The sequence below is a fragment of the Blennius ocellaris genome (assembly GCF_963422515.1).
Source record: "Blennius ocellaris genome assembly, chromosome: 16".
Lineage (NCBI taxonomy): Eukaryota > Metazoa > Chordata > Actinopteri > Blenniiformes > Blenniidae > Blennius > Blennius ocellaris.
This window is the reverse complement of record NC_137665.1, coordinates 22,214,065-22,283,947: the sequence shown is the minus strand read 5'-3', so window position 1 is coordinate 22,283,947 and position 69,883 is coordinate 22,214,065. Positions and strand designations below refer to the sequence as shown.

General features: G+C 46.1%; 6 protein-coding genes across 8 annotated transcripts in view; 1 reads left to right on the top strand and 5 right to left on the bottom strand.

The window, feature by feature from the left end:
• The window catches only part of nucb1 (nucleobindin 1), a 14,535-nt gene extending 14,165 nt beyond the window's left edge, over positions 1-370 (bottom strand). The window contains exon 1 of one of the 3 annotated variants that reach the window (XM_080511284.1): positions 303-370. The gene's annotated coding sequence lies outside the window, so the exon portion shown is untranslated. The remainder of the gene's footprint in view (positions 1-302) is intronic. The other 2 variants (XM_080511285.1, XM_080511286.1) reach the window with 2 other exon arrangements.
• A 585-nt stretch (positions 371-955) lies between these two features.
• On the bottom strand, positions 956-3,781 carry ccndx (cyclin Dx; the record flags this gene model as incomplete). The annotated part of the gene is made up of 5 exons (XM_080511079.1): positions 956-1,105; positions 1,902-2,216; positions 3,168-3,383; positions 3,473-3,672; positions 3,772-3,781. The coding sequence occupies 5 exons, from the start codon at positions 3,779-3,781 to the stop codon at positions 956-958; spliced, it is 891 nt and encodes a 296-aa protein (XP_080367205.1).
• Positions 3,782-8,350: 4,569 nt separating this feature from the next.
• tbc1d17 (TBC1 domain family, member 17) lies at positions 8,351-23,000 on the bottom strand. Its single transcript, XM_080511279.1, has 17 exons — positions 22,906-23,000; positions 19,119-19,214; positions 18,969-19,046; positions 18,779-18,890; positions 18,483-18,666; positions 18,280-18,391; positions 15,322-15,492; positions 15,115-15,240; positions 14,941-15,044; positions 14,500-14,594; positions 14,268-14,384; positions 13,593-13,693; positions 12,101-12,200; positions 11,930-12,027; positions 11,689-11,805; positions 11,533-11,619; positions 8,351-9,006 (listed from the first exon to the last, which is right to left on the bottom strand). The coding sequence occupies exons 1-17, from the start codon at positions 22,930-22,932 to the stop codon at positions 8,845-8,847; spliced, it is 1,887 nt and encodes a 628-aa protein (XP_080367405.1). The 5' UTR covers positions 22,933-23,000; the 3' UTR covers positions 8,351-8,844.
• Positions 23,001-26,828: 3,828 nt separating this feature from the next.
• On the top strand, positions 26,829-31,987 carry akt1s1 (AKT1 substrate 1 (proline-rich)). Its single transcript, XM_080511288.1, has 6 exons — positions 26,829-26,969; positions 27,317-27,841; positions 27,920-28,178; positions 28,667-28,750; positions 29,982-30,157; positions 30,258-31,987. The coding sequence occupies exons 2-6, from the start codon at positions 27,455-27,457 to the stop codon at positions 30,393-30,395; spliced, it is 1,044 nt and encodes a 347-aa protein (XP_080367414.1). The 5' UTR covers positions 26,829-26,969; positions 27,317-27,454; the 3' UTR covers positions 30,396-31,987.
• A 4,281-nt stretch (positions 31,988-36,268) lies between these two features.
• Positions 36,269-61,156, bottom strand: fus (FUS RNA binding protein). The gene is made up of 16 exons (XM_080511078.1): positions 61,080-61,156; positions 60,381-60,405; positions 59,952-60,115; positions 58,426-58,439; positions 58,207-58,340; positions 57,584-57,831; positions 57,309-57,507; positions 53,601-53,635; positions 48,706-48,747; positions 48,466-48,575; positions 48,198-48,327; positions 46,392-46,490; positions 42,643-42,820; positions 42,115-42,212; positions 39,981-40,149; positions 36,269-37,086 (listed from the first exon to the last, which is right to left on the bottom strand). Exons 1-16 carry the CDS (start codon positions 61,090-61,092, stop codon positions 37,047-37,049), a joined length of 1,698 nt encoding a protein of 565 aa, XP_080367204.1. The 5' UTR covers positions 61,093-61,156; the 3' UTR covers positions 36,269-37,046.
• Positions 61,157-62,039: 883 nt separating this feature from the next.
• Positions 62,040-68,458, bottom strand: arl6ip1 (ARL6 interacting reticulophagy regulator 1). Its single transcript, XM_080511291.1, has 6 exons — positions 68,324-68,458; positions 67,104-67,237; positions 65,556-65,675; positions 64,673-64,790; positions 64,366-64,450; positions 62,040-62,583 (listed from the first exon to the last, which is right to left on the bottom strand). The coding sequence occupies exons 1-6, from the start codon at positions 68,357-68,359 to the stop codon at positions 62,465-62,467; spliced, it is 612 nt and encodes a 203-aa protein (XP_080367417.1). The 5' UTR covers positions 68,360-68,458; the 3' UTR covers positions 62,040-62,464.
• Between the last annotated feature and the right edge of the window lie 1,425 nt (positions 68,459-69,883).

Genomic DNA, 69,883 nt, shown 5'->3' with positions numbered 1-69,883 from the left:
CAACCAGCAGATCGAGGGAATCACCCCAAAACGCATGACATCGCAGCAACAGACCCGACCATTCCGTGAGAAGATAAACCGGATGTAAGAGTAAACGTTAAGCTACATGAAATCCCATTTTGACAACATTTAAAGGTGAGAGATGATCGCTGTGGTCGCTTTGAGGTGATACGAACGTCTCGCACGGTTCTTTCTCCGTCGTCACAGCTTTGTCTGCACCCGTATTCTTAATTAATCCCAGTCAACACTCCGTTTCCACATTTAAACTAGTTTAAACACCAAATACATCCTTTAAAACGCACGTTTTTATGTTTGTTGTTGTTTTTTACCGCACGGCTGTTTATGAGAACAGATCTGACACGGCGTCGGAGGAAAATGACGTCATAAGATTGCGGCGTTTTTTCTAATATGGTGCGTTCACAAACGTAGGAAATAGTCAATCACTAGTACTTCGTCTTCTCCCAATAATAATAATAATAATAATAACAAGAAGAAGAAGAAGAAGAAGAAGAAGAAGAATGTCTATAATTCAATAAAAAAATAAAAAATGTGTGAAGAACTAAAGCCACGAAGTTGTATACGTTTTTAATTTGCTTTGAAAAATAGATTTTGTGTATTTTTAATTCACAAACACAAAATATGGCAAAATGGAATAAATTAACATTTAAAAAATAACCATCAAGCATCAAAATCAGAGTCCACAATTTCACTTGATAATAAATAAACAGAATAAATAACATTTTATCCTACCAAATCAAGGAAAACATGTTGGTCACAAATAAATACAGACAAAAATAAATTAACAGTCACTCAATAATAAAGTAATTTTAAAAAAAGACAACTATTTGTAAAACATATCCAGAGGGGGTTTGAGGTCATAATCGATTTATATCAGTTTGACTGATGAACTTAAATGACTTTGATTAATTCACACTTTCAACACAACAGCTGATGTTTAGAAATCAATCTCTCTCATGTCGGTGGGGGTCCCGGGCCTCTCGTCCTCCACCTCCTCGCCCTTCTCCGAGGGGCCCTGCTGCAAGCCGCTCGTCAACCGCTGTCTGAGCGCGTGTTCGACCATCTCACTGTAGCACTGCAGCACCACCTGCAGAACAACACACGCAAAATACATATTTAATAAAAGAACAGTATGTATTAACTTGTCTTTGGTGTGATTATGAAGCAGAACTGATTGTAGCCAACTGACACTTGGTTGTATACTGGACTTTCAAATATTTTCCCACATTATAAAAACATTGTGTGCTTGCTGCAATCCATCGTCGTCTCTGATTAGGCTTTCATTTGGAATACACAGCAAGTCTTTATATCAAGTCTGCAAATGTCATAACTGTTAACACTGAAGTAGGATACAATGGATGCAAATGGAACGAAAATCTAAAATACTGCATTCCGTGCAGAGCTTAAAACCATTTCAGGTAAACCATCCAGAACCATACATGATGTCTTTTATGGTTTTCCTGCTGTCGTGTTGTCAATAAATTAGTCTGACAACCTTTACATTTGAACACGTTTTTACTTTGTAGCACTATGAGATTGTTTAAATGTAAAGTCCATTACGAATAAAATCTATTATTATTATTGATTATTAGATGAACTGGGAAGTTCAATTATGAAAAGTCTCAGAAACATTAGTCATAAAATGTTTAAAGATTGTGTTACTAAAATTGCAAAATGCATCCTTGATGAAAAAAGTAGGAAAATTAAGTAAATGTTTCACGCAATGCAATAAAAGTTATGTATACTTAATTGTTGTCCTTTATCCTAACTCAATTCTTTCCAAAAGGATGCTGAACGTGGCCACGCCCCCTTCAAATTGTTCAACATTGAAAACCTGGTTAAAACCTCAGTTGACCTTCGCCAGCCTGTTGCGGCACCCTCACCAGGTCAGTTTGGCACAGCTCGGCCAGGGCCTCGCTCAGGAGGGCCACATGGGCGGGGGCCCTGCCGCCCAGGCCGCGCAGCGCGCAGTTCAGCGATGCAGCGGCGACGAGCGACGGCGGCGCGCCCAGGAAGCGCGAGTCGCACGCGCACATGGCGGCCAGCGTGTCGCTGTGCCTGCGTAAGGTGGAGAGCTGCTCCTCCTGTGGCTCCGCCCCTTCCTCCACCACCGAGGCCAGGAAGTGCGGGAGGAAGTCCTGCGGGGTGACCGCCGCCGTGTCCCAGCGCAGCGTGGCCAGGATCAGGCGCTCCATCTCCTGATCACAACACATCGATCAATACCAGGTCAAACCGACAGGAAAATCCAAGTTTAACTCACATTCAAGCTCCTACCTTCACTGTTCACAGTTTCAGTGTTTGTTTCAATGGCTTGTCTCTAAAGTGACACACTGCGTACTTCCTAAGTGGTTGTGAGAACAAACATTAATCCTGGAAAACATATTTTAGAAGTAAAACGTGACTGGGTGAATGTGTACAAAACCACTAGTATGACAAGATAAGTAGTTAGAGGGTGTCAAACATCAGGCCTTTGAACCAGAAACAGCCTGCAAGAGGCTCCAATCGGACCAAAGCACCAAGAAAACATCCTGCAATGAAATGCAGCTTAAAGATGGAAAAGACAACCAACTCTTGGGAAGAACTATCTAAGTGGATAACTCAGGAGCTACTTGAAAGGCTGCATTAAGAATGAAGACGCTCACACATTTTAAATTCTGTTTTGCATCTGAAGGCAGAGAATCCAACCAGCGTCAAGACACTGCTGCCGTCATTAACCTCTCCGATTGACGTCTAAAGGGCGTTTAGTTCTCCATTGAAGTTAGTTAGTCCCCCCCAATAGCCCTAATAGCTCCCTAATAAGAATGGCCCCTGTTGGCCCCTGTTGGCCCTCAGTCACACATGGTTGACATGTAGTGGTGGTGGAAGACATTGCTTAGCAGCCAACAGGTGAGTGGATGAACAGTGCTTTGTGGGAAACGTTGACTCTGTCACGGAGGTGAATTCATCATGTACAGGAGACATAGACGATCCCAGAGCAGGTCACAACCAGGCCAACGTGTCATTCCAAGAGCAGACAGAAAACCAGCATGTCGATTCAGATGACAGAGAAACATTTCCTGTTGTTCAGTGAATTAGATTCAAGGATGATCATAAACCCTGGAGGCATTGGAACATCAGATTCACAGTGAGAGAGGAGCAGCTGGACTCACCCGCAGGCTGGAGGGTAGGAAGCCGTACTCGCCGGCCGTGCAGAGCGTGTCCGCCGTCACGTTGTGGCACTCAGTGAGTTTGGAGGCGATGAGGATGCAGCCTGCGGCCAGGCAGGACGGCGACACGGCGGCGGACAGAGACGCAGACAGGAAGCGGTCCAGGAGCGAGACGGACAGCGGGAAGACAGCCTCGTCACAGCCGCACTCGCAGCACACCTGCAGAGGACACACAGACAGGAAGTGACGTCCTCCGGCCTCAGGAGGTCTGGAAGCTGGTACCTCGGGGGGGGGGGGGGGGCTGGTACCTCCAGGGCCCACTTGGCCAGCTCCTCCCGGCGCTCCGGGTCCCGCTGGATGAGGGCGACGTAGAGTGTGGAGGGCAGGTACCTCTGCTCCACATGCAGCAGCCTCTGGATCACACGCTGGCCCGACGCCCACGGGTCCCAGGCAGCTCGCAGCTGAGCTGGACCCCTGGGGGAAGCCCCGGCCCCGGCCCCGGCCCCGTCTGGACCCCCGGGGGGGGCCCCGTCCGGCCCTGGGCCCCCATGCGATGGGGCAACGTATTGGTCCTCTACCTCCTCACACCACAGAGACACACACACACCTCCAGCCATCTCTGAGGGAAACACAAGCTTCTGATCTTAGATCCTCGCCACGATCCCCGAGTTGCTCCTCTACATTACCCTGCCCACCATCCTGCCCCGCTTTTATACCCTGCAGAGCAGAGGGGCAAGCGAGAGAGAGAGAGAGAGAGAGAGAGAGAGAGAGAGAGAGAGAGAGAGAGAGAGAGAGAGAGGAGGCGTGGACCCTAGTAAGTGACATGAAATACTGCAGACAATACGGGCGAGCAACAATCATTCCAACAGGTGGGAGGGGGGTGGGGGGTGGGGGGGGGGGGCAGACAAGAGAGGGAGGGGCCCTCAGGGACGGAGCAACAGCTTGTCCTCGACTCTGAAAGAGAGAAGGCAGGGAAAGAAGAGGTCATCTTCACACTCTGACAATGGGAATGGAGGACAAAAGGATGAGTGAGTTTGTTTTCCATCAGGAGGAGAAGAAGAAGCTCAACCCTGAATCCTGCAAACATCCTCACCCTCTCCTGGAGCCCGTCCTGAAAGACTCACTGTCTCGTCTCCGTCAAACTCACCCTGCAAAACGTCGTCACGTCAACAATGCTGTTCATTTACTACTGTCATTTGAATATAGAAAGTAAATGAATTCTCAGGTGGTCTGGGCTCAATGATTGGATGAATGATGTTCAGGTGGTCACTACCACTGATGGATTCTCGGACAACTCGTCCACAAAACTGCAACCCTGGACAACTCGTCCACGGATGAGATTTCAGAAGGTTTTGAAGAAAATAAATCCTGCGTAATGTAGTTTTACATATTAACAAAGTTAATCCATTCGTGTGTGTTTACCTTTTTTATTCTACATTCAATCATAAATGTTATTAATCACATTACTTGTCTATGACTCTGATCATTATTTCTTTCTATTTGAGTTCAGGGCTTCAGTTTGTGACTCATGTTTTTTCTTTGTTTTCATCATCAAGGCCCTCAACTGCTTTTCTGTCATGTGATTGTATTTCTAAAAGAAACAAACAATAAATCTAGAGCTACACTCGGTAGAGGGCGGAAATACACTCAGTAGAGCGCAGACCTTCGCCAACACGTTTGTTTGAGGAACTGAGTTAGCATCGCTAGCATGATAGCCGCTAGCACATATCAATGCGAAATCGCCTGTCAGGTCACGATGAAACACTAAACGTCTCCCTGGCAACAGATGCTGATCTCCTTTGATCTCCTCCATGAGGAGCCTCTCATCCACTTTGTATGGGACAGTTTTTTGAATTTGAATTTGAATTTGAATCATTTATTGTCATTGTACAGGTACAGGTACAACGAAATGACATTCACATAGAAAGTTTTGGGGAAAGAAGGACACATGAGGTGAGGAGAGGAGGGACAAAAAGTCAGATTAAAGACTGTGTTCTGAGGAGACAGTCTGTACTTGGGGAAAAAAAACACCTCAGGCACATTTAGCATCAACACAGACAGGTTACAACATTTCTCGAGACAGCACTTGGGACACATGATGGGAAGTTCTGCAGCCCGCCGCTTTTCATAATTCTTTGGGATTTATTCAGAAACGTTTAGTCGTTAATGTCTTAAAACCTAATGGATGGATCCTTGGTGATGACAATTCATCCCTGAAGATTTCATGAAATTTCAGGTTTATAGTTTTAGCGAAAGGTTGGTAAAATAAATACACACACACACACACACACACACACACACACACACCAATAAATAAATGCACAACATATGACATATAAGCTTCTCGGCCAGCTTCATAGGTCACCCAAACTCATTGGCAAATATGTTGAATAAATTAATAAACCAAGTTTGTGAAAAATAAAATATATGAAGTTTTTAAAAAAGTGTTTCATTGAGCTCTGAATTAGATGTTATTGAGCCAAATGGCAAGAGTCACCATTGGTTGTTATGAATGAATCCGTTCAGTAAAGTTTAATTTCTGGTAGGGTTCTCATTGTCAAAGCAACCCCCCCCCACCCCCGGGGCAATCTGCTCCTGTTTAAAGAGCAGTGGAGCCCCCAGGGTAAGACTGAGGTATGTGCAACAGACAGTGGAGCCGGCCAGTCAATGAGGCGCATTGTCTCCCTTTACAAATCAGTGTCAGACAACAGATCCTGGCCTTCTGCCTGCTGCAGACACACTTCACCCCCCCCCCCCCCCACCCCCCCACCCCTCAGTGGAGAATACAGATTGTATTTGACAGTCATTACAGGTGGCGTTTGGCACATTGGAGGCTTCAATGGCAGCTCCGGTTGCAAATGGGAGTTAAATAGATGTCTGCAGTGAAACGGAGCCGCCGTCTCAGCCGAGCATCAATAATTCAGACGCTCCTTTTTTAACCATCGATTACCAAGATTCTGCTTCACCTGCCGGAAAAAATAGACTTTGTTAAACTATTGTGAGACGACAAACACGTTTCACCAGCATAATGTTTCAGCTCACCACCAATACGACACACACATTAGAGTTAAAATGGTAAAAATGAAATCAATATCTTACTGGTAAATATGATGGAAGCACATTGGTAAGAAGCATTTGTGGTATGAGCAGTGGACGGACATCTAATTTCCCTGTGTAATTAAAAAAGTATTTCTATTCTATTTTATTTTTAATCAGGAAATCATATAGACATGAGGAATGTGTTCTATTCAAAGAGCTTTTAAATTGACAAATGATGTAATATGAGTGAACAGAATGTATAATTCCTGGTCTTACTCATTCTTTTACTCGTAGGCTTAGTCTTAGTCATGGTCTTAGTCATAGGTGTAGTCTTAGTCTTATCAATTCAAGGCCTAAAAATTCCTCCATGACACTTTGGAGTAGATTTGTTTTATTAATTTGAATTTATTTGTGCAGTCTTCAGAAAAAGAAAAACAGAACAAACAACCTCAATCATCAGACTAAACAGCCAAGAGGGTTTTTTTGAACAGGCTCATGTTGAAATGAATCACAACAGAGAGAAAAACAACTTTGAAAATAAAAAAACATTCAATATTTTCGAAATTTTTCGACGTTCAGCGTCACGTTGTGACTCGTTCTCTTGTTGAATTTTGGGAGGATAACGGAGTTAAAAGGCTCCACATGAATAAACAGCTTGGTTTGCTTTGTTTGTTTGTTTGTTTTCAGAGGAGATGGCAATAAACAAACTCCTGATAGATTTCAACCCTGAACCAATCATGAGCGGTGAATATTTCGCTGGCTGGTGAACTTTGAACACGTTTGTCCCTCCACTTCCAGGAAGCAGCTTTCGTGAAGATTCTCCTCCTCTGATTGGAGCTTCAGGGGCAGGAAGCTGTGGACTTGGCCGCCGCCCATCAGGCCGCCACCCATCAGGCCGCCGCCCATCAGGCCGCCGCCCATCAGGCCGCCACCCATCAGGCCGCCGCCCATCAGGCCGCCGCCGCCCATCACCCTGTCTTCAGAAAGCAGATTGAGTTTGAATGAGGGCCGCAGCGCGCTGGAGGTCAGGAGGAGGACCCGGCTGACAGATCGCCGGCCTGTTTAAGCACCATGTTAAATTCATCCACCGCAGCTGTATTCAAACAACATGGAGGGAGGCGGCGCCGGCCAGAGGGGGCCTGAGAAGGAGGAGTGGCTCCACGCCCCCCATTTTCCAGCTCATTTCCCCAGACAGAGGAGAACAGTGGTCCTATTTTACCCCACAGCTATTCACCACCTCACACAGACACCTGCTGGCCACTGGGAGGGGGGGGGGGGGCAGTTCACCAGTTCACCAAGTTAGGACATAAACAAACAGTAGCGACTGTCAAGAGTTTCTTACAGACAACACAAGAGGGAAAAAAGATACAAAAACAAAAACAAACACATATATATATGAATATAGATATATATAAATAAACATATATGAATATGAATATATATAAGCTACTTTGCTGCACTGATAACTGCATCTATATGAATATAAAATCTAGGTAGTAGTCACTTATATAGTTTTAAGTTATATATTTTATCTATCTCTTAGTTTTAAATCATAGTTTATTAAAAAAAAAAAAAACACCCATCATGCAACAGTTTTTGAACATTTCACTGTATTTTTCACCAGGTTTCATTAAAATCATCTTTAAGTTGAGATTGTACATTTTTGGCAGTACTTGATAAAATAGACATTTTCATCATCTGCACCACAAAAAAAGAACCTTTTGCTTAAGTAAGGAGATTCTAGCAAAGTTTTTACCAAGATGAAACTGTGCTGAACTAAAAAGCGTTTGACCCTCCAGCATTAAATTATGTTCTTGTCTCATGTCTTCTTGTAGACCACCAGCTGTAGTGGGACAAGGAAAGCGCCCTCTAGTGGAGGACAGTCATATTTATTGAAAATGGAATTTTCTTTTTTTAATAAGATTAATAAACATAGACTATTTGAAAGAAGCATTATGTTTCTATTTAATGGAAATCAGCTATTATCCATGTTCTGGGGTGCTGTGGTAATAAGCGATAAAGAATGTATTATGATGCTGCTGCTTTCTCCTGATCAATAATTAATCATTAGTTATAACCTGTCCATAAATACTCCGTTTATTCAGGATGTCAGAATTCTATGTTAAGAGAAAAAAAATGGATCTCCCTTCTTTTTCCAAGACTCAACCATTTATTTGTTCATAATCTGCAGATTAAACATTATACAGACAATTCCAAGGCTTAAAACATGAGGAAAACTATAAGGCATGCAAAGAAAAGATTTGCATGGGTTTGGAATGGAATCACACACAACGATCAATGTGCTGTCTGATTTTATCCTTCATCTCCCGTTTAGTTTTTTCCCTTTAGCAGGAACAATGTGAACGTATAAATTGCACTGAAGTATCGACATGAGGTGAATACAGTCAAATAATCCGTAAAACAGCAGCATGAGAGGAGAAGACACGAGACATGAAAACGAAGCAGAGGAGAGAATGCGCTGCAAGCACAGCTATAGTGTTTAATCATGTGGCGTTCAGGGACATTCAGGAAAAGAGAAGCCTCAGTAGCGCCCTCTGCCTCTGAGGAGCAGTAACAACAGTCTTCATCCCTCATAGTGGATCACATTTTGTATTTGGTGTATAAATATGCCACTGCAGGTTCAGGGATAGGTGGGGGTGTAGGGCGGGGGCACTGCGGCCGCGCTGTCCTGTGATTGGCTGAGGAGACGCTGCGTGTCGCTGGCCTGGGAGTCCGGGCTGCTGTCTTCTGAGCTGGACGGGATGTAGAGGCCCAGAACCTGCTGCACCTTCACGGGAAGCTCCTGGTGGAGGAAGCAGAGCAGCTCAGCTCCATGACTCTCAGTGAGGCCATCTTGTGACCGCTACGCAACTTCTGCAACTTCTGCAACTTCTGCAACTTCTGCAACTGGTCCTGCAACGTCTACAACTGCTCCTGCAAACTCTGCAACTCGTCCTGCAACTTCTGTAACTGCTCCTGCAAATTCTGCAACTGGTCCTGCAACTTTTGCAATCGGCCCTGCAAATTCTGCAACTGGTCCTGCAACTTCTGCAATCGGCCCTGCAAATTCTGCAACAGGTCCTGCCACTTTTGCAATCGGCCCTGCAAATTCTGCAACTGGTCCTGCAAATTGTCCTGCAACTTCTGCAGCTGGTCCTCCAACTTCTGTCACTGGTCCTGCAACTTCTGCAACCGGCCCTGCAACTTCTGCAACCGGCCCTGTAACTTCTGCAACTGGTCCTGCAAATTCTGCAACTGGTTCTGCAAATTCTGCAACTGGTCCTGCAAATTCTGCAATCAGCCCTGCAACTTCTGCAACCAGCCCTGCAACTTCTGCAACCGGCCCTGTAACTTCTGCAACTGGTCCTGCAAATTCTGCAACTGGTTCTGCAAATTCTGCAACTGGTCCTGCAACTTCTGCAACCAGCCCTGCAACTTCTGCAACCAGCCCTGCAACTTCTGCAACTGGTCCTGCAAATTCTGCAACTGGTTCTGCAAATTCTGCAACTGGTCCTGCAAATTCTGCAATCAGCCCTGCAACTGCTGCAACCAGCCCTGCAACTTCTGCAACCGGCCCTGTAACTTCTGCAACTGGTCCCGCAAATTCTGCAACTGGTCCTGCAAATTCTGCAACTGCTCCTGCAACTTCTGTAACTGGTCCTGCAAATTCTGCAACCGGCCCCGCAACTTCTGCAACTCGTCCTGCAACTTCTGCAAGTGGTGCTGCAACTTCTGCAACTGGTGCTGCAACTTCTACAACTGGTCCTGCAACTTTTGCACCTTATCCTGCAACTTCTGCAAACTGCTGCGACTGGTCCTGGAAGTTCTGCAACTGCCCTGCAATTTCTGCAACTGGTGTTATAAGTTCTGCAACTGGTGCTGCAACTTCTATAACGAATCCCTCTGCACATGCTTAGTAGAGCCAATCAGAACAAAGTTTCCTCTTTGGCAGGGGGGGGGGGGGAACCCTGGTCCTCGAGAGCCGCAGTCCTGCATGTTTTAGATGTTTCCCTGCTCAAACACACCTGAGTTCTCATGATGAGTTCTCATGATGAGTTCTCATGATGAGACTCTGCAGAAGGCTTGATAACGAGCCACTAATTGCTGTCAGCTGTGTGGGTGTGAGGACACACAGAAACCAGGGTTCCCCACCCCTGCTCTATGGCGTCATGACTCCCAGTATAACAATCCAACTTGGTAGTTTTATTTTGACAGTCTCCGTAGTAACAATCCGCCCACTAGAATGTTCTCCTATTGTTAATGTTTAGAGCTCATTGTTCTCTGCTGTGCGTGCGAGTGTGTGTGTGTGTGTGTGTGCTGACTACATCGTTTGTAGAGTTTCTTTGTAGTGAATGCGCAACTTTTCTGAAACAAAATTGCAAAAAAGATGCTTCACTTGAAATGTGGCTGTGTAAACATGTAAACAAAGCTTTCGTCACGTGGCCTGAAATGTTTACAATTTGCAACTAGTTTTAGTTCAGGTTCCACATTCAGCCCACTTCATCTGCAGTGGGCCAGACTGACAATAAAGCCTCAATACCTTTTGAAGCGTTAAAGTTTTTCCTTTGTTGTGGCTCAGAGTCTATGTGAGACTTAAAATGACTCCAATCTCATCATGAGGCCAATTTTGATGAAACTTCTGGGTCCAAAATAAGCCGCTGTTCCCCCACAGTACTCTGTCTCTGGTCCCACCACATGAAGTAGGGTCAAATGTAGGCGGGGTTGTGAACGACTCGGAGACGTCCAACGAAGAACATGGAAGCGGCCGGCAGCGGTCAAGTCATTCTCTTGTGACTCAGGTTCAACTTTCTCATTGCGAACAGCAGCGTCCAGCTCCTGTGGAAGCTCCGCCTCCTGTTCCTGAGAGGAGCCACACAACATCACGGTCTTTAAACGACCTGGTTAAAACACTGTGGTGATGTTGTGTCGCGCCAACGTTTCAATTAACCAGTTAACAAATCAAGCAGTGAGCGCAAAGCAGTGCACGTAAACAACAACTGGAGGTTTACGGCCGAGGAAATAATTGAATATCGAGGGCAAGTCCAGAGTGACGGTCGTCACGACCAATCAGCAGACGGGGGCGCCGTCGTTCCTCCTCACAGACCCGCTCCTTGGTGCTCGGTACCTCAACGGAGGGGGTTTGTTCGGAGCGGAACGTCTTACCCGGGGGGTCGCGGGTTCTTTCCGTAGCACCACGCCAAACCCACAACGCTCCGCGGCAGAAAGTGCCGTGGCGCTGCCCCTACACAATGACTTGTCCAGCAACCTGTGGCTGGACGAGGCTCGGCGCTAGTCTGCACCGTGTCTTTATAGAAGCAGAGCGTCTGACCTTGCACTGCAGCAGCTGGCGGTAGATGGCCTCGGCGCCACTCAGGATGCTCTGCAGGTCCAGCTTCATGCTCAGCTCGTTGATGTGCTGGAACCAATCGGAATGGAGGATCACAAGCCGAACGTGGACATTCAGGCCCGTCGCCACGAGACGCACCTTGAGGATGGTGTTGAAGTCGTGATGGGAGCCAATCAGCTCGCCGCGCTGCGACTGCAGGATGGAGCAGGCGATCAGCAGGTGGAAGTTCTCACAGGGGAGGCCAGTCCAGAGGACCTGAGGAGGAAAAGCAGCTGCTGATCACGTCCCCATCACTGGACCCAGTCGGCTTTCACAACCACAAAGAAAAGCTTTCGTGTTCGACAACTTTGAAGGTGAAGGCGGCGTCGGTCCGGCTCACCTCCCACATGATCAGGATGTCCTCGAAGGAGAACTCCCTCTTGAACCAGATGAGCAGCCAGCGGAAGCAGAAGCACAGAGAGCCGCTGTCCTGAGAGTCTGCGGGCAGGAGGACACACTTGGTTTAGCCAGCCGTTCCTCCGCACGCCGTCGCGAAGGTCACCTGACTGACCCAGGAAGTCGCACAGCTCGGGGTCCAGCGCCTTCAGCAGGACGCTGAGCTGCAGCAGCTGCTGCTTCATGGCCTCCTGGGATTCCTCGAAGTTCTGGTGCTGCAGGGAGGAGAAGACGCTTCACTGAAAGCTCTCACCGTTACCTGGCAACGACACCAACACTGACCACGGCTTGGTTAGAGTGCTGGCTGCCGGTTGTCTTACTGGTGAAACGACACACAAATACACAATAACGCTGCAAACCTTAACAACAGCGAGTAAACGGGGCATTACTGTAGCACTTGAACTATTGTATTATGTGAATTCACTTTTATTTGTGGTAAATTCATTGAGGTGATGTGAGGCTGAGGACGTCTTGGCCAGGTCTCGTAAAAGATCTCCATCTCAATGGGTTTCTTACTTTCCTGGTTAAATAAAGTGTGTATAGAGAGCGTCTGTCTGTATTTCAAGCCATCTGTCTAAAGTCACAGTGTCAGTTTGTAAAAGAGTTTGTCCATGAGAAGTCGTCTCATAATGTGTGTAATTAGGGATTTAAACGTGTAAAAAAATCTGCTCATTGTATTAGAACTTGTCCATGGAATAAGATTTGTCAATACATACAAAGATATTTATAGTTGAAAAGTCTGTTTTCTTCTAATAATGAAATCACAGACAAGTCACCAGTTAAGAGTCGAGCAGTTTCACAGTTGGCTGTTTTTTTTTTAACCCATTGGTTCAAGTACACTAATTAAGATAAGATAAGATAAGATCAGCCTTTATTGATCCCACAAAGGAGAAATGTACTTGTTACATTCTGCTCTTACGGACACTCATGAGTAGGAAAGACAAGAAATGTGCAAACAGTTAGAAAAGAATAGAGGTAGCTTATATACAATGACTATCAAGAACTCTAAGGGCCAAAAGTATTTGCAGTAGACAGCAATAAGTAAAATAAAATAGGACTAAGATAAAAATCCCAGACTATAATAAATTCTTATCCGTTTTAATGATTTCATTCCATTTATTTGCTCCTGTTGTTTTATCGTTAGTCTCTGGCTGTTTAACTTGCTATTCTGTCATACTTTTCATTGAACTATTCATTTTCTCCTCCTATTTTTGTAATTATGAATCATTTCATTTGACCTTTCTTTATTTGTGTGATAGTGGCACTATTGGAGGGCATATTTGTTATGATGTGTATGTTCTGGGAAAAATGGTTCAAACTTTTGCTTGTTTTTCCCCCAAAAACGTCGGGTCATAAAGTTTTTGTTTTTTTTAAATGACCAAAAGATGTAGAATGTTTAACTCACTATATCTTTTTTAATTATTCTATGTTTGAAGTGCAAACCCTCTCAAAAGGTGGCCTTTTGATTGAGCTCCTGGATGCGAGACGTGAGCCTGTGCTGCCCCGCCTCACCTCCCCGACACCAATACCGTCTTGAAAACCAAAGGTGCAAACTTCAATTAAAGAAACAGAATTTAAACAGGTTAAAACAAAGTGTTGGTTCTCACCAGCAGCTCCATGAAGCCGGTCAGACACCAGAAGGATTCCACCTCGTTCTGCGTGACAAACAGGATGGGAGACAGCAGGTCGCTCATTCCCTGGACGTAACCTGGAGCCACACACCAGGGAATTCAAAGACTTCAGTACAACACTGGGCTTTCCTTTACTGACATCACGCTTTTGTTTCTTGATTGTTGCGTTTCAGAATTCTGTCCCGTTTCCACCCAGTGAGGCTGCAGTTCACATCTTTTAGGATTGTTTAATATTGAGAATTAATCACAAATATGACCACTTTCCTTTCATATTCTCCATGTTGATGTTGTGAACATTATAAACTTATGATATATCGAGGAGCAATAAGTCAGAAAATATCTGATGTAAAAGGTTAAATTAACATACTTTCACATAAATCTGGACTAATGTGAAATTTTAACTGGGAGTTGTATGGAAAATAGATGGATATTAGTACATTTCAATAGAGAATAGAGTTTATTGCCTCTGTTTTACTGAAAACTATTTCTTGAAGTGACCTACACTGTTCTAGAATATTGAGAAACATTACTCAACAATAACCAGAACATTCTGGGATCCCTCAGATCTTCGTCTTCCCTGCTCTTCCCTCCACAACTCGCTGCAGGAAGTGTTGACTTTGCAGCCGCCCGACGAACCCGATCAAAACCCACCCAGGTCGAAGTTGAACATGCAGTAAGTCATCAGCACGTCGTGAAGCAGCGTCAGCCCAGGATTGTCGTTCCCAGAGAAGAAGGTGTTGTGTCTGTCCGTCCTGCTGACGTCTCGCTCTGCTCAGGAACAACAAAGAAACTCCGCTTCAGCATCTGCTGCAGGAACAACTGTCAATGCGCCACGGACGCATCGTCAACACACTGTTAACGTATCACCAACGCTGATGCTGACCAATCAGGTTCCTGTATCCTCGGAGCAGGGAATTCCTCATCTCCTGCTCCTCGCTCACAGACTTCCACTGCACCTTCATCCGGAAGTACTCGTCACTGCAGAGTCACGGGAACATCAAGGCTTCAGTGAGGAAGAGTTCAGTGAGTTCAGTTCAAAAGCAGCTCTTGTCTGCCACTGTGTGGTCCTGTACAGTGCACAGACGTTGTGTTTTCCCTGTTTCCACAGTCTGGTGCTTTTCTGTATCCTGCTTTCAAAACCCGCCATTTTTTGTGACTTCCTGTTAAACCAACTGCCAAAATACAACAAAAGAGGAGAGTTTCCCTTGAAAATGTTCTTTAAACAGGCTATTGGGGGACAAGTCAACACGGTTAGACACTATAGGGGCTCATCATAGGTCTTAAAATATCAAGTCAAGTGCATAAGGAGTAAAACAAAACCAACGTTTTGACCCGAAGTATCTCTTCCCTTTCCTTTGTAGTGCTGTTCCAGGGATAGAAACCAAGAAGAAACTTCCAGATCTCCTTCCTGAGCGGAGGTGTGATCCCCTGAAGGACGGAGAAGACTTCGTGAATGCTTGAAAAGAGAGGAGTATGAATGATCCATTGACTGTCCTACCCCTCTGAACACCAGCTCTCTGATCCTCTCCGGGCTCATCACTCGTCCCTCGGGGTCCAGGAACTCCTCCCACTTGTCCAGAGGCGGACCGCGGGCAACGTGCGGTCTGGGGCCGAGCTCCACACCCTGCAGGTCAGAGCAGATTGATGTGACGGCCCCTCAAGCTCAACCCGGGTCCCGAATGTTCCGTGGGGACGTTTGTCTTACGCAGGTGATGAGCTCGAATCCGGGCTCTTCGTCAGGCTGGGAGGGCAGACTGGGGTCGCCAGCACAGCGGGAGTGGGCGGGCGAGTCCGGGGGCCGGATCGCCGCTCGGAAGAAGTTAGTGACTTTGGAGAATCCTCCGAATGTGGTGGCGTACGGGTCGTGGATGAATCTCTGTTGATAGAGGAGGGCGGGCAAGAAGAAGTGAGGCTACAAAAACACCAAACGATATCCTGACACCCTTCCCTCCCACCAGCTGCCCCCTGCCGTCCCCGGAGGGCCTCTACGATTCCCACTGCCTCAGGAAAGCACAGCAGATACTCACGGACCCAACTCATCCCGGATTTGCACTTTGTAAGCAGTTACCATCTGGCAGACGTTACGGGACATTAAAGGCCAAAACAAACACACTAAGAAACAGTTTGTATGCAAAAGCCATTATTGCACTCTATGATGTTTGACTGGCGTCGTCTTTGCCTTATTATGAGACGGTTTTTTACACTGGCTGATATTTTATTAACGTTTTTATCCATTTATTTATTTATATTGTGCACTTGTTTTTATTGAATGCATTCTTTTATACTTTCTTGTTTTGTGGCGGCACTTTGTTAGGACTGCGCCTTATCATTTTGTTGTACTGGTTGCGACGACAATAAAGACATTGTGTTCAATTCATTCACGTGTGTGTGGTGAGATTTACGTGTGTTGATGTTTCGTGGCTGTATATTGAAAGTCTGAGAACCAACAAGGACTTAAAATGTTTTCGGCTCCACTTCTACTGAGCTGAATCTCTGACTCTGGCCCTCAGTTCATTTTCACCATGCCAGGTCGGGTATTTTAGTGATTACAGGCTACTTCGTCCCACTGACACGACGACGCTGCAAAGTGAAAACACATTGGTTTTACATTGTCATTTCAGAAAGGTTTCACGTTTACAAAGCAGTATTTTAAAAATCATGCTTGATATAAAATAAGAAACCCTGGTACAGACCTAACATGACAAGAGTGAGCCTGTCAGTCATAAACCGGGGCTGAGAGCCTGTCAGTCATAAACCGGGGCCGAGAGCCTGTCAGTCATAAACCGGGGCCGAGAGCCTGTCAGTCAAAAACCGGGGCCGAGAGCCTGTCAGTCACGGAGCAGGGCCGAGAGCCTGTCAGTCACGGAGCAGGGCTGAGAGCCTGTCAGTCACTGAGCAGGGCCGAGAGCCTGTCAGTCACGGAGCAGGGCCGAGAGCCTGTCAGTAAAAAATCGGGGCCGAGAGCCTGTCAGTCACGGAGCAGGGCCGAGAGCCTGTCAGTCACGGAGCAGGGCCGAGAGCCTGTCAGTCACGGAGCAGGGCCGAGAGCCTGTCAGTCAAGGAGCAGGGCCGAGAGCCTGTCAGTCAAGGAGCAGGGCCGAGAGCCTGTCAGTCACGGAGCAGGGCCGAGAGCCTGTCAGTCACGGAGCAGGGCCGAGAGCCTGTCAGTCACGGAGCAGGGCCGAGAGCCTGTCAGTCACTGAGCAGGGCCGAGAGCCTGTCAGTCACGGAGCAGGGCCGAGAGCCTGTCAGTCACTGAGCAGGGCCGAGAGCCTGTCAGTCACGGAGCAGGGCCGAGAGCCTGTCAGTCACGGAGCAGGGCCGAGAGCCTGTCAGTCACTGAGCAGGGCCGAGAGCCTGTCAGTCACGGAGCAGGGCCGAGAGCCTGTCAGTCACTGAGCGGGGCCGAGAGCCTGTCAGTCACGGAGCGGGGCCGAGAGCCTGTCAGTCACGGAGCAGGGCCGAGAGCCCGGGTATGGAGCCCTTGTCCTTGAGGGCCACAGGCCTGTAAGTTCTCCACGTCTCCCTGCTTCCACACAGCTGATTACAATGAGCTTTGTGCTGAACGTGGTGATGAAGCAGGACATTCAGTGGGGGAGACGTGGATAACCTGCAGGACTACGGTTCTCCAGGACCAGGGTTCCCCACCCCTGGCTGATCCGATCAAGTATCGGGTTCCGACATCAGCATAATTCACGGAGATTTCTGATCCATGAAGCCTCGCCTGCCTTCCTGTTGCTGAAACGACTGCGGTGTTTCCCTGCTGCTCTGTTCGCTGAACATCCAACACTCACATCTGTATGTACACACACGTTTTGTTACTCACACAGAAATCTGTGTAAAGTTCGACACACACACATTTATGTACTCATTCATAACTACCATTACATGTATTAAAACTACAAAAACCACACAAACAAAACACTGCAGTTTCTAGGTCACCATGGATCCATTTGATTGTGAATGACTGGGTCTTCTGGTTCTGCAGGTTCTATATTCATTATTCAACCAGTGGACTGAGTCAAACCTGTGTGTCTCTCAGTTTTAAACACCCGATGGTTAGAACGCACATTCCAAAAGGTCAGATTCATAGTTGGTGTCATGTTTTCTGAAGTTGAAGACAAAACATAGATGAGGCATTCGATCAGTGACTCCCAATGTTTTAGTTGATGGCCCAGAATTTCACAATAAAACGTTGTCGGTGTTTCAAGACACAGTGACATTTTGCTAAATCCTGCAACGATGACATCCTATTCTCTCTTTCAGGTTTACATCAACTAACTCACCAATAGAAATGAAGCTTGGCGGCTATAAAATAATGAAAGTAAGCGGAAGATAAAGAACTTTCTCTCCAAACACATGAAGCCACTTGGACGAGGGTTTGAGCTTCGCTCTTTTCTTTTCTGGAGCCGAACCCCGCCCTCATAATGTTTCATTCTTGTGAATCGCGTGGACTGCGGTACAGGGGGGCTGTGACCTGCTCACAGCAAACCTCCGTCGTCACATTCATGTGCTTTGAAACGGTACAGCGAGCAGCGGCGGGCTAAGGATTTCTGGCTTTTAAACTTTGTATAGAGTCTATAGAGGTGCAGGACCTTACAGAGGAGGAAGAGACAGAAGTGCTTTGGATCAGAGGGTTCAAGGGTGAAGAGAAGAGACTCACAGTGACCAGATCCGAGTGGCCGTCGTCCATGAGGTGCAGCTTATCAAAGGACTGAGACAGAGTGCCGGAGTCGTGGGGGAACGCCAGGAAGAGCCGCCCGTCCACCGGCGACCTGAAGCAGACCACAAACAACAAGCGACGATGAGTTCCTGGCCGTGTGATGTGGCGGCGGCGGCGGCGGCGAGTGTGGCGTTGCCCCTCACGGGTCCAGGACGATGTAGCGGTGCATGGCGCGGAGCAGCTCGCGGGTTCCTCCGCGGTGGAAGTGCAGGGGGGGCAGCGGGTGGCCGCCTCGACTTGTCAGCACCAGGAAGTTGCGGCCGAGGGAGAAGCGAGCCCGGCGCAGAGAGTAGAGCTCGGAGAGAGGCAGCGAGAAGGACCACTGGTCTGCAGCCCAGGAAACAGGACGTCTGCTTTCATCAAACTGTTTCAGTCCCTCCTCTCCTCCTCTTCCATCCTGACTCTCACACCAATCCATTTCATGTTGCTGAATCATCACCTGAGTGTCTGACCGGGACGTGCTCTCGGTCTTTCTTCACTGTGCTGATGACCGCCCAGTCCGGCTCGTAGCCGGGGTCAAAGTTCGTGTCCTCCTCCCCTCCTTCACCCTCCTTCGCCACAAGAAAAACATCAGTGAAGAAAAGTCTGTACATCCGTTTCCCACATGGGTCACGTGGACGCTTCCTGACCTTTCTGGTGTAGAGCACAGCAGGAGCACTGCAGCCGTCGTCCTCCAGGGGGCTCCACTCCAACGCCGCGACCCCCGCCTGCACAACCAAACACCTTCAGTCAGTCGGCGTCTCAAGGGTTAATGTGTGTGTGTGAACAGATGGGCTCACCCGCTCCACTACACGGATGAAGCCCGGGATGCTGGTGTCCTGGTTGCTCCTCTTAGCGTTGGTGTGCAGGTACACGCCTTCCTTCTCGAAGATCAGCTGACAGGAACAACCAAACAATGAACAGCCACTCTGACAAGGTCTTCAATAACACTGTCCTGATGAGAAGATTCCCTTCAAAGCGGATGGATGGATGATGGATGGATGAATGATGGATGGATGGATGGATGATGGATTAATGATGGATGGATGGATGATGGATGGATGATGGATGGATGGATGATGGATGGATGATGGATGGATGAATGATGGATGGATGGATGAATGATGGATGGTGGATGATGGATGGATGAATGATGGATGAATGATGGATGGATGGATGAATGATGGATGGTGGATGATGGATGAATGGATGGATGAATGATGGATGGTGGATGATGGATGGATGATGGATGGTGGATGAATGATGGATGAATGAATGGATGGTGGATGAATGATGGATGGATGGATGAATGAATGATGGATGGATGGATGGATGAATGATGGATGGATGATGGATGAATGATGGATGGTGGATGATGGATGGATGGATGAATGATGGATGGATGGATGATGGATGAATGATGGATGGTGGATGATGGATGAATGATGGATGGTGGATGATGGATGGATGAATGATGGCTGGCTGAATGATGGATGGTGGATGGATGATGGATGGATGGATGATGAATGGATGAATGATGGATTAATGATGGATGGATGGATGAATGAATGATGGATGGATGGCTGGATGGATGATGGATGAATGATGGATGGTGGATGATGAATGGATGAATGATGGATGGATGATGGATGGATGGATGGATGAATGATGGATGGATGGATGATGGATGAATGATGGATGGTGGATGATGGATGAATGATGGATGGATGGTGGATGATGGATGAATGATGGATGGTGGATGATGGATGAATGGATGGATGAATGATGGATGGTGGATGATGGATGGATGAATGATGGCTGGCTGAATGATGGATGGATGGTGGATGAATGGTGGATGAATGATGGATGAATGTTGGATGGTGGATGATGGATGAATGATGGATGGATGAATGATGGATGGTGGATGGTGGATTTGTCATACTGATAATTAAGATAAATCTTAAGTAACCAACCAATAAAAATACTTGACGATGGCATTCTTTTACCTAAATATTCACACCTAACATAAATGAATGAGATGAAATATTTATTTTTTATTTCCCTTCTTCCCTTCAAAGCGGATGGATGGATGATGGATGGATGAATGATGGATGGATGGATGGATGATGGATTAATGATGGATGGATGGATGATGGATGGATGATGGATGGATGGATGATGGATGGATGATGGATGGATGAATGATGGATGGATGGATGAATGATGGATGGTGGATGATGGATGGATGAATGATGGATGAATGATGGATGGATGGATGAATGATGGATGGTGGATGATGGATGAATGGATGGATGAATGATGGATGGTGGATGATGGATGGATGATGGATGGTGGATGAATGATGGATGAATGAATGGATGGTGGATGAATGATGGATGGATGGATGAATGAATGATGGATGGATGGATGGATGGATGAATGATGGATGGATGATGGATGAATGATGGATGGTGGATGATGGATGGTGGATGGATGATGGATGGATGGATGATGAATGGATGAATGATGGATTAATGATGGATGGATGGATGAATGAATGATGGATGGATGGCTGGATGGATGATGGATGAATGATGGATGGTGGATGATGGATGGATGAATGATGGATGGATGATGGATGGATGGATGGATGGATGAATGATGGATGGATGGATGATGGATGAATGATGGATGGTGGATGATGGATGAATGATGGATGGATGGTGGATGATGGATGAATGATGGATGGTGGATGATGGATGAATGGATGGATGAATGATGGATGGTGGATGATGGATGGATGAATGATGGCTGGCTGAATGATGGATGGATGATGGATGAATGGTGGATGAATGATGGATGAATGTTGGATGGTGGATGATGGATGAATGATGGATGGATGAATGATGGATGGTGGATGGTGGATTTGTCATACTGATAATTAAGATAAATCTTAAGTAACCAACCAATAAAAATACTTGACGATGGCATTCTTTTACCTAAATATTCACACCTAACATAAATGAATGAGATGAAATATTTATTTTTTTATTTCATTTCATGTATCAAGTCCACAGTCCACTAGAAATGAAAAGCTCTTTCACCACACAAACAGTGACTAATTACAGAAGAACAATATACTCAGAAGGTATGTCTGAAAAGGGGTGGGAAGACATATCATTTGTGAAACCACACCACTTCTCCATAAATAATATACAGTTTTCTTTAACCTAATATTCAATAATAGTCACTCATTTATTATCCAATTCATTTAAACACATGTTAGAACTATTACTATTACAACACACTATCTGATGAAGTATCAATAAATTACTTTTATTAATAATATGTAATATAGAATAGTTATAAGAACCTTAGGGGGAATAAATAGTTACAATTACAGTTATCCCATGAACGAATAACCTTCGAGTGTGAAGCAGTACAGAAGAAGGAAGGAAGAGGATCAATCAGTTTCCAGCCAACACTGATGACATCAGACAGGAAATATTAGTTATAGAAAAACATTTAGTTTTCCCTAAAAGTCCAAAACTTTCTCTAAACTTTGGATCGAATGGACAGAAAACATCAAACCTGATATTTTTGTTCATTTAAATTTAATAGATGCTTACTTATTGACTGATTAAATCAATAAAATCAATCTGCTTTATTGTATTTCCAACTGATGAAAATATAATTTTTGTTTTATTTTCATATTTCCAGAGGTTCGTCTGGACATAGTTCACATCAAAGAAAGGGGACACAAACAAATAAAAAACAATGGAAGGATTAACCAAGAGTCCTGCAAACTCCATTTCTACAAATGTTCAACACAATACTTTAATGAAAAATGGCATTTCTCTAAAAACTCCGAAATGGATGAATGAAAACGTAAAAACACTTTAAACATCTACGATGAAAACAAATAATGTTTTTTGGTCTGTCGGTGACAGAAACAGAAAAAAGCAGGCGACTTCTCGAGCTTAGGAGCCACTGCTGAACATGTGTCAGCCACAGGCATATCTATGGTGTCAGCAGTTTAAAGATTTTAAAATGTTTAAATAGCTGAACATGTGTCAGCAGTTTAAAGTTCCACCAGGAGCCAGAATGAACATTTCATCGCCATATGTTTATTAGACACAAGGACTATAAAACCAATCCTGACCTCCCTGTCGCTGTTGGTTAAAATGAAGAAGAAGAAAAAAACAAAGACGTGATGACGGACATGAGACGTCACTCGATGACGTCACGCGAAGACGTCACGTGAGCTCGCCGTGTCACACAGTCCGGTCTGTGCGTCCAAAACTCAGCCAAAACACACAAACTTAAAGAAACTTTATCCAGAACGACTTTATTCACGAAACTCTGCAAAAATGATTCTATTGTCAGAATCGCACAGGAAACATTTGGGGCAGTTTGACTCAGAACAACGCTCGTGTTGGAACATTGTGGACTGCTAGCTTCAACAGCTAACATCAGCGAAACCTGACGCACGGATCAATAAGTTCACTTCATAACGTTCACATTAAAGTATTAACACTGTTAAATGATGGAGCGGTTAGAAAACAGAAAGAAGAAACGGAGAAATACCTTATAATCCTCGTTGTTTTGCTCCATTTCTCCGGACTGCTTCTGCTTAGTGTTCCCAAAACAAATGTCACGTCAACTTCCGGGTCCACGGAAGCCCCGCCCACAAATACGCGTCATGAGTTAAAAGAGCCAATCATAATAGAATGCGCCTCGGAGACGTTCCATGAGACATTTTAAATAGAGAAATGAGAATGTCAGATGAGAAGTGTGAATGCTGAAGTTGAATAAGGCTGAACTGTAATGCTTCTTCTTCTTCTTCTTCTTCTTCTTCTTCTTCTTCTTCTTCTTCTTCTTCTTATATATATCGTTTTTTTCTGGCCTTTTCCTTTTCTGTCGTTTTATAATTTAGTAACTGTGAATAAATAAATACATTTAGAAAGTAATTCATTAATTGATACGTATAATTAATAAATTTTAGGGCCACACAGTGATTACTTTGTTAGTTCTCGTGCTTCACAGTGAAAAACATGTAGATTTAAATACTGACCAGGCCTTTCTGTGTGGAGTGTGCATGTTCCCCTTGTTGTTCCCCTTATGTGTGTGTGTGTGTGTGTGTGTGTGTGTGTGTGTGTGTGTGTGTGTGTGTGTGTGTGTGTGTGTGTGTGCGTGTGCGTGTGCGTGTGCGTGTGCGTGTGCGTGTGTGTGTGTGTGTGCATGTGTGTGTGTGTGTGTGTGTGTGTGTGTGTGTGTGTGTGTGTGTGTGTGTGTGTGCGTGTGTGTGCGTGTGTGTGTGTCCTCCTTATCAGAGAACCTGGAAGCACTCACTCTATGTCCTTTTTCCTCTTATGTAAGTATTTGTGTATTTTTTGTTTTCTGATCTTTTGTCTACAAACTGTCATTTCCCTTCTGGCATTCTGCTGCCAGCAGGGAGAGAATTTCATTGTGCAGAGAAACATGTTTGTTTTTTCCTGATGTGCCAGAGATCTGCAACCTTTTTGACCAAAACACTCATTTTGTGACTTTCCACCAAATTGAACTCAACCAGAGCCACAAAACGTGTGTGAGCTTTACAGTGAACGCAGATGATTAACTTTCATATATCGTCATGATGCTGAGCCAACAAACTGTATTTTGTGCTGCATATATGAAGTTTGGATGAGAATTCAGGTTAATAATTAGAGGTTTCACCTTCTATTTTAACATTTTAACTGTTTTGACCATTTCTTAGCTGTTATACGTTATACTTAGCTGTTACCTTTTTTTTTTTTTCATTTCAAGCCTTTTACTTTAAAAATTCTAATCATTTTAATATTTTTCAAGGTGTTCTTGAATTCTTCTCCTACTTGGGTTTTAACTCAATTTACCATTTTAATTTTTCAAAGCCCCTTTTAGCCAAGAGATAAAAGTCCTTTTAACAATAGCTCCAGTGTGTAGATACAAATAAATAAATAAGTGTCAATGTTTATTTAGGTTGTTAAAGATTCATGGGAGCCTCTCCCGAGGGGCTCCAGAGTCACAGGGTGCAGATCCCTGTCAAATCCTGCTGCTCGCAGTGCGACTGGACGTGGTGACGTCACTCGAGACGACCACAAGTTCATAGTCTTATATAACTTTGTTTTCCATGAATTCCAGTTACTCTGTTGCCATGGTAACAGCTGTGTTCATACTTTGACAGTCTCAACACCAGAAAACAAGAGGTTCTTCCTCCTCCTCCTCCTCCCCCCCACCCCCCCCCCCCCCCCCCCCCCCCCGCCACCTCCACCATGTGAGCGCCGCCGCGGACACGTGCACGAGGACCGAGCGAGGACGAGCACGCCCACAGCGCCGCGGTCACGTGCACGACGTGGGTTCAACGGGAAGGCAGTAAACAGGTGACGTCAGAGCAGTGTCAAGTTTCCGTGGATGAGACCGCGCACTGGAAGTCAACGGCTCAACACGCGCTTTCCTCAATACACATTCAAAATGGCAAACAATTTTACAAAATAAGTTCTGATTCACGCGGTGTGAGTTTATTTCTTTATTCTTTATTCCTTTTGTGAGTCACACCACATTTAAATCATATCTCTGATTCGCTAAACTGTTTACTGCAGCTGACCGTGTGAATTCGGACTCCGTTTACACCACAACGGTGCTCTGAGTCACATGATGTTGATCCTTTTGGGACCAAAGAAACTACATCTTCCATCGAGGTGATTTCCTGGGTGCACCAACAAACCCTCCTCAAACCTGCAACCCTGGACAACTCCTTCACCACTCGTTTTTTTTTCAGCGTTATAGATTTGAAATATTGGATTTCAAAGTATATTTGACACAGTTGGAAGGATTCTAAAGTATATTTGGCATTACTATTGCAACAACACATCATCAGTAGGGTAAAACTCACGTGTCTCACGACGGTCTAACCAGCACACGTTCCCTATTAGTGGTGAACAATCCAACGCTTGGTGAATTCTGCTTCACAATGATAGGAAGAGCCACATCCAAGGATCAAAAAGCGACGTCGCTATGAACACTTGGCCGCCACAAGCCAGTTATAACATAATGTATCAATGTCGACAATATCGTTTATTTTTAGGTTTTTGATTTGGCAAACAGGATTTATTAAAGCTTAATAATCATTTGATTTACAAGTCTAGTTCTTCTGAAGTAAAAGAAATAGGTTCAGTGTTTGTTTTATAGTTGTTTCCCCATATTTCCACACCATAAGTCAGTTATGGGAGAATGAAGGAGTCATTAAATAAATTGACTGAATTTTGATCTAATACTGCTCAGATTTTACACATTATGTCAATATTTTTTGCTAATTTTGACTTAAGGATATTTAGATACGGCTTTCAACTGAGCTTTTCATCAAAAGTAATTTCTAAAAATATATTTACATGCACTTATTCAATTTGTTTACCATTAAGAGAATGGTAAACAAAGACAAACAAAGATATTTGATACCATGCTAAAATATATATGAACATATGCTAGATAAATGTATAAAATATCAATTAGAAATAACAATATGTAAAAGTACGTTGTACAGGATTTATTTTCTCAAAAAATTCTGAACTCTCATTGTGGACGAGTTGTCCACTGGGGACGCTGTCCATGGACGAGTTGTCCGGGGTTGCAGTTTAGACGAGTTGACGAGTTCCAGTATCTCGGGCCGTCAGCATGGCGGTGGAGTGCAGCACACCGATGTCGTCCACGTAGCGGCGTGCGGACTCGGCCAGGAAGCCTTCGGCTGATTGTAATACTCTTTGCAGTTCATTGGAAGGGTATCAGCTGAACCCTGAACTCTACCAAGATTACAGCAACGCTCAGTTAAATGGAGTGAAGGATAAAAAATATTGATTCGTTGCACACTAACAGATACATTTGATGTATTTAAGAGAAAGGTTGTACTGTTTTGTTCTTATATGTCAAAATTAAAAACGTGATGTTCAAATTAAGTGAAAAAAATATGTGACGAGAGTATGATGCACAAGTCGCAACACATGTCACCTCAGACTTTCTTCTGCTAAACTGCATTTCAGAAAAAAGAGAGCAAAACAATTAAAAGAAAAAAAAAATGTCTTATTAGTCTATGAAACTCTGAATTATTTACATCAAGCGATCCATAATGTTTCTATGTTACTTCTGTTGTAAGATTATCCACTTTGCTTATTTATGGTGTCTTTATTTAGAAAGAAACCAACAAACAAACAAACAAACAAAAACTAACAAACAGAAACAAAAACATAGAAACAAACAAACGAAAACAAAACTCAACAACCAATCAGAAATCAACAAATAAACCAAAAACAAAAGAGAAACGAAGAAAAGCAAACAAACAAATTAAAACAAACAAACAAACGGAAAGAAAACCCAACGAACAGAGAGGAACAAACAAAGAAAAGAGAAACCAAAAAAAACCCAAAGAGAAAATGTATCCGGCGGCCCTCTCTGCTGTGCTTTACTTTGAAGCGCCCCGCCGGAAGTGGCTGTATGCTCCGCGCTGCTCTGCGCCGCTTTGCTCCGCTGGTGTCGAGCCTCGCTGGGGGAGAGGAACCGAGGGAGTCTGGCAGGAATCGTCTCTTTGAAACGATTCGGAGCTCGAACGACATCTGGCAGCGTGGAGGAACGACAGCGAGCAGGTACGAGCGACTCTCTGCGGGCTGCCGCCTCTGGTTCGGGTTCGACCTCGAGTCTGACAAAGCTTGAAAAAAAATGGAGGAGAAATGTGCTTTGTATTATGAGGAGGCTGCAACTGGTAAACAAGCAGATCAACAACAACAAGAGAGCGGGGGGTCTGCAGGACAGGAGTCCGCCGCATGCAGCTCTACAGCCAATGCTAACGGTGCAGTGGCTCCAGGGGTTAGCATTAGTGGTGTCATTCCGGGGGGGGGGGGGCAGTTTACTGCAGGTTCAAGTCGTTCAATCTCCACAAGCAGCTCCTGTTTCAGGGTGTCTTCCTCTTCCTCTTCCTCCTCTTCCTCCTCAGGTATCACCAGCACCTGGCTCTCCAGCGGGACACCAGCCTTCCTCGCACCTTAATGTGACCCGGTGCCTCCAGAGCGCCCCCACCCTGCAGCTCCACCACCAGCAACCAAAGCCTCCACCGTCTGACCCCAGCGCCGCCATGGCCTCCATCACACAGTCGTCTGAGCCCGACATCCCCGACAACCACAGAGAGAGCTGGCTGGCGCTGCTCTCCGCCGCCGAGGCCTACTGCCAGAAGTCGGGCTGCGACCTGGCCATCCTCACAGCCTGCAGGAAGTTCAGGGCGTCGGGCGGCGAGGGCGACGCGGCCAGGAAGCGGGAGAGCGGCGGCGCCTTCCCCCGCGAGTGCGGCTTCTCCTACAGCGTGTGGGGTCAGGGCTTCCTGGCCGAGTCCGCGCGCCGCTACGTGGACGACATCGGTGTGCTGCACTCCACCACCATGCTGACGGCCCACAAGCACTCGCGCCAGGCAGGGGGAGGAGCCAAGCTGGCGGGGGACCTGACCTCTGACCCCAGGCACAGGGGGGTGGGTGCTCCTCCGTCCCGCCAGCCGCCCCGGCAGAACGTTCGTGTCCCGTAACGCCACTTGTTCTCTCCGCTCCAGGGCTCCACAGGCGGCGACGTGGGCGGAGCCAGTCCCAGCGGCACGCTGTACTCGCAGAGCTACCCATCCATCTACAGCTCGGGCGCCGCCACCGGGCCGGGCGCCACCGACGGGGATCGGGAGAAGGGCCTGCTGGAGGCGGAGAGGGAGAGGCAGAGGGCCGGGATCGTGGACGTGGAGGAGGAAGAAGAGGAGGAAGAAGAGGAGGAGGAGGAGGAGGAGGAGGATGAGAGGAGACCCTACGGGAACGAAAGTGCTGGTGAGGAATGAACTGCTGGTCGATGCAGAAACATCAGTGAAAGGTGGTGTTGAAGTCAGACCAGGCCCCACGGGGACTTTGGCACTGAGACTTTTCTCGGTGGAGTCAAACTGTCTCCTTCTCGTCTCTTTGTTGTTTTGTGTCGCTGCTCAAGAGAAACACATTAGGAATCCACTGACTGGACCAGTAGCTTGGTGGTCGAGTCCGTAGGAGCCTCATGTTTCATGTTTGACGCTCCTGGTTTCAGTGGTGGAAATCTGGGAGAAGAAGTATTAATTTCTGACCTGGTGACCGTTACCGTGACAACGAGAAACGGCCAATGTCGCAGGATCTGCAGAAAGAAAGTGACCAACGGGAAACTTTAGAGGCCAATTGCGTGTGTAAAAACAAAGTGCAACTGTACAGAGGTTATTATCCCTGCAGAGTGTTGAGTGTTGGTGGTCGATGTTCCAGAAGGTGTGATAACCTGCTTCCTCCTGCTGCTGCAGGCGTCTTCTCCATGGACGAGGACTCGCTCTCTCGGGACTGCGAGCCCTTCTTCGAGTCCGACGGCGAGGAGGAGAGCACCGACGGTGAGGCGCCTCCGTACAGCACACTGCTGCACTTTCTAATCACTCCTTGAACCCGGAACACTTGTTTGTTCTTCAGCGTGTTCTGTTGGGTTGTTCACTGGCTTTTCTGTATGCGGTTTGCTCAAATACCACGAGTTTTAACTGGAGACGTTGTCGTGTAAATGAGGCCTGAGTGACGCCAATGAATGGCGGGAAACTGCTCAAAATGCTCGAATAAGTTATTGTAAAGTTCACCTACCAGAAAAAAATCTATCAAATATACTTCTATAAAGCAGAGATTCAGTCCAGAGAATAAACCAAACCAGACCTTCTCTCATCTCAACCTGCAGTTTATCAAATCCTTCACAATAAAGTCCAGAAGTTTCCAGACAAACCGCCAAACTGTTGCCGTTTCCTGACTGACGCCATCTTGGGAAACCTGCCCCAAGGGATTGTGGGATATGAGCTCCAGACTTTGTCAAAGAAAGAGTCTTGAAGCCGCGAGGAAAGTGAGAATGTGGTGAAAGTGACGGCTGAGGGTTTTTCCTCAGAAGATCCAGATGTGCAGAGATCCAGTGGACAGACGGGGGAATCTTCTGGACTTTCTGTGACGCCGAGACGTCAACAAACAGAGGGTGGCCCGCCAAAATAAAATGCTGCAAATGCGTTTGTCAAATACGCGTTTGCATGAGTGTGATGAGGAATTTCCTTCAGAAAAGTTTGGACACTATTGGAGATGGACACAAACAACTACGGCCCTGTTTCCACGACAACGTCTCCCGTGACAACACTTGATCTGTTAAAATAAGAGCGCTTTTCCACTGCAGCGGCACACTGACACCATGTAGCTAGTCTGCTGGGCCACAGGAGGGCGCTGTGGCTAGTTTTAGTAACGAGACCGCAGACGTGTGCAGAGAACAAAATGCTTTAAACGTGAACAAAACGGAGAGAACCTGATGTTCTAGTGACTGATGAGGAATGGGATGCTATCAGGGAGAGTCTGAACTGTTAAACTGCCGATACAGACGACAAGACTAGAATGGGACCAGCAGTCAAACTACTACAGGTCGGCCATATTGGTTTCCAGCGGGGAATGGCGGCACCTCCACTTTTTCTCTTTCAGTGTCTGCAATCTTGACTCAGTTTCATCCCTCACCTTCACAGCTTCCATCAATCGGCTGGTTTACGTTTTTGAAATCTGTGTTCACTTGCTTCATCACTCAAAGAAGGCGAAACGTTTTCCACCCTCCAGGTTCGCTGAGTGAAGACGCGCCGCCGCCAACACGCGGCATGGCGGTGGGCCCGCCGGGGTACTCGTCCCGCCACGCCCACCCAATGGCCCTGGCCCGCTCGCTGCCCGTCTCGGTGCCCGTGTGGGGCTGCAAGGGCGGCCGGGGGGCCCCGGGGGAGGGCAACAGTGGAGAGAGGGTAGGAGGGCTCGCTTCACCGCCATCGTCTGCAGAGAGAGAGAGACAACCAACTTACCTGTGTGTGTGCGTGTGTGTGTGTGTGTGTGTGTGTGTGTCAGGTGGGCTGTGCTGACCTGGAGCACATTGCAGCCAGCATGAAGGCCCTGCTCGCCCCCGGTGCCACCGATGGGACAGAAATGTTCGGGGCGCTGCCTCGACCTCGCCTCAACACAGGAGACTTCTCCCTGAAACACTGAGCGGCGGAGAGAGAGAGAGAGAGAGAGAGAGAGCGACGGAGATGAGCGGAGGGCAGAAGAACATGGACCGGCGGGAGGAGAGAAGAAACGGTGGCGAAGCTCGTCCCTCCCTTTAGCTCTCACTAACCAAATTAACGGCTCGTTGCTTTGAGGACACTAATAACTCAACACTACCCCCCCCCAACCCCCAACCCCCAACCCCCAACCCCCAAACCCCCCCAATTTCAAGAAAAGCTGCCACACAAACCACATTACACTGTGTGTGTGTGTGTGTGTGTGTGTGTGTGTGTGTGTGTGTGTGTGTGTGTGTGTGTGTGTGTGTGTGTGTGTGTGTGTGTGTGTGTGTGTGTGTGCGAGAGAGAGAACCTGAGCAGCTGCACTGAGCAACAAAGACACACACTCACAGGTTGTGTGTTTTAGTGGATTTACTTGACGTTTACTCGACGCTCGTCTCTGATTGGTGGAAAGCGCTCTGATGTCACCTTCATGTCTTCAGATGAAGCGGCAGTGAAAACACACCGGAGGAAGGTTCGGTTTGGAGCTCAGATCTTGTGCAGTTTCAGAATCTGACTTGATTCACTAGTTTGGTTTTCGTCCCGAGAAACAAAACGCAGCTTTGGGAAGATAATTGTCAACGTTTTGTCTTTAGTCCTTTTTTTTTTTTTTCTCTCTCTCTGCTTTTATTGAAAACATTTCACCATTCTGGATATTAGAAGACATTCTGGACTTCAGGCTTCACTTTGTTCTCCACAATCCCACAACATTTTAATCTTCACCGATTTATTTTTGCTCCTTTTATTTCTTTCTTTTTTTGAAACACCTTTTCAACATCTCTCCATAAATGTTCACATTTTTGTGAAATCTCCAACTTCAATTCAAACTTTAAATCTTTTTATGTTTCTCAACTTGTTCTCTTGATTCTTTGACAATTTTTCTTCTTCATATTTTGGCTGATTTAAATACTTTTTTCCTCTTCATTTCTTTGCCCCCTTCAATTTTCTCAGACTTTTTGAATTGAGAAACAAACCTTGATTGTTCCTCTAAGGTGAGCCTCGGTTGAAGGTTCCCCTCCAGTCACTGGAATGTGGGGATCCTCTGAAGTCGATAAAACACTGAAGGTTGGGCTGCTCAGAGGAGTGAACGCTTGTGAAATGCTTCATTTGAAGACGTAAAAGTGGCATCAGACTGGTTGAAACTTGAAAATGAAGCAGAAATCATTTCAAAATGGATCAGATTCATCACCCAAGAACTCTGAGGGAAGAAGCTCCTGGAGACACGGCTGTGGTTCGTCTCAGCAGAACGTTCAGAGAAAACACCAGCACCTCCTCACATCTATTTTTACCTTTGCCAATGAATGACTGACTGATAGAATGATTGTAAATCCATACAAGAGTTATAGTGGAGGGTTTGGGTATTTTTTTTTGCTCCGTTGTCGAAATGGCCGAATGAATGAGACGGTGAACGTGTGAGAAAGAGATGGAGCTGAGTCGAAAGGCAAAATGCCCTTTTCTGACTTTTGGAAAAACAAAACTTTGTTCAATTCAAGTTCTTTTCTGTTGAAATAAAGGAGCAACACCAAGAGAAAGGAGTGTGATCTGATGTCTGTGTGTTGTAACTATATCTGACCGCTAGGTGGAGTTTCTCCACATTTTTAATAAAGTTTGGGAGTAAATATTGAACACTGGGTTTTGTGCCACAAGTTTGAATTATCGAGCAACAACCTCACGATTTCTCATGAGGCTTCAGGGGGAAACATCATTTTGACATTCTGGTCTTCATCGCATGTGTTTGTCCCGTCATGTGAATCTGGCTGGACGACAATGAGACGAGTCACAGGCTGGCAGCAGTGACCAGGAGGTGGAGGACGACCCTGAAGCAGGACACCCTGAAGGAAGACACCCTGAAGGAGGACACCCTGAAGGAGGACGACCCTGAAGGAAGACACCCTGAAGGAGGACGAGCCTGAAGGAAGACACCCTGAAGGAGGACACCCTGAAGGAAGACACCCTGAAGGAGGACGACCCTGAAGGAAGACACCCTGAAGGAAGACGACCCTGAAGGAGGACGACCCTGAAGGAAGACACCCTGAAGGAGGACACCCTGAAGGAAGACACCCTGAAGGAGGACGACCCTGAAGCAGGACACCCTGAAGGAAGACACCCTGAAGGAGGACGACCCTGAAGGAAGACACCCTGAAGGAAGACGACCCTGAAGGAAGACACCCTGAAGGAGGACACCCTGAAGGAGGACGACCCTGAAGCAGGACACCCTGAAGGAAGACACCCTGAAGGAAGACACCCTGAAGGAAGACACCCTGAAGGAGGACGACCCTGAAGGAAGACACCCTGAAGGAGGACGACCCTGAAGGAAGACACCCTGAAGGAGGACACCCTGAAGGAAGACACCCTGAAGGAGGATGACCCTGAAGGAGGACGACCCTGAAGCAGGACACCCTGAAGGAAGACACCCTGAAGGAAGAGACCCTGAAGAAAGACACCCTGAAGAAAGACCCCCTGAAGGAAGACACCCTGAAGGAAGACGACCCTGAAGGAGGACGACCCTGAAGGAAGACACCCTGAAGGAGGACACCCTGAAGGAAGACACCCTGAAGGAGGACGACCCTGAAGGAAGACACCCTGAAGGAAGACGACCCTGAAGGAAGACACCCTGAAGGAGGACACCCTGAAGGAGGACGACCCTGAAGCAGGACACCCTGAAGGAAGACACCCTGAAGGAGGACGACCCTGAAGGAAGACACCCTGAAGGAAGACACCCTGAAGGAGGACGACCCTGAAGGAAGACACCCTGAAGGAAGACACCCTGAAGGAGGATGACCCTGAAGGAAGACACCCTGAAGGAGGACACCCTGAAGGAAGACACCCTGAAGGAGGACGACCCTGAAGCAGGACACCCTGAAGGAAGACACCCTGAAGGAGGACACCCTGAAGGAGGACGACCCTGAAGGAAGACACCCTGAAGGAAGAGACCCTGAAGGAGGACGACCCTGAAGGAAGACACCCTGAAGGAAGAGACCCTGAAGGAGGACGACCCTGAAGGAAGACACCCTGAAGGAGGACGAGCCTGAAGGAAGACACCCTGAAGGAGGACGACCCTGAAGGAAGACACCCTGAAGGAGGACGACCCTGAAGGAGGACGACCCTGAAGGAAGACACCCTGAAGGAAGACACCCTGAAGGAGGACGACCCTGAAGGAAGACACCCTGAAGGAGGACACTCTGAAGGAAGACACCCTGAAGGAGGACGACCCTGAAGCAGGACACCCTGAAGGAAGACACCCTGAAGGAGGACGACCCTGAAGGAGGACGACCCTGAAGGAAGACGACCCTGAAGGAGGACACCCTGAAAGAGGACGACCCTGAAGGAAGACACCCTGAAAGAGGACGACCCTGAAGGAAGAGACACGAGGAGAAGAGGCGACGACACAATGACACTTCAGTAAGTGTAAAATAGTTACAAATACACATTTATCAAAGTAATCACACAATAACTGGCCTTGCTGTAGTAACAACTTTTGAAAAGCTTTAGTCGACATGTTCCACACAACTGGCAGCTGCACTTCCTGCAGCTCATCAGAATAAGAGCCTGGAACAACATGAAGGCAGATCAATAAGAAACACATAATCTGATCGTCCTCCTCTGACACCAGATTATAGAGCATCGTCCTCCTCTGACACCAGATTATAGAGCATCTTCCTCCTCTAACATCAGATTATTTAGTGGAAAACAACACCTGGAGACTGAGATGTACTGTGACACTGTTCTACTCTTCAGGTTTCTGTGTTCTGTATTTTCTTGTGTTCATGTAAAGAAGGAAACAACAAGAAAACAATGATCAATCAATGAGATATTTCTCTCTGTCATGATGAATAGAGGGCTGAGAAGGGAACCAGCCACACATCCTCCTGGAGGAAGCCATGACTGGAAGAGACCTGCTGCTCCACATATCAGCATCTAGGCCCCGCCTCCTCACACCGAGACACACCTGTCACCTGTTCGTGTGAGCTCCTCCTCCTGAGATTCTCCTCCTGAGCTCTTCCTGAGCTCCTCCTCCTGAGCTCTTCCTCCTGAGATTCTCCTCCTGAGCTCTTCCTGAGCTCCTCCTCCTGAGCTCTTCCTCCTGAGATTCTCCTCCTGAGCTCTTCCTGAGATTCTCCTCCTGAGCTCCTCCTCCTGAGATCTTCCTCCTGAGCTCCTCCTCCTGAGCTCTTTCTGAGATTCTCCTCCTGAGCTCCTCCTCCTGAGATCTTCCTCCTGAGCTCTCTGAGATTCTCCTCCTGAGCTCCTCCTCCTGAGATCTTCCTCCTGAGATTCTCCTCCTGAGCTCCTCCTCCTGAGATTGTCCTATTGAGCTCTTCCTGAGATTCTCCTCCTGAGCTCTTTCTGAGATTCTCCTCCTGAGCTCTTCCTGAGATTCTACTCCTGAGCTCCTCCTCCACTCCTCCCGAGATTCTCCTCCCCACCTCCTGAGCTCCTCCTCCTGAGATTCTCCTCCACTCCTCCAGAGCTTCTCCTCCCGAGATTCTCCTCCACTCCTCCTGAGCTCCTCCTCCTGATATTCTCCTCCACTCCTCCTGAGATTCTCCTCCACTCCTCCCGAGATTCTCCTCCATTCCTCCCGAGATTCTCCTCCACTGCTCCCGAGATTCTCCTCCACTCCTCCTGATATTCTCCTCCACTCCTCCTGATATTCTCCTCCACTCCTCCTGAGATTCTCCTCCACTCCTCCCGAGATTCTCCTCCACTCCTCCTGAGCTCCTCCCGAGATTCTCCTCCACTCCTCCAGCGCTACTCATCCCGAGATTCTCCCGAGCTCCTCCTCCTAAGCTCCTCCTCCCGAGATTCTCCTCCTGAGGTTCTCCTCCTGAGCTTCTCCTCCATTCTTCCTGAGCTTCTCTTTCACTCCTCCCGAGATTCTCCTCCACTCCTCCTGAGATTCTCCTCCACTCCTCCTGAGCTCCTCCTCCTGAGATTCTCCTCCACTCCTCCTGAGCTCCTCCTCCTGAGCTCCTCCTCCTGAGATTCTCCTGAACTCCTCCTGAGCTCCTCCCGAGATTCTCCTCCACTCCTCCCGAGATTCTCCTCCACTCCTCCCGAGATTCTCCTCCACTCCTCCCGAGATTCTCCTCCACTCCTCCAGAGCTACTCATCCCGAGATTCTCCCAAGCTCCTCCTCCCGAGGTTCTCCTCCTGAGCTCCGCCTCCCGAGATTCTCCTCCAGAGCTTCTCCTCCATTCTTCCTGAGCTTCTCCTCCACTCCTCCTGAGCTTCTCTTTCACTCCTCCTCCTGAGCTCCTCCATTCTTCCTGAGCTTCTCTTTCACTCCTCCTGAGCTTCTCCTCCACTCCTCCTGAGCTCTTCCTCCTGAGCTTCTCCTCCACTCCTCCTCCACTCCTCCTGAACTTCTCCTCCACTCCTCCTGAGCTCTTCCTCCTGAGCTTCTCCTCCTGAGCTTCTCCTCCACTCCTCCTGAGCTTCTCCTCCTGAGCTTCTCCTCCTGAGCTTCTCCTCCACTCCTCCTGAGCTTCTCCTCCACTCCTCCTGAGCTTCTCCTCCTGAGCTTCTCCTCCTGAGCTTCTCCTCCACTCCTCCTGAGCTTCTCCACCACTCCTCCTGAGCTTCTCCTCCTGAGCTTCTCCTCCACTCCTCCTGAGCTTCTCCTCCACTCCTCCTGAGCTCCTCCTCCTGAGCTCCTCCTCCTGAGCTCCTCTTCCTTCCTACACACAAAAAGAACCACTTGTGAAGAAAAAAATGCATCGGTTCAGTTTATTTCTTTTCACAGTTTCATCTGAAACTCCTCACAATAAAAACAACAAGGAAGAAGTAATAAATACACATGAAAACAAAAGAGCTTCCTGTAGAGTTGCAGACACACATTCGGTCTCTTTGAATAGTTTGCTGGCAGAGCTTCATCGAGTTCACCGTTCTGAATCCACTCCGACAGTTTTCTCTTGGTTATTCTGTATTATTTGACTGGAGGTAAATAAACCTTTCCTGCATCCTAAACTCCTCATTATGGGATTTGTAATGCAAACCATTGGTCTCAGAGTGACGCCACGTTGCTACAGCAGCTGCCTCTCAGGTTTGTTTCTTTGAGAAGTTTGAATCTTCTGAAGACCAAGATTTGATCCCTGAGGAACTCCAAACTTTGCTTTCCTGTTCTGAGAGCAGACTGGATGCACAAAACAATTACTGAAATCATGCATATTAAACCTTTAAAGTTTGTCACATAAAACAACAACCAAGCTTAAATATCAACCTGAACTTCAGTGAAGTCGTCAAGATAACTTGTTGAATAAGCGTGTTCTCTGTTTGCCGTCTCAACTCTGTTTTTTTAACACTTTTTAACTTCACTTTTTTTTCCTCTGGCAGATGATCGCCGGCTTCTCTGCTCCCTCCGGGCACATTACACTTCTAACAGCTACACTTCTACAAAGAAATCTAGGGGGAAAAAAAAGGAGTCATCAGATGGATTTTCACATTTCTGCATTCATGACGCGTCCATCCTTTCCTATGAATGGATTCTGGAGTCTGTTCCTCTAACAGATGGGGAAACATGGATCAGGAGAACAGAGTCGAAGAGAAGATGAGTGAAGTGGGTCGAGCTGCGCAGACGTCTGCGAAGGACGGAGGGTTAGTAAGGACGCCCTCGCCGCTCCTGCCTGCGATCCCCCCTGAATAACAAAAACAACAACAGTGAAATCATCAGCAATCAAACATGAAATCACCGTCAGTTCAAACCACAGGCCTGAATGGGTTCCTTCCTGGGAGCAAACACTGAACGACACATTCAGAGAGTGACGCTCACATTACAGGCAGCACGGCGACATTAAGGCCTGCTCAGATTACTACACCCTCCTGTGATTGGTCAGATTTTTCTTCTGTCTTTCCACATGTACACCATCGAAGAGCAGCTGGCGGAGGAGGTGAGGCAGATACCAAAATCTCCACCAGACCAGTGTAAAATCTTATCAGGACACCAGAACGGCCCGGGATTCATGGGGAGAAACATCCCAAATAACAAGAGTGGAAGAGAGCGTGTGTTGGAGTGCCCGTAGGGGGCGTGGCCTGTGGTGAGGGGGGCGTGGTCTGCAAGTTCACGCAGCTTCTTCTCGGAGTGTGAAATGTCCCGACGAAAACAAACTGTTTTCTGCAAACTTTGTTGTTCTTCAGACAACTTTAGACCGTCGTGAGACAGGTTAGTTTTACCCTACTGACGATGTGTTGTTGCAATAGTAATCCTGCATTTTAATGTATGACCTTCAGGGTGATTCAGTCCAATTTGAACTCATTCAAGCAGCATTATTGAAGGCATTGTGTTTATTCCCGTAGCTCCAGGCAGGCGTGTGGAGAATAGAATAGAATGGTATTGTTATTGTTACCAGCACTGATGGGTGGTAATGCGTTACTGTTACGAAACGGTGATTATATCTGGTGAGACGTGAGTGTGAACCACAGAGAGAAGCACCTGCAGCTGCACCATAGAAGAAATCCTTCATCTATGGTGAAAAAGTCCAGCTTCAATTTGAGTGAGCAGCGAGAAAGCAGCACAGGACAGTCAAATCAGTGAGAAAACTCTGGATTCACTTCCTTCATTTATCTATTGGAATGAAGGAGAACATACACAAAAAGATGTTTTTTTTTATTCTTTATGCTGGAATGTGAAAATATATATTTTTTAAAGTTAACATAAAAGATACTTGCTTTATTTCATGAAAATAGGATGCAATGTGCAGAAAAGGTTTAAATGTTCAACAATTTCCTTCAAGTTGGAGACTGTTGCATTTAATTTAACTTCTCAGTTAGAAGATTGAAACAAAACAGTTTAAAAAAAAAAAAAGACTTTCTTTTGATTCAGTTTTATATGACAGAATCTGCAGTCCCAACAGAATTTTATTTAGTTTATTCAGGCTGTGCATCATGTTTTTGAAAAGTAACTAAAGGTAACTAAAGTAAAGTAAGTCATACATTTTGAAAATATGTAATCAGTAAAGGAACTGGGTTACTCCCACAAGTAAGTAATCAGTAACTAATTACTATTTCCAGGTAACTCCACCAACACTGGTCACCAGTACAATGAGATGTACTGCCAACCACCCATCTGTGCATTAAACATTAAACGTGCAAAGAACAACCAATAAAATAGGTTTTTACATCCCCTCGGACTGGTCCCTTTATACAATATAATGCATATTAGGAGTTTTCTGTAGTGTTCAGTAAAGTGGCTGCAGTGTTTGTTCTTGTTCTTATCGCCTGTTGGCTGCAGTTCCAACAGAACGTCCACAGTCTGAACTTCACATCATGATGTTTTGGATGTTCCAGTCCCATTCCCTTTGAAAGGGAATGGGCTGTGGGCTGTGGGCGGCTGTGGGCTGGGCTGCAGTCTCCGTGAGGGTGGAGGAGGTGGAGGAGCTGAGAACCAGCCGGTTCATGAGAGGTGACGTCAGCTCAATACAAGAAATACTAGAATTTCACTAGTTTGGAGTGTTTCTACTGGATCAGCCACATTATTCTCCTCATGAGCAGAGATGGACTGTGAAACATGAAATATAGACAATATGGGTCCTTTAAAGACAATCTTCATCTTCTGAACTCAGCAGGTCCGTCCTGCTTCACCAGGAATGTGTCTGAAATCAGCTTCAGTTTCATTTCTACAAACAAGAAGGCCGTTGCTGGGCTAATCCCCCGCCGGAGGGCTTTATATTTTCTCACAAAGCAGCTCTAAGGCAGCACACTTGGTACACTAGAGGGTGTTCCATGGGTCCTAGTAGATAATTATGTAGAATCTGAAAGGTCTTCTTCATAAGCTATGTCAAAATACGTCTCCAGAGCCCAAAAGGTGTTTTTATGCACTTAGTGACCCTGTGACCTGATATGCAAATTAGGTCCTGGTCACCATGGTGCCCCTTCTCCCCAGGTGGAGTATCCATGTGTGAAGTTTGGTGACTGTGGGCCCAGGAACTGCTGAGAAATGGAGAAATGTTTATATGAAAATACATGTATTGTGCAACCATGACGAGCAAACTTCAGACCCTACCAATCTTCAAGGTCAAGGTCAGGTCACTTGGTATGCTGGAGGGTGTCCCCAGAGTACTAGTAGGTGTGTATAAAATTTCAGAGCCCTAGCTCAAAAACCTAGGCCTCCAGAGCCCAAAATGTGTTTTTAAGCACTTCGTGACCCTGTGACCTACTTAATATGCAAATAAGGTCAAGGTCACCATAGTATCCCTTCCCCCTCTGAGATGTATCCACATGTGAAGTTTGGTCACTGTGGGCCCAGGGGTTGCCGAGATCTAGGTAGAAACGTTCGAACGGACGGACGTACGGACGTACGGAGACTGTTTCAAGATCCCCCTTCGGGGCCTATCGGCCACGGCGGGGGATAATAATAAAATCTGCACTGACTCGAGTCACAAACTGAGTCCCGAGTTTGACTTCCTGTCTGCAGAGTCAGGTTAAAAAGAGTGACGATCCCTGAAATTCAGACGGTCTGATGTTCAGTGTGAGTGGTTTTAATCAAGCAGGTACAGAAGATGGATTCAAGGTGTGTGTTCAGGTTTCATCACACCTGGCGTCCATCTTCCCAGGGCTGAATCCTCCTCGGTCCCCTCCTCGGTCCCCTCCTCGTCCCCTGAAGCCGCCGCGGTCGCCGCCGCGGTCGCCGCCGCGGTCGCCGCCGCGGCCCCTGAAGCCGCCGCCACGTTCAAACCCGCCTCTGCGGTCGCCACCATAACCTCCTGGAAGCACAGGGATCCAAGGTGAAAGTTCAGAAGGAGGTGGCGGGCTGTGGTGTGTTCCTGCTCTCCACCTGGTTTCATCCTCACGCTTTAACCTGATTGGGTTTTTTAGACCAGTGTTTTTCAACCTTTTTTGAGCCAAGGCACACTTTTTTGTTTGGAAACATCTGGAGTCACACCACCACCACCACCACCTGAAAATGTTAAAATGGTAAACTCTGTAGCCAATATTAACAATATAAAGTCATTCTCATCAAAGTTTTATCAACAGGAATCAAACAAATACAGAAAACAGTATTTCCCAATGTGTTTTTTTAATAGTGACTCCCTCAGTGTGAAACCTGGACCTGATGGATGAAGAGCTGAGATCCTGGTTCACATTCTTCCTTTTCTAAAACTTCTCCATCACTGTCACTGACACAGTACTTTGATACAAGATGGTAGCAGGAGGTGGAGATGAACCACACTGACGTCTGTCACTTTACATTTCACCGGCAAAGTTCTGTGCTGCCCTCTAGTGGTGAAGAGTATTGTAGCATCAGGGAGTTGGTCGCTGCAGGGCATGATGGGAGTTCAGGTTATGTGTTGCCGGAGGTTATGGAGGGTTATTGTTGGGGTTGTTGTGTGTGTTGGTTTGTGCTTGTGTTGTGTTTTTGTTCCTCGGTTCAGATAGTTAATTATTTCGTCTAGTTTGGTTTGTTGGATGTTGGTGATCAACCAGGAGTGAGAAATGTGTTGTGTGGAGTCTCATCCTGTTATGAAGTTCCTGTTGTGTTTGTTCATATTAAAGTAAAAGCCTCTGGTGTTCCACTGGTAGAATAGAATCTTGACTCAGAACAATTCTACCGTGGCGCTCGACACAGTATTTATACATGATTACTCTTCAACACACTGCTCTCACAGCTGACAGCGGCTGTGAGAGCAAATGTTTTTTAGAAAAAAATGTGAAATTGGTTAATTTCCCACGGCACACCTGACTAGATCTCACGGAACACCAGTGTGCCACGGCACAGCGGCTGAAAAACACTGTTTTAGAGGACTGGCTCTGACCTGGGGTTTAGTTTGGAGGCTGATTCTGGAGTGGCTTCAGTTTAACTTGTTTTAGAATGGATTCACACAAACACTAACAATTTCAACCCATCTTCATAAACCTGAAGGAAACCTTCAGAGCACGCAGTAGATGTTCCCTTCAGTCGGCGATGAGTCGTTAAAATAACAGAATCTTTATGAAATGTCAGTTAATCCAGTCTTCATGCCTGATGGAGTCACATCGTCACGTCAGGCAAGACAAGATCTGACAAGATCGGACTTTATTCATCCAACATGGGGAAATTCAGTGATCACAGCAGCTCCAGCTTAAACAAGCAAGAGAAATCATGTACTGATTCAGATTCTCACCCTCGTTTTGTGTCTGTGCTGTTCTAACAGAGTGTTACACCACCAGTCGTTTCAGACATCGTGACAGTGAAGCGGCTGCTACTTCACATTGTTCCATAGAAATTATTTCATCTGAGCTGCTGACGAGGATTAACTAAACACTTCTTTGTTCAAGGTCGTTCAAGGTCAAGGCTTTTATGGGTTGTTGTAGTTTTGCTCTTTATTACTTGTCTGAGATGCAAGTGTGTGTTCTCTCTATCTTGTCCTTCTACCAGGTGAGAGAGAGTGTGTGTGTGTGTCAGACTGGAAAGTGTTCATCAGCTTTCAACTCGTAAAGTGAAGGAGACAAGTCTTTGTCTTTACAGTTTGTTGTTACACAAACTGTCTCTGGCCTCGTTTGCACCTTTTCAAGTGAAGCACTAAACTTGGGGGTCCACTGAGAGGACGACGGTAAAACGCTGCCAGTTCCTAAGTAGCTGTTCTGCACATGCTCAGTAGACGGACAATAAAAACAAGGTTTCCTCCGGAGTGAATACTTTGCTACTGTACTACTTCACCGAGTACTTTGATTTCCAGTGTTAGCCTCACCTCTCTCCATGGGGGGCATCCCGCCTTCATCCTCGGGCTTTGGAGCCTTACACTGGTTACACTCATTACGCCACGAGAAGTTCAGGTTACCGCAGTTACTAAAAGAAGGAAACACGCAAAAGAGAACAGAAACACTTTCTTTTAACATCAAGCCATCGTTTGCGCTTCTTTCCTGCAGCTCAGGCGCCATTTACACGACAATGAATACGAGTGTATCCGCAAAACCTTCTTCACTTTGGGGGGGGGTCTGTTTCCATGGCACCAGTGAGCAGATCCACTGTATCGTGAAGTTTTTAATCTGGCTCCCAAGGAAAGTTTCTTTCACGGTCTCTAATCCCTCCTGCAGAGACTGATGGAGGCGACGGAGCCTGTTACTGCACATGTGCATCTGTCCCCCTGAGCTTCAGGAGAGCCTGAGGGTGGAGCTGCTGCTCCTCAGTGAGGAACTCGGGAAGCTCAGTGCTGCACCGTCACCTGATACAATGGCTTTTGTCGGGTGATGAGTGGAATCTGTAAATCTGAACTCACGGGTTTGAACACTTCCAGTCTCCAGCTCTCTGCTGTCCTCCTCCTGATCCTCCTCCTCCAGGTGATCCTCCTCCTCCTCCTGATCCTCCTCCTCCTCCTCCTCCTCCTGCTCCTCCCCCATTGCCTCCTGGGAAACCTCCACCGCGACCTCCTCCAAATCCTCCGCGACCCATCGGCCCTGCATACATCAGATTTACCAGTAAATTATGGGTTTCTAAAAAAAAAAAAAAAAAGGCTTTGAATATTCTGGGATTATTTCCAGAATATTTACAACTGATAAGAAGTTCAGAGGAGTTTATTTTCTTATAATCTATACAACCAGTGATTTACCATTTTTACTAACTGTCTGTGAAGACTTGGGTGTCCAGTTGACCCAGTCCGTTCTAGATAGTGTCAGAACCAGTTGTGAACTGGGTTTTAGGGTGTTTTGTGAATTTCTATGGACTTGTTTAGGACTGTCTCAGGATTAAAGACACGTTCAGATCTATTATGATTAGATTACTGGAAGGGTTTAAGGACCAGTTTATGATTTGATAACAGTTGGGGGTTACTTCTGATGATTTCCCCTTTGATTTGTTTGATTTTGTTGGTTGGACTAGATATCAATGAGCTTGTGGACTAGTTTCAGTCTGTTTATTGAGTCTAGTGATTTTCTTGTTCTGGATTGGATTGAGTTTCTAAATTATAGATTCTTTTTTAACGACAAGTGAGGCAGGAATGTTTCCACCTTGCTGACATGTTTCGTCTGCAGTCTTCCTCAGAGCGTCACCTGGCGTGAGATGACGTGTCGGTCTTTATCAGGTGGCTACGCCCCCCGCCCCCTGACCACGCCCCCCGACCACGCCCCCCGCAGTCCGGTGGTCTCTGGAGAATGGAGTCCCAGGCGTGTGAGAGGATGACGGCCCTTCTTCCTGGTTCATGGTCGTCTGGACCTCCTTTATCCACCCTTTAGCCCCGTTTCCACCGCACAAAAAGTACCGGCCTAGACCGGTTTAAACCGCTCCGGTTCGCGTGTCACGACAGGAATGCGGTCTAAACCGCTCCAGACCGCTCCAAAGGCGACCGCTTTTCCGCTCCCCTTCCGTTGGGGTACCAGGACCATGGAACGGGTCTGAGTTTGAGCTGCTGTCTGGTGATTGGTCAGTGATTTACTATACGCCCTCAATATGTTAATGTGTCAGCTGGATGAATCCTCTGCTGTCAGTGTGGTCAGCTGTGCTCTGGTTGGTTTTTTTTCCCTTTTCTTTTCTTTGCTGCTCAACTTTAGTGTTTGTTGTGAAAGAGCAACTTGAGGCAGGGGGAGACCGGGGGGAGGGACTTTGCATCGCGTTGGAGTTTTCTGTTTGCAGCATAGCGCTCGCCGTGTCGTGGATGCGCGTCCGGGACACGGGAGTCTGGAGCTTTCGTCTCCGGCGCTGACCGCGCTCCGGCAGCTCCGCTTTCCAGAGGCGGTCAGCGTTCTGTTCAGCCGCGGTCAGTGGTGCTTTATCACGGGGACGGACCGCGGCAGCGATGAAGAGGAGCTCAGAGCCTCCGTGTTCCGACGCTGAGCTGCCGGACCGCGATCAGCGCCGGAGTGGAGAACCTCCTGTGTTTGAGCAGAAAGCTCAGACTCCCGTGTCTGTGCCTCAGCCAACCGGGGGGAACGCTCCGGCCACTTGCCCCGCACCCGAGTGCTCGAGTGCGGGGCACGTCGCCGGCAAGTGGCCGGAACGTTCGCTCTCTCACAAACACGGAAGCAGCTGCAGCTCTGCCGCTGCAAAAAGAAACAGTTTTTTTTTTTTCCCCGCTGCAAAAAATAACAGTGCAAGGTGGAGGATGTAAACAACAACAGAGGATTCACAAGATCTAGATCTGACGACTTTCTTCTCTGTTGTAATGTCACATTTCTACGGAGCTCATAAGCCCCGCCCACTTTTAACGTTCCTCTTTGCAGTGGAAACGCGACCCAGAATTTCGGTCGGGGTCTCTATTCCGTACCGCTCCGCTCCGTCCCGCCACTTGTGTGCGATGGAAACGGGGCTTTAGTTTCCCTTCCATGTAAGGACCCTTTAGGGTGTCCTGATCCGATATCGATATTAGATATCGGTCCGATATCAGCCATAAAAACAAGTGTCGGATTTGATCAGATTGCATCTAAAATCTCCGATATAAGCACTCCCATTAGCACACCATTTTCCGGTCCAGCACATCTACCCATAGGTGACTCACATGCGGTTCACACACTAACAAAGTAGGTGGCGGTAATGCACTTTAACGTTGATACCACAGATACCAAATAAGAAGAGCACCCAGACCCAACCAATAGAAGGCCCTGATCCAGCACGCAGGAACCATGTGATCACAACAACAATGATGTTTGCGCTAATGTTGCATTCAAATGCGTCATTGAGCACCTTGAGCCTCGCTACATTGTTCCTAGCCGCCACTACTTTGTCTACAAAACTTTACTCCAGATGCACAAAGAGGTTCAAAAGTGTATTGACGCACATGTGGAGAAAGCAAATGCTGTTCGCTTCACCACCTACGTCTGGAGCTCAGACCATCCCCACCCTCAGTTGTTCCCACCACATACTGACAGTAACGAATACCTGAAGTGAACTTGAATTGTTTGCACTTTATAAGTATAATTTGTTTTTATTGGATTTATTTAGGCTGATTTCAGGGTCTTCTAATTAATGTTTTATTCAATTGTAGAACACTGTAGATATTATGTTGAAGGTTAAAATGTATGTAACCAATTGGTTAATAACAAATGGGTCAGTTCCTCTCATACTTACCGGTGCTGACTGCTGTTCTCTGTTTCAGTAACATCCCTTAATCCCTACATTCTAACATTCCACACTACAAAATAAGTCATAAAAGTATGTATGAGCCGTACTGATATCATAACGGATTGATATCAGTATCGGCCAAGACTCAATTGCAATATCGGTATCGTATCGACGGTGAACAGGTTGTATGGGGACATCCCTAATGAGCCTCCCTTCTTCCAGTTCATAATGTGGTCGTTTCTTCTGCAGTGGTTTGCATTTTCTTGTTGCGCGGTCTTTTAGTGATCTTGTGAGTCGTCCTGCTGTTTCTTTTTCACATTATGTTTGATGTTCTTTCTTTCTCATAACTAAATTAAGTCCATTTTGTCGTTCCTAAAGATATATTATCAATTCTTTTCTTAACAAGTGAAGCAGGAATGTTTTTATGTTTTATGTGCCTGACACATTCTGACAGATAAAGACCAGAGGACACGTCAGCAAGGTGAAACCATTCCTGCTTCACTTGTTATTAAAAATAATACACGTTAAAGAAGGACACAATTTATATAATTCAGATTTAGTTTCCATTTGATTTGATTCGATTGTTTATTTGATGAGTTTTTGCGAAGTTGTGCTGCGATTTCAAGGCTTAGTTTTCAACAAATTGAAATTATTTTACACTGGATTATACACAAGTTTTGGAAATAGACTGGATTTCTGACGACTTATTTATTTTTAACAGTCATATTTTGAAGTGACTGACTAGTCTCTAATGGTCTAATGGTCTTTGGTAAGTACTGATGTTTTAATATGTATTGTATTGCATTGTATTATAAATTCTGTAACTCCAGCAGGAAGCGTTCTGCGTGCTGGATGAAGGATGGGAGGCTCTGTGATCAACGTGACCTGGATGTGGGATCATTTGAAGAGTAAATTTGTTGATAACGTGAACCTCAATTTGTCTGAACTGGAAACAAGGGTTAACGGGAAGGTCACCTCCTCGTCCTCGTCCTCCCCTCATCCCACCTCGCCCTCCAAAGTCGGCTCTGCGGGTGGCGAACGACACTTTGATTGGGTTTCCATTGAAGTCCTTCCCTGGAACACAAAGATTGAGGGCAAAGGTTCACTCAGGAGCCTTTGCTCTTCTTCTGGTTTCCTCAACCATCACTCCCAAAGCTCCCAGAACAAGAGCCGGAAGCAGCCCGGTGGACCAGACCCGTCCCGTCAGACTCAGAACCGCTCACAGTTTGGGAGTAAAACAATCCACCAAATTCCCAAAACATTCAAAGGGTCATGTTCTGGACTTTTGCTGCTCTGGTGTCCCACTGCCATTCCCGACCACATGGGAATTTAACATGAAACTCATTGTCCAAACCGAAAACACCAGCGGCCTCATCTATAAAAGCTGCTGACGCACAGAACAGGTCCTGGAAGACGTGTACGCCACTTCCCACGCAGAGTTTGTGATCTAAAGAAATTAACGTTGCGGGAGAATGTGCATACCGGTACGACAACTATGAACCTTGAGCAGCACATTTTGGAGACGAGGAACCTGCAGCACTGATGGTGAGGTGGAGAACTGAAGATTCATCTCATACATTTAATATCTTCAAATATCAGACTTACAGATCCACATAATCATAAACAGCCAAGCTGCAGTGGTATAGATGTTTCTTTAGTGGAACTTTACTGCTGAATCAGCAGAACCATGTTCATATGTCATAGTTTCATCTTCTAATAGTACAGAGCGGGGATACAACTGATTGATTATCAATTGTGACAAGGTGTGTAACAATCAGGCTAATTTCAGAGTCAGTGTATAAATAGTGCGGTGACAGTTGTGAGTGAAGCTGCAGTCCACCTCTAGTGACTGAGGACACAATCGTCCCCGTTGAAATATTCAATCTATACATTTAATAAACAGATAAAACTGGATTTAATTGGTCTGCTTGTGTCTCCACCAAAATGTCTCCTTCCTCTCCGACCATCTGACACGATGGCGTCACAGCCATGGAGGCTGTTTAATGGGGCTGCGGGGTGGGCCAGTGGTCAGCACTGTCACCTCACACTGACAAGATCCTGCTTCGGGTCTTTCCGTGTGGAGTTTGCATGTTTTCCCCACGTGTGCGTGGGATTCTGGTTTCCTTACAAACATGTACAAGAACCTCTGAGCTACCGATGAGTCATGCGGTCACAACCCCCTCTCCTCTACTGCTACAGTTTGAGGCTCTCACACTATTTCCAGCAGTGACAACGTGCTGCCAATCACTGTTTTATGTTCCTCTATTAGTGATTCCACTACTGTGACACCAAATAATATTATCTCCAAACCTCCACCTCCTCACGACTACATCACTCTCTGGAAAATTCCATTCAGGATTTAGCATCAGGAGGCTGAATGAGATGCAAAGATATTCCTGAGGCCCCTTGCATTGACCATTGATGGCAAAACGTGGGTGTTGAGGTGAGATATGAACTGTCATCCAGGTGGACTGTGATCTGTAAAAAGAAAGTGCATGCAGATGTGTGTACGTACGGTTTTTCGCATCCAAATATTTTGGGGCGCACGCCGTTTTCAGCTTTTGAGCACACTAGCAGTTTTCGTAGGAGTCCTCCGCAAGGTTACACAGAGGAGGCCCCAGGACCAAACGGAGGCCAACTGGGAAACTGGTCCTACTATTTAAAACTGAATGTGTCATAACCACATTCTGCTTCTTCGGTAAAACCACAGTACTACACGAGGAGAACACCCAGGTCTTGCTCTCAGTCTCACCAATACCCTGAACCAGGTCTGAAATTCACCATCAAACCAGTCGATGGCGGCCTTGGCGGAGGGCGGGTCATCGAAGGACACGGTGGCCTCTCCCTTCAGCTTGCCCGTCTCCCGGTCGGTGTACAGGTTGATCATCGGCATCCCCGTCTTCTTGTTGACCTGCCAGGGCGAGACATGGTACATTATTCATGATCATGGTACAGTGGGAGAGTGTGGCGTCTGCGCAGGCCTTCAACACTGTGGAAGCACTGAAAATGAGCTTTATAAGTGAATCATCTAATGTGATGACAGCGGTACCTTGATGATCCCGATCTGCTTAAAGAAGTCTGCCACTGACTCCACAGTGTAGTCGTCTCCCAGGCCTTGGATGAAGATGGTGTTATTATCAGAGTTATCCTGGTCCTGCACTGTGGCACCGGGATGGGAAATATTGGAGAATTACGACTTATTTGTAGCAATAAAAACTGTGAATTTGCCATTGCTGGTGGTTGTTTTGTTATTTTGGTCAAAATAATCAGAACACAATAAATGACTCACTGTATCCTGGTCCTGAGTGGACATGTCCTGGATCCCTGGGTCCTTGAGAAGATACACAAACACACACTTAAGTTTTAGAAAGAGCACACACACACACACACACACACACACACACACACACACACACACACACACACACACACACACACAGGGTCATTTCAACAGAGTTCAGTGTCTGAAAATTCTGGATCACATGACAAAAACACAAACCAGGGCTCTTTCCTATTTCACTGAAGAACACAGACATACAGAATACAAAGAATTGTGTGATTTGTTTTGGTACCGAGTCCAGAAATGATACTAATTAGGCTATGATTTCTCTAAAACAGGACAAGTTGGGTTTAATTGTCCTTTTATTCACCCAGATCATCACCAACGTCCTCCACCCCTACACTGCCAAACAGGACACCATTTTCCCTCCTGGAATATCAGATACTAGTGTATGATGGATTTCAGACGGAGCTCTGGACACGAGAACCCTACATGTACACCATGTGGTCAATCACACGAGGCCCAAGCTCTTCATCAACCAGCTCTGATTGGTTGATGTTGACTTTGTGCTGATTATAGAAGACAATGGGGAAAACGTAAATCTACATGACCTTAAGAGACAATTCCAGTCAAAACGGCTTCACTCTTGGTAGATGGGGTTCCAGTAAATCACTTTCTGCAGAGCGTCCAGGACCCGTTTTCAACAACATCCACAAGGCAACATGTTTCTTGTTTCCTTGCCCCCTAAACTGGTGTTTCAGTGTGGAGGCGACACCACCCCACTCCACAGGAGCGTCCCTCAGTTCAATGGAGAAGAACAGAAACACATGTGGAGCTCTTTGCTCCGCTCAAGTCCCATCACCTTTTCTGGAGGTGGACTTTCTACTGCTGCATCATCATCATCATCATCATCAGTGTGATGAACCCAAGCTTATGACCGTCCTTGTCAATTTCTCCATTTGTGAGATGAATAAAGGATTATCTTATCTCATCTTATCTTATCGGGAGAAACCAACTCTTTTACTGGAGTCAATAATCTTCTTCAAACCTTTTTCTGGATGCTAGCACTTCACAGCAAGATGCTCTTGTCGTGGGTTTTAACTCATTGGGACTTTGGTAGTGAAATAAAAATAATGTCCATGATTGTTCTGTGTCACCCGGAGAGTCTGGAAGAATTTGTGCCAGCTCAGAAAGACTGAGATCACTTCCTGTTAGATACCAAGTTGTGGTGTTCAAATATAAAGTAATTGGGTATAAACTTGAACAGTCCCTCCTTTCTTCTTATTGATGGACTTCTCCTTAATCCCGGAAGTGTTTGTGTGGCGGCCAATTCTGTCTGAATTCTCAATAAGCAAAGGAAAGGAGGCTCAATGCTTCCTTTAGAGCCTCCTTTAGCCTAGGAAACACTGATGCTTCCTTTAGCCTAGGAAACACTGATGCTTCCTTTACCAAAGGAGATCAGCTCATGCTGCTCCACAATTCCTTGGCGACTACATTTAAAGGGCCGGTTCATCGGAGCGTTCAGGGAAACTCAGGATGAGTGAAAAGGAGCAGATCATGTAAATTACCAAAGCATTAATCTGCTGGAACAACTTGAAATCATCTAAAACCCAAATGTACTTTTTATCGTCCATTTTCACAAACTTGTAGTTCTTTTCCCGCCACAGCAGACGTCGCTAATTTGCACCGCCGTCGCATTATTATGACGTCACCTTTCACTAACTCCTTTAGGAAGCTTCCTAACACCTTTCACTAACTCCTTTAGGAAGCTTCCTAACACCTTTCACTAACTCCTTTAGGAAGCTTCCTAACACCTTTCACTAACTCCTTTAGGAAGCTTCCTAACACCTTTCACTAACTCCTTTAGGAAGCTTCCTAACACCTTTCACTAACTCCTTTAGGAAGCTTCCTAACACCTTTCACTAACTCCTTTAGGAAGCTTCCTAACACCTTTCACTAACTCCTTTAGGAAGCTTCCTAACACCTTTCACTAACTCCTTTAGGAAGCTTCCTAACACCTTTCACTAACTCCTTTAGGAAGCTTCCTAACACCTTTCACTAACTCCTTTAGGAAGCCTCCTAACACCTTTCACTAACTCCTTTAGGAAGCCTCCTAACACCTTTCCTTAACTCCTTTTGGAAGCCTCCTAACACCTTTCCTTAACTCCTTTTGGAAGCCTCCTAACACCTTTCACTAACTCCTTTAGGAAGCCTCCTAACACCTTTCCTTAACTCCTTTAGGAAGCCTCCTAACACCTTTCACTAACTCCTTTAGGAAGCCTCCTAACACCTTTCACTAACTCCTTTAGGAAGCCTCCTAACACCTTTCACTAACTCCTTTAGGAAGCCTCCTAACACCTTTCACTAACTCCTTTAGGAAGCCTCCTAACACCTTTCCTTAACTCCTTTTGGAAGCCTCCTAACACCTTTCCTTAACTCCTTTTGGAAGCCTCCTAACACCTTTCACTAACTCCTTTAGGAAGCCTCCTAACACCTTTCCTTAACTCCTTTTGGAAGCCTCCTAACACCTTTCACTAAGGCCTTTAGAAAGCCTCCTAACACCTTTCCTTAACTCCTTTAGGAAGCCTCCTAACTCCTTTCCTTAACTCCTTTTGGAAGCCTCCTAACACCTTTCACTAACTCCTTTAGGAAGCCTCCTAACACCTTTCCTTAACTCCTTTTGGAAGCCTCCTAACACCTTTCACTAAGGCCTTTAGAAAGCCTCCTAACACCTTTCCTTAACTCCTTTAGGAAGCCTCCTAACTCCTTTCCTTAACTCCTTTAGGAAGCCTCCCAACACCTTTCCTTAACTCCTTTAGGAGGCCTCCTAACACCTTTCCTTAACCTTGTGATGTCATCTAGGGAGTTAAGGTAAAGTCCATAGAGAAGGAGGTAGGAGGGACTTTTCGAACGTACCCATAGTGTTGAGCTTTGATTCAGACGTAGAGCTCCCTCTAATGGTCCACACAGGGAGGTCTGACATATACTGTATATATTTTAATCATTTCAAACTTTCTAGTCTTAACTGTTAAAAAAACCTACAGTAAAATTATATAACAAAATCATATGTAAAACCAGTATTAACTAATTTTGTGGTGCAGTGTTCATTGTTGGGTAGATTTGTGAATGTTTCAGAGAACGTCTGTTTTTCCCGTTATATTTATTATTGTCCATTCATCCCTTTGCTTAAGTGAGTGAAAAGCACCACCTGGTGGTAAAAACTGGTAATGAGAGGCTAAAAGATCCAGCGCTAACTGGTAACTGATTACTTAGGCAGCAGAACAAAATGATCTATGAAATCTAATTATATGAATTATATCAGTATGTGTTGGACAGACATTTGACATATTTTACCTTTAATCTCCATCCGGCGAGTTTCATTTCGAGCTGGCCTTTCAATTTTAACGTTTTCATTTCCGACAAATGTTTTGTCTTGTGGTTTAAAAACAACGCAAGTTTTTTCCCCCCGCTCTCAGGACGCCGTATTTCACCTGTGTCATGTTGGTGGAACTCTGACGTTTCCATTGTCACATTTTGTTTCTTGTTTTCAACGTGACAACACAATGTAATCACATCTACCCACCCCTCTGAACGTCTCCATCAAACCACGCACCAAACGCCACCGATCAGAGATGTGCTGTGGACAATAGCTCCCCCTGCTGGAACCGCTTCCTCACCTCTTTCGGGTTTTTTTTAAAGAAAAGTTAAAACATTTCAGGCATTGTGAACTTCTTAATGATACCTCTTGGTGAAAAATTCTGTGAAATGTCAGAAAACCACGTAATCCAAATGTGGGACTTCACAGCCTTCAGCCTATATTTCCTAATTCACCCTGACGGTTTTGCGTTGATGCTCATGCCATCTGAAACGGAGCTGCAGCACCACCTCAGACATCAGGTGTTGTCTTCTGTATGCGATTTCTCACGAAGGCCCCATTTACACTACATTTATATGTTTCAAGTGGAAACGCATCGTTGTTGTGTTTTCATTTTAGAAAAGTTCTGCGTTTGCACAGAAATGGCAGAAACTGTTAAAGCAATGTAGTTTTCATGTTGGACCACTAGTAGGTGCCGTTTTCTTTTTGTACTGAGAGAGCGCGCACACACACACACACACACACACACGCACACACACACACACACACACACACACACACACACACACACATAAACACAGAGAACAGGGACATTCTGGTGGACAGACCCCCCAGGGTGGATTGTTATTACGCTAACTGTCAAAATAAAAGCCCCAAGTCCAGGAGAATATGGAGTCATGACACCACGGAGGAAACTTTGTTCTGATTGGCTCTACTGAGCGTGTGTCAAGAGCCATTTACTAAGGCTGTAGTGATGTGTGAACTGTTTCACAAAAGTTCCGCTGTTTACACAGAGACAGAAACGTGGTGCGTTTTCAAAAAGCTTCACCTCGGGCACAGTTTTCAAAAAGTTGCATTTTTTTGTGGCTCCGAGCGCCATTGTCATGTAAACAAACACCCAAACACAACAAAAGTGTATCCGTTTTCACTTGGTCATGTAAACGGGGCCTGAGACGATGAAAGCGTCAACATTAACAACACTTCCTTTTAGAGAAGAACAGGAGAGCAAGTGTCAGTCGTACAGTAACTACAGTAACGGCCTTTAAATGTGTCGTCCCTCGGGATGGGATCCTTTAGGGATCAGACCCTTTAGAGGTGGGTTTTGTGCCACAGCACATTTGACAGCCACGAACACAGCAGGTGATCTTACCTGTCCAGGAAACATTGAGCCTCAACTTCAACTCCACTTTTAAACATATTTCATCATGATGAAACAGCTTTATCGTTTTATCTCTTCCTATTTAACTTTGTCTCCTTAAAAACCAACTAACCTTTTTCAAGAGGCTTTTTTTTTTTTTTTGTCACTTACCACCAAACTTATTGAATCCTCCTCGATCGCCCATTCTGATGAAGAGGAAGAGAGAAACGACACGCATTGAAGACCAGCACCAACAGCGATTTCTCTCACCGGGTTCTTGGCAACTTTCATTCTTTTTCTCTCTTCTCTCAAATCCACCCTTCTTTAGTTGCCCCTCATCCACATCAAGGCCCTCCTGAAGAACCTCATGAACAAGAGGCCACTTCTCAAACAAGAGGTCTTTTCTATTTACAGGCAGTTTGCCTTCACCCTCATAAAGCATTAATTTCTTGACCTAAATTGCTTTTTAATGTCAATTAATCAACCAAATCTCAACACCTGTGATTCCTGGAGAGGTGTGAGCTTTTTGTAGATCCCAGACAGCTTTTGCACAGACTGCAGCGGCAGTTTGAAGATCTGACCGCAAACTGATTGAGTCTGTCCTGAAACTACAGTCTCCTGCCTACAGTGTGACCCCGCACAGCGAGAACTCCAAAAGATGGCTGAGGTGTAGAAGTCAGCCTGGAGAGAAGGTAAGAGCCTACGGAGAAGATTCGCAGATTGATTAAAGCAGAGTACGACACAGTGAAGCTGGGAGGTAACAGGTGAGGGGGGGGGGGGGGGGGGGTGATGGAAGCTATCGTGGCATTAGTTTGTGAGTCGACGCCACTTTTCTGTGTCATGGAAACAAGTTGTAGCCAAGTTAACACACAAGCAAGGGACATCATACTGGATATAGACATTAAATCATGTTCGGTGTGATGGTCAAATGTCTTGGATTATTCAAAAAGTCACGTGAAATACTGCAGGCGTTCAGTGATTTCTCTTTGAAAAACTCACTTCTGTGAATCAGTTTGTTTTTCTAGAATCAGTCCAGACCAGGATCAGGCATTTCAATTCCATTTCTAGGATAGATCCAGGTTCTGTCCTTCAGTGGACCTTCAGAGCCGCTGCTGTAGGTTTACGCTGCTGAGAGCTTTTCCAATGCTCTCAGCTTCTCTCCATCTGTGTCTATGGCAGCAGGTCACCCACACCAGAACGCCGCTTCACGTCAACGCACCATTTCTGGCCGATCATCCACACAGCGTCGTGTTTCAGGAGGTTTGGGTTTTTTTTTTTTTTTTCAAACACTGGTCCCAGAGTGTAGAAATTCTATAACCCCGGCTCGACCCCCCCCCCCCCCCCCTCCCCCCGGTAACCTAGGAACTGACAACAATGACGGGCTCCGTGCTCCAGGAGGCGCTGCAGAAGTTACTGATACCAGCAGGTTAAATCAAGCGATCTGTTGGATTCCTTGAGTACCAGGATGAGCAGGAGCATAGACCTATATAAGTCAGAGTTAGATAGACGTCTATGAGCAGGAGGCTATTTCTAAATGTCTGTTCTCCGTGTCTTCGTCTGCGCTGTTGGTGTATTCGGTGAGTCCCAGCGCCCCTAAAGGCCTGGCATATGTACTACATGCCTTGAAGCCTCGTGCTGAGCCAAGTTCATAGTGACTGGTGAACAGAAGGTTTTTTGAGAACGCGAGTGAGAAAAAAAAAATTGTTTTGGCCTTAATTTCAAGTGAAAGTGCATTTTTGTTTGATGAAAATTTAGTGTTTACAGGTCAGAGTTCTGAAAACAACCTCCGTTTAAACAGCAATGGCAGAAACACTGAAAACAATGTCGTTTTCAGGTTGGGCCACTAGTGGGTGCTGTTTGTTCTTTTTGTGACAAAACCACACACAATGGCAGAACACAGACATTCTAGTGGACAGACCACCAAGTTGGATTGTGATTACTGTGACTGTCAAAATAAAACTACCAAGGCCCAGGAGTATAGGGACTGGGGGTCACGACACACGCGCTTTTTATTGTCCATCTACTGAGCATAGGCACAACTTCTTACTACAGCAGTGTTGCACATGCACTGCAGCAGTGTTTCTGAAATGCTGTGTTCCACCGTCGCGTCCTCAGTCGCTCCAAGCACTGTTCTAACACCCAAAATGGGACAAAAATTGTTTTCTCTTGAAATAGTTGCTGTGTAAACAGGTCGTGCTCTCTCTCGCCCTCCCTCCCTCCCTCCCTCTCTCTCTGTACCTGCGTGCAGGTTTTCTTTCAGTTCCTGACCTGTGCTTTCTGTTCTCATCAATCTGCAACTTGCTGGTATTCCACGATCTGTGGTTTTATGTCCTGTTCTCCTCTGCGTACGGTCCTCTCACTCCTCATACATCACATTTCAGCTGTTCTTCTCGCAGTCTGATTGGTTGATGACAGTGTGGGAGGAGTAAATACAAATAATGACGGATGAGAAAAAAAGGATGACATGAGAAACCAGTTTGATCTCAGTTATTCACTAACATCAAGAGGAAATAGTAAACTGCAGGTGAACCTCCAGGAGTAAAAACAAACTGAAAGATGAACTTACCCACAACCCTTTGTGCTTCAAAGCTTCTCCATGTGAATCTTTGATCTGTGAACTGTCTGCTTTTCATTTATAAGGTTCATTCAGCTTTTGGTTACACGTGTCCATGGTTTGCGAGTCGATCCGCATGACGTTGAACCAAACACTTCAATGTGAAGCTCACACTGTTCCCTTCACAACAAAACACCTCCGCTCTGCGTTTGTTTGTTTGTTTGGGGTTCAAGTAAATTCTTCTTTACATTTAAAAATCTCACCATCAGCATAAATGTGTTTTCGTCACAGCTTCTTGTCTTGTTCAGACCTTCACTCTGAACCCAAAGAACCAGGCCCGAGGTGTTCTCTCTCGGTCTGCCGCTGGGCGTTGAGACGCCCACTGACCAGACGCCGGGGTTCCAATCCATCCAAACCACCATCATACAGGCAGTTTGGTTTCCTCGCTTGTATGAAACCACCCTGATGTGGCCACACAGCACATCTTTTGCATTAAACACCTTTGTTTTTTTTGTTCACATCACAGTGAAACTTCACTCTTCTTTCTTCCGTTTCCTCGCCCGTCTTCCTGAGGCGTTTCCAACCTCGAGCTTCTACAAGCCTTCAGGTGTGTGACAAAATAAATCAAGACCGACTTTTGAAGAAAATGTATCAAGAAATTGTGGGCGTGTCCTGACGCTGCAGCCAATACAATTGTTTGGCTGCTCTTCTAAGCCCCGCCCCCTTGCTTTGAGGAACCGGTGGAGTTCATCCTTGTTAATTATCTCCTTTCAATATTTGTCACACCTCTTTTGCAGTCACAGAAGCACCTTATGAGACTCTACGCTACCATCTGTTGATCGGGATCAACACAAGCAACTGGTCATGATCAGTTTGTGTTCTGCTGCTTTAACGGAGAGGTGGAAACAAAGACACTCCCTCAATGATGCTTTGACCTCATTGTCTGGAGATTATCATGGATGCAGAATGTGGTCGTTGAGTTTGTTTTAGCATTTGACCTTTCCCCAGCGCCACATCAGCCCTGTCATTATTGTCCAGGAGGAGAAACGCTGCAGGTAGGTCCAGCAGGAGCAGAGCAATCAACAATGTGTTATACCGAAACAGTGGTTTGTGTATTCTGGGGCTACGCAGGAGTTTGGACTGTTTTCATTCATGTGTTCACCTCAGAGATTAGACTGCAGACGGAGCCACCTACACGGTATTGAGAGAGAGAGAGTGTGTGTGTGTGTGTGTGTGTGTGTGTGTGTGTGTGTGTGTGTGGACTGAAGGAGGAAACGCTCTGACCCACAGTCCACCTGCACATACAGAGACCCTTCAACACTTACCCCATGCCTCCTCTTCCTCTCGGTCCGCCCCGGCCTCCGCGGTCAAAGCCCCGATCGTAACCTCCGCCGCCGCCGCCACGACCTCCGAACGGCCCACCGCGGCCCCGCCCACCGCAGCCCTCTTGGCCCCCGTAACCTCCTTCGGGACCGCCGTACCCTCCACCTCCTCCGCTCATGGGCGGGCTCTCGTCTCCATATCCTGACAGAGTGAAGACCAGAAAACGTTTCATCCTGGTGTCTTACGACCGGAGAGAAATGTGAGCAGCGGTCCTCACCTCCTCCCTGGCTGTACGGGCTCTGCTGGCTGAAGCTGGGGGGAGGAGGGGAGCTGTAAGCTGGAGGCTGGTTGTAGTGACCTGCTCCTCCTCCTCCTCCTCCTCCTCCTCCTGCTCCTCCATGTTGAGGCGGTGGCTGATGACTCCCTCCATACCCGCAGGCCTGCCCTCCACCATAACCTCCCCCTCCACCGTGCCCGCCGCTCGGAGGCTGGTTGTAGCTGGAAGCAGAGGAGTTTCCTTCATAACTGATCAAAAAAAAAGGAGAAAACTCAGAATCAAAAAACCGAACCTGGGGCAACAGAGCCTTCTCCATATCTGCCCCCCCCCCCCGCCCCCCCTCCAACACACCTATACTGTTCTGAACACTTCAAATCCCTCATCAAAACTCACGTGTTCAACTGCTTTTAACACTGAGCACAAATCTCCTTCTTTGTTATGCATTTTTACGACTGTTTTTTAATGTTTCTCCATTTTATGCTTGAGTTGATCATGATGTAAAGTGTGTAAAAAAAGCGCTATACAAATCAAATGTATCATTATTCTTATTATTACAAAGGCTGGGCGCCATCACCTCAACAATCAGTAGCTGGGCTTGTCTCTTTAAGAGTCATGTATCTCACCCTGCAGAGGACGGAGGCTGCTGCTGCTGCGCCGGCGGCTGGTGGCCATAACCTGAGAAGGACGACGGCTGGTTGCCGCTGCTGTATCCTCCAGAGCTGTATGGCTGACCGGAGTGACCATACCCTCCTCCTGCTCCCGCTCCTCCTCCCCCTCCCCCCTCCTCCTCCTCCTCCTCCTCCTCCTCCTCCTCCTCCTCCTCCTCCCAGGCTGGAGGGAGCAGAGCCATATCCTCCTGGTGGAAAGTTAAGATTGTCACATCAATCACATTAGATGGTTTGGGATCAAACGAACAACGATTTTTCTATCCAAGGCCCCGTTTAGTGAAGATGCATTGTTTTTATTTTCAGAAAAGTTTCATATAGAATTTTGAGAACCCAATGTTTCTGAATCTATTGTGCACATGCTCACCACGGCCTTGGTCAATAGTCCTTCTGCACATGCTCAGTAGCTGGACAATCACAACGTTCCCTCCAGATTGTCATGACTCCCAGTCCTTATTCTCCTGGGACTTGGTGCTTTTATTTTGACAGTCACCATAATAACAATCCAACTTGATGGTTTTATTTTGACAGTCAACATAATAACAATCCAACTTGATGGTTTTATTTTGACAGTCACCATAATAACAATCCAACTTAATGGTTTTATTTTGACAGTCACCATAGTAACAATCCAACTTGATGGTTTTATTTTGACAGTCACCATAGTAACAATCCATCTTGATGGTTTTATTTTGACAGTCACCATAGTAACAATCCAACTTAATGGTTTTATTTTGACAGTCACCATATCAATAATCCAACTTGATGGTTTTATTTTGACAGTCACCATAATAACAATCCAACTTGATGGTTTTATTTTGACAGTCACCATAATAACAATCTAACTTAATGGTTTTATTTTGACAGTCACCATAATAACAATCCAACTTAATGGTTTTATTTTGACAGTCACCATAATAACAATCCAACTTAATGGTTTTATTTTGACAGTCACCATATCAATAATCCAACTTGATGGTTTTATTTTGACAGTCACCATAATAACAATCCAACTTAATGGTTTTATTTTGACAGTCACTGTAATAACAATCCACCTTGGTCTGTCCACTGGAATGTCCGTCTTGCACGATATTGCAAATGTCATTTCTTTGTTTTGGTGACAAACGTATTTTGTTTGATTAAGAATCTGCTGGATATTTTGTTTTTGGTGTAATATGCGCGTGTCCACTCATCATTGTATTAATATTTCCTGTTTACCGCTAAATGAAAGCGGCATTTAGGACTCGAGAGGAAAAACATATTCACAGAGACCATTAAAGAAGAAAAAGAAGAAAAATCTAATACCAGCTTTAGTCATAAACAGGCCAAAGTGGTACGTTTTAAGTTTTCCTTTGTTTATGTATAGATGTGTTATGCAGTGTTTCTCATCATTTGTCATGTCTTTGTGTTTGTTTTTTTATTAATTCTACAGTGTTTTGGTGTTTGGAGTTTGGTTTGCTTGACAAAGCATTAAAACATCAGTGAAAAAGAACCCACATCTGCGCCGTGTGACTGAGGCCGGAATAGGAAAACTTCATTGCTTTCAGTCTTTATGCAGTTTCTATATAAATAGACATCGTTTTCAAAAAGTTGTCCTGTGGCCTGTGAGGCCAAAACATGAAACTTTTCTGAAATGAAAACGTAATAACAACAACACACTTTAAGTTGAAAGGTTTTGCACATGGAGATGAAGATCAGCTTACCGGACTGCGGCTGGGCGTAGCCTCCATACCCACCCTGGCTGTAGGACCCGGGGCTGCCCTCCGAGCTCTGGTTGTAGCCACCGTACCCCTGCTGACTGTAGCCCTGACCGGGCGACTGGCCGTAACCATGGTTACCTCCACTGCCACCGCTGTAGGAGCCGTACCTACACACACACACACACACACACACACACACACAGAGGAAAGACCGTCACACCACATGGTGACTTTCACTGTGTTAAAGAAACCACAAACATTTCTCTGAAGAAATTTGACAAAACTAATTTTTCAGACTTTAAATCAACTTTAACATCAAAACCTCTCCGAATGATTTTACCAAAATGCAGACTCAAACTCTACTGAGATATTTAGGACGTGATTCCAGGTGAAAGACTTTATCTCCATGAAGAAATTGTTAGTAGAACTCACCCTTGGCCTGACGTCTGAGAATAATCTGCGAAACAAAAAAAACAGCATTCAAACAAACTCAAAAAACATTTATTTATATTGAAAATCATTGTATGAAAGTTGTTCATTAGAATGAGAAACACCAAGAAACTGTTTAAGGTCTCGTATCAGATTAATTAAGCATATATTCAACTCATTGTATAAAATTCACTTGATAGATAAGGACACAAAATGATCTTAAGATAAATAAACTGTAAAAGGCAAAAACAAGCTTCAAGTATATTAAGTAATATATTATAATAGCTGTATATTGTAGTGACCTTGATTTAAACTTGCTCCAAGGATGCAAAAGGAAGAGGGTCACCAGTTAACATGAAAACCAGTTAATCCATAACACCGGTGCTGAGCCGAGAGGCGGGGCCGCCTTCACCAACTGGGTCAGAAGCTCGAGGGAGCACACAGCTGTTCAGCTACAATTAACATTAACCAGTTAACCAGAGGGTAGGGGTTTGTCTCAGTGTGTCACAGTGTGAATTCAAATCCGTGGTTTCCCACCGACACCATATTGGCTAACGGACAGCTTGTCCCAGCTGGCTTCACCTGGCGAACCGCGAACGCAGCACCGAGGAGCAGGCGGCGGTTCTGCTCTCCGTGAGACAACATCTAAAAACGGGGTTGTTCTTACCATGAGACAACATCTAAAAACGGGGTTGTTCTTACCGTGAGACGCCATCTAGAAGCGGGGTTCCGCTAATATATGCCGCGGTGCACCGTTCAATGAACCGGGAGGAAGAATCACGACCAAAATAGACGGGCATCACATGTCCCGCCTCCAGCCGCCTCTGATTGGCTGAATCGGTGATTTTGATGAGTTCTGTCCAATCATAGGCTGTCAATGTGGAGCATGGTTTGATACATTAGGCCACCAGATGGCGTGGTTTCTTCAATAACAGCTGTCATCTACGATTTCACTAACGAGTGTAACCAGTTACATAACTTACAGCAATTATATTAAAAAGATTGATCATTGTTTGAAGAACAAACGTTTCACTATCAAATTAAAACAGACACTGACTTAGACAATTCAGAATTTTGAATTGAAAAAGTTTATTTCAAACACGAGGCAACAAAACAAATTAACAAAAACATACCAGAGCAAAGCAAAGCAGAAGACAAAGTGAAAATATGACCCAACATACCTGAAAAGGAGTGAATAAGCACAAACCCAGTTACTCCTCCCCTTCTCCATCTCAACCAGCAGTTACTCCACACCACTTATTTGCGTGCAAATGCCCTACAAAATCTGAATATTTACAAAAATATACATTCTAAATCATCCTTACACCAGTGTCAACAGCCCATCCTCCTGCTATTTTGTGAAAAACATTATTTAATGCTTATTAATTCTTTAAGAAAAAAGTATTTATGAACTTGGTGTTCAAAGGTTTGGAGTTTGGTTCGTGTACGGCAGGATCACAGATCAAACCACTGATTAGATGAATCCCACAGTAGTTCTTTAATCCCGGCTGAGAGGTTAGAGAGGCAGACTTGAGATTGGCAGGTTGCAGGTTTGAATCCCACGTCCGATGTTCCACCACTGTGGGTCCCTGTACATGACGCTCCACCCCACCTTGCTCGCCTCTGGGGAAACGCTCACAATAAACTCCAAAAAGCCATAAAGTCCATTGAAGTCAAAGTTTATTCACGTTTTCATAAAGTTGTCCAGTAAAGTCATAAAATGAGAGCAGAAAAAAACCAGAAAGACATAAATAAGATGGAGAGAATAAAGATGTATATACAAACACAAACAGATCCAGTTTTGTTCTCAGCTACATTTAAATAAGCACAAAGAAACAGAGACTTCATACGACGCAGTGACGCTACAAAATATGACAGATCTGCTCAGTAGTCATGATAATGGGGGGGGGGGGGGGGCTTTATGTGGAGGCTGCATGCAGCACAAATGGAGGAAATTATTTTAAAAGGTGGAAAAACTCAAAAAGGCCCAAAAAGCAGGGGGCACTCCACCTCGGTCTCCCTCTTTCTTTTAAATTGACTTCCCGTCATCCTTAACATTTTCTTCTTCAAACTCGTCTTCGTCACATCTACTCGTTCTTCTTCTCCTTCTGTTTCAAGAGTTTGTTGATCTCTCTCTTGGCCATGCCAGCGTACTTCGTGATGACGCCGTGCTGGTTCAGTCCAGGCAGCAGCAGCAGGAAGCTCACTGCACACACACACACACACACAGATATATTCTGAACCTTTGTGGGGGGGAATCAAACAAATACATTATAATGCTGATCACTGTGTTAATAGGGTCAAAGGATCCATGTGAGTGATCATGCTGCAGGAAGTAGAGTGCAATGGGACTGTTGGTGAAGTTTGGCTCCAATAAAGACTGCCAGCACCGCTCTACATTCCAACGTGACAATCTGAGGACTCGTGTAGACGGACGAAAACAAGACTTTCTGGAAATGCTCGATGTCTGACCTCTCCTGTTAGGAAGTGCTGCTACTGATCATGAACACCCCGGCTGGACCAACTCGTTCCTCTACACATGCTCAGTAGAACCAATCAGAACCAGGCTTCCTCCAGAGTGTCATGACTCCTCATCCTTATTCTTAAGAACTTGGTGGTTTCATAGTTTAAAGGACCGGTATTCTACTAAATGGACTTTCCTGGTCTTTAAACATGACAAAAGTGCTATTTGGGGTTCATCTACATCCCCAAAGTGTTTTTTCATTGATTCCCTCCAGCTTGAGTTCACAGTGATGTTTCTCTGTTCTACCTGGTGGGGGAGCTCAACACCTTGATTCTATTTGATGACGTCACAGAGCTGGAGAAGCCCCGCCTCCAGGAAGATTGACATGAGGAGAAACCAAAACAAGACACGCCCACCAATGTGCCAAGGAGCCTCTTCTCTGCTCTCTCAGTCTCTGCTGCTTCACATTGAACTGCTGTTTTTGTTGTTCCACATCTGTTTTCACCTTCATGTCCACTGGAGAAAATGTGTTTTCACCATCATGTCCACTGGAGAAAATGTGTTTTCACCTTCATGTCCACTGGAGAAAATGTGTTTTCACTTTCATGTCCACTGGAGAAAATGTATTTTCACCTTCATGTCCACTGGAGAAAATGTGTTTTCACCATCATGTCCACTGGAGAAAATGTGTTTTCACCATCATGTCCACTGGAGAAAATGTGTTTTCACCATCATGTCCACTGGAGAAAATGTGTTTTCACCTTCATGTCCACTGGAGAAAATGTATTTTCACCTTCATGTCCACTGGAGAAAATGTGTTTTCACCATCATGTCCACTGGAGAAAATGTGTTTTCACCTTCATGTCCACTGGAGAAAATGTGTTTTCACCTTCATGTCCACTGGAGAAAATGTGTTTTCACCTTCATGTCCACTGGAGAAAATGTGTTTTCAGGTACCAGTATGGTTCCTCACTATTTGTCTTCTGGAAGAAGAAGCACAGCGGAGAATGTGGCTGGACTTGTTCTTTTCCAGAAAGAATGTGTTTGTTTGTGAGCGACTCTTCACCAAAGAAGCTTCCAGAACTACGGTACTTTGAAACTGGACTTCCTCAGAAGCTCCTCTTGAAACCTGCTGCTATTCCCACAATAAAAGACTAACGAGGGCCGAGATCTACATTAACATTACTACAACTACCAGCGTGAGCTGCTGGCTACGTCACCCAGGGGGTGGAGGAGGCGGCTGTGGGCTGGGCTGCAGTCTCCGTGAGGGTGGAGGAGGTGGAGGAGCTGAGAACCAGCCGGTTCATGAGAGGTGACGTCAGCTCAATACAAGAAATACTAGAATTTCACTAGTTTGGAGTGTTTCTACTGGATCAGCCACATTATTCTCCTCATGAGCAGAGATGGACTGTGAAACATGAAATATAGACAATATGGGTCCTTTAACGGGGCCTAAACTTAAGCAGAGCCTGGGCCACACCCCTCAGGACCCCACGCTCGTATGGAAGGTGCTTCCAGACTCACCGATCAGGTAGGTGAGGAACAAGTTGTGGACCTGCTGTCCGATCCAGGCCACTGCCAGCAGGCTGCTGATCACCGAGGCAAAGTACTGTAGAGGAGCAGAGAGGTCATGTTACCCAAGCCGTAGCACCCCCCCCCCCCCCCCCCCCCCCACACACTCTGAATCCCTCCTGATATTTTTACAAGCAGTAGTGATGTGCGACCCAGTTAGAGTCCTGCTAAGTGGAACAGAGTCACAGCGGCTGGTATTTTTACCAAGTGGAGCAGAGAGAGAGTAAAGAAAGGCTCCCTGCTGGGCGTCCACTCTTACCATTTTGGGTTTCTCCTCTTTGAGTGCGCAGAGTCTCTTCCACCAGCCGACCACCCGGCGCTGCGTCTTCACCAGGTTACCACAGATCTCATGGAAACGCTGCTGCTGCTCCGTGGTCCTGCACACATCGTAGATCACAACCACGGCACGCTTTAAACATTTAGCTACGGAAAAGAAATCGTACAAACAACGGGAATTTCAGAGAGCCGGTCTGGATGAAGGACGGAGTCACAGCTGAGGGAGGCACTCCGTCCTTTCTGCCAAGTTGGCAGTCTTTATTTCAGTCGTGTCACTGAGCGCTCAGGCTGGATGCTGCAACTCAGTGACCCTGGAGCAACCTGACGCACCGACAACCAGCCGCTGTGCCCCGGCCGACAGGCCATCAAATACACAGAGCAGAGGTTTACAGTGGACAATCAAGCTCCTTTAAACTTCATCGAAACTTAAGTTTTGTTTTTTTACATGTTAAAACAAACTTCAGATAAAAAAAAAATAAAAAATACATATATATAATCAAAATTCCAATTTTAAAGCAATTTGTGTAGTTATGGATTACTATGACAACATGATACTTAATGTTACTTTCATATAACTTCAGCAAACATCCAGATTCTAGAGCATCTTCCTCCTCCTACATGGAGATTATAGAGCCTGGTCCTCCTCTAATCCAGATTACAGAGCAAGCCAGCCAGCTGTAGTAGTGCAGCTGGCTGAAAAGCAGCTTGTAGACGATCCGGATGTTCAGGTAACAAATCTCAGGAAGGAGAAGCAGTTTGAGGCGAGAGGTAAAGACGAGGCTCCGGCCCTCAGGTGAGGAAGACTTCCTTGTGACCTTCACAGAGCGGCACGGCGTGGCCACCAGGCTGATGCGAGCGGCGCTCACCACTTATTGGAGCCGAAGACTCGGGGGGCGAGCGTGGGCACCAGGTAGTCGGCCAGGCAGAGCAGCATGACGGTGCAGGACAGGCCGGTCAGCACTGATGGGTCCAGGTAGTAGATCAGCCTGAAACAGAGTGACGGTTAGAATCCCAACTCACACCTGAAGAGGAAGAGAAAGTGGAAGCTCCCTATAATCCTGGTCCAGAACCTTCCGTCATGGTTCTAGCCCGCGACGAGCTTTCGCTCAATTCTTTATCACGGTAAGTTTCTTTACTTCAGTAGATCAAAGGTTTCTCACACACTTTGAACACTCTCTAGTTTCTATTTTCACTTTTCTGCTGTGGACGTTCTTCTTCTCCTTTAGTCAAATCCAGCAGTAAGGGAGAGGTCAAACAGTGACCTCTAGTGGTCACTTCACCTGGCAGGTTTGGACTTCTTTCAAATTTCAACACTTTCAGCATGTACCTTTTTATTGCTACATTAATTCATTTGATTTGTATTCATCTTACTAGTTAAAGAAAAGGTTGAAGGTTTGTGGCTGGGAAGAGTTCATCCTCCTTCACTGAGAGACAAATCACACATCAGCTTGGAGGAACGCTGTGTTCAGGGACATGGAAAGAAATAGGAGTGTTCACAAAAGAGGCTTTCAGTGGAAACTTGGGGCTTCACACTGCAGTCTGGGACCCCTCGAGGGGCTTTTAAAAATCAGACTCACGTGTTGAAAAAAGCCCAGAGATAAACAGAGTTTGTGTGTCTGTGTTGTTATCGGGAAAGTGAAGCCCAACATCAAGCTCATCTTTAGCTATATTCATGACTTTTGTCCCATTTTAAATGTTGAGACAGAACAGCTGATGTCTTTCTGTGTCCAATGAATGCTTATCAGTAGTTTATGTAGATCGGTGGATTCAGATAAGGAACGATAGGAAACAGTATCCTCCATTGGTGAACAAATGTTAAAATCTTCAGTATGAAATAACATCCATAGGAGAAGTTTCATGGGACGCCTCAGGGCAGCCACCCTCTCCAGCTATCAAGGCTATAAATTCACTGGTCCTATCCTCGTGTGACGGTGTAGATTGTTCACTTCAGTTTTTGACATGACGAGACCTTAAAGCCACAGCAGCAGAGCTCCTGCAGCCTCAGCCTCACAGAGCAGCACAGCTCCTGCAGCCTCGCCCTCCCACACAGAACAGCAGGAACCAGGGAGCCGTGCTAACATGCTAACTAGATACTGCTGGGTCATGGCACCGCCACACCAGTGAGCTACATTAAACCACGCTTCCTCGTGCGCCACATCCTGTTTCACTTCTTTATTTCAACAAACCTGATGACAACACAAGTCAGACGCACAAAATTAAAGAGCTATGACTAAGAACTGTGAGATCAGAGTGCGGCCATTCTATAAGCCGGATCTTTATAAAGACGCCTCAGCAGCAGCCCCGTCTGTAACAAGATATATCAGACGTATCAAGAGTGAGCAGGAAGGAAATGCCTGCTATGTGCCAGGCAGTTTGCACCCGTGTGTGTGTGTGTGTGTGTGTGTGTGTCTCACAGGAAGAGCACGGTGGTGGCACCCATCAGCGCTCCAGGGAACCAGGGCTTCTCCCAGCGCAGGACACGGTCCCCGGCCAGGATCACCTCACCCCAGCCCTGCAGCTGCTCCTCCAGCTGAGCCGTCTCCTGAGCCTGAAACACAGTCGACAATAATAAGTGAGTCTGGACAACTCAGCTAAAACTACGATAATCCAGATGTACCACCGTTAAAGGAACTTTTTAAGCAGTTACTTTTCATCTCAACTCAATGACCTTCTTGCAGTTTTTTCGAATTCAACTTCAATTCTATTCAACTTTATTTACACAGCACCAAATACAACACTCATTTTTGTGCTTTTAAAAGAGAAAACCCCCAACGGATGCACATGAGCAAGCAGGTTTATTGCGACTATGGAAAGGAAAAACTCCCTCGAACAGGAAGAAACCTTTGCAGAAACCAGATTCGGAGATGGCGGCATTCTGCTGCATTTTTTTTCTTGCTCCATTTCTTCCATCTACACTTGTGATTAAGTCAGTGATTTAGAGGCTAGAGATTTGGGATCTGAGGGTTGCAGGTTTGAATCCCACAGCTCAAGAGTCATGTGATGGTATCCGACTTCTGACTGCAATAATTGGCTCAGTAATCAGTGTGGAGGAAAATTACATAAGCGTGTATTCATGCCTGTTCTCAGCCCTCCAAGAGGAACTGCGTTAGAAGAGGGTTTTAGATGTGGATGGCCTGAGCCTGTAAAGACACCAACATGCGAACATATCGAGAAGCAGGAGAGAAAGAGCAGGACCGTGTGTTTGCGGGGAGAGATTCAGGGTGGGTTGCGTTCCTCCTGGCGACAAGCACCGCCGATACGGCAGGAAGCCGCGGGGCTGAATAACGACAGGAGGTTTTATAACGACATTTCAGCCCTTGTGACTGAATGTTGCTCCGCTGGAGTCACAAAGAAACCCCGCGGGGACATGCTAACTCGCAGCTGCTAGCCGCTCCGGCAGGCGGCCGCAGGGTGGCAAGTGGTCGGATCAGCGACCACAGTCCCATTTCGTGTCGGTTTTCTAGCAATGTAACGGTGCAAAGTTCACAACATCGCCATGACATCGACACACAGCCGCGGATGGGCGAGCTAGTCCAGGAGGCGGCTAACCCATGCTAACTGCGAGCACACCCACAACCACGCAGCAGCATGAAAATACACGACAAACACAAAAAACATCTTCATTTATACTCACTAATAAGTTCGCGCTTTTGTTGTCGCCCTCGGTCATGTTGGCTGAGTTCGGTGAGTTTGGCAGATTTGAGCGTTATTTAACAGCAAGGAGCCGTGGAGCGACACAACTGCAGCTGAGGCGGACTGAGCGTCACTAACGGTCCGACAGAGGCAGGATGTTTTTAAAAGGCTCCTACGTCACACGGCCCGGGGCATGCTGGGAGATGTAGTTTAACTATGCAGTCACAAATCTGCCTTCCTTGGTAATCCAACTCTTTATTTATTATGGATCAGTAGTGTGCAGTCAGGGGCAGCAGGGCGAGCTGTCAAAAATGATTTTTCTTTTTTTTTTTAATAATTAACAAGTGATTCTGAAATCTGTGTCTGGAATCAATTAGTGACTTGAGCAACTTTATCCAGAGGATGACTGGTTATATTTTGTGGAGCTCAAATCTCCTATGTTCTTTAAACGCAGAAAATAGATTGGAATCAGAAATGCCCAAGGATTCGGAAATCTAGATTACAGTGCTCTAAAGCCGAAGGCGGTCTTGCGCTACCAAATTGTATGTACTACTACTACTGGTCAGCTAATATTTTAAAACTGTCCGCCTGGCTCCGCACATTTAAAGAGGGCGGTGGCCCCCGTTGGTCTGTTATGGAACTGGGCTCTAGTCCTTCTGCCACACCCATACTTCTAATGTGTTGCTCCTTGCCAATAAATGGGAAATTAAAATTCATAACTCCATTGGTTAAAAGCTCTCTCAATATCTGGTTTCAATGTCACTTCAAACAGACCCTTATCTATACTCCTATTACCTCTAAACCTTCTTTTTTACCAGCTTTAAATGAGTCGGGTTTCACAATTTGGCACAAAAATAAGGGATTGCGTTTTTCATTGATCTGTTTATTAATGGCTCATTTATGTCATTTGAAAATCTTTCAAAAAACTTTGATATTCCCAAATCTCAATTTTTCAGATATTTACAGGCCCGTAGCTTTGCATCAAAGCATTTTACCACCTATCCAAACAAACCACATGCTTACCTCTTTGAAAACTGTTTGCAGCTACAATCCATTTTGAGAGGACAGATTTCCAAAATATATAACGCATTGCACCACATGAATCCTGTCATGATCCTGCTCTCACCCACCCCTCCCTTCCTGAGAGTTTTCACTCCTCCCCTCCTGTGTTCCCCTCTGCTCCGCCCCTCTGCTCTCCTGCTTCCTCCTCCTGGTCACAGCTGTTTGTAATCGTCATCAGTGTTTGTGTTTCCTTCCTCTCTTGTAGCTCTGGTTGCCAGTTCGTCTGCGTTCTCACACCAGTCGGACCCGCCATTTTTTCCTCGTGTTGCCCTTGGGTTTTGACCTTCTGCCTGCTTGACTTCTCCTCATGGATTTCCTCCTCAATCGCCTGTGCTGGTTTTGACCTTGGACTGCCTGACTTCGCTTCTGCTGTGGTTTTAATAATAAACTCTTTTGAACTGAGCTTCTTGTCTGCCGTGCAATTGAGTTCCACAAACCCTGCTTCTTTGGCCAAGGTGAAAACTTCTTGGGAACAAGACCTAAACATGCAAATATCTGA

What these genes read in the sequence shown, in the direction of transcription:
- akt1s1 (XM_080511288.1), top strand. Translation starts at nt 27,455, where the DNA reads ATGGCCTCCATCACACAGTCGTCTGAGCCCGACATCCCCGACAACCAC. An exon ending in CTGACCCCAGGCACAGGGGG is followed by an intron (nt 27,842 to 27,919) that starts GTGGGTGCTCCT and finishes TCTCCGCTCCAG; the next exon opens with GGCTCCACAGGCGGCGACGT. An exon ending in CTACGGGAACGAAAGTGCTG is followed by an intron (nt 28,179 to 28,666) that starts GTGAGGAATGAA and finishes CTGCTGCTGCAG; the next exon opens with GCGTCTTCTCCATGGACGAG.
- arl6ip1 (XM_080511291.1), bottom strand. Translation starts at nt 68,359, where the DNA reads ATGACCGAGGGCGACAACAAAAGCGCGAACTTATTA. An exon ending in ACAAAAGCGCGAACTTATTA is followed by an intron (nt 67,238 to 68,323) that starts GTGAGTATAAAT and finishes ACTGTGTTTCAG; the next exon opens with GCTCAGGAGACGGCTCAGCT. An exon ending in GTTCCTCACCTACCTGATCG is followed by an intron (nt 62,584 to 64,365) that starts GTGAGTCTGGAA and finishes GTGTGTGTGCAG; the next exon opens with TGAGCTTCCTGCTGCTGCTG.
- tbc1d17 (XM_080511279.1), bottom strand. Translation starts at nt 22,932, where the DNA reads ATGGAGCAAAACAACGAGGATTATAAG. An exon ending in TCATCCGTGTAGTGGAGCGG is followed by an intron (nt 19,047 to 19,118) that starts GTGAGCCCATCT and finishes TTGGTTGTGCAG; the next exon opens with GCGGGGGTCGCGGCGTTGGA. An exon ending in AGGATACAGGAACCTGATTG is followed by an intron (nt 14,385 to 14,499) that starts GTCAGCATCAGC and finishes GTTCCTGAGCAG; the next exon opens with AGCGAGACGTCAGCAGGACG.
- fus (XM_080511078.1), bottom strand. An exon ending in AGGATTCAATAAGTTTGGTG is followed by an intron (nt 48,748 to 53,600) that starts GTAAGTGACAAA and finishes TATCTTCTCAAG; the next exon opens with GACCCAGGGATCCAGGACAT. An exon ending in CCACTCAGGACCAGGATACA is followed by an intron (nt 48,576 to 48,705) that starts GTGAGTCATTTA and finishes CCGGTGCCACAG; the next exon opens with TGCAGGACCAGGATAACTCT.